Consider the following 62,581-nt stretch of genomic DNA (forward strand, 5'->3'; position numbering starts at 1 on the left):
AATAATTAAAATAAAAAATGGCCAAAACCTTTGACCAGGTCAAACAGGTCAACGGTTCAACTACCCAGATCAATGAGTCATTGACCAATTCAACAGCTTCTGGCCAGGGATCAAGTTTGGGAAAAAACGGAACCAGTTAATTAGATGATTCCTGGACCAAACGGTATGACCATCCAGGTCAACAGTGGTTTGAAAACCATGATTTTACCTCAAGACTAGGCCACAAGTACATTCTACCATTGAATAGACCTGCTTAAGATTGTGACTCATTTGACCTCTTATTTGCATGCAAAACCAAGGGTCTATTTAATTTGCAGTTGTAATCAGAATCAGAACTGGAATCGAAATCCCTTGAAATCAAAATCAGAATGGTCTATTCCATTAGTCTGTTTGGTTCAAATAAGAATTGAAATCAGAATTGAAATAAGCTATAATGGGATTTTATTCCCAATGAAGGATGGAAAAGCCATTTCAGCAAGAATGGAAATGGGATTCCGATTCTACCTAACCAAACAGTTGGAATCAGAGACCCAATGGGCCCTAGGAATGAAGACAGTTATGGTAAAAATGGCCAAAAATGAAGCAATATAGGTAATTTCTTATTTGATGGTGTTTTTTCCTTTTCCTTTTTCTCCTTATTTGTTATTGTTTCAAAGTTACCCTTTTCACTAATTATGGTTCGGAGGTAGGTGCATTGCTACTCTCAGAGTAATAGCTCTTTATCTGTCTCTTGTTTGTGTTTGCATCGATGTGTTCAACCCTGAGACCTGACTTTGAAGGATTCTCTTGAGTTAGATTAATTTGGATGAACTTTTTTGCTATATGAAAACCATATAAGTTCGTTGTATAGCCTTTAAAACAGTCATCTCTCATTGTCTTTTATTTCATCTTTATTGGTCCACGTAACCTAAAGTGCAATTTGTCATTCACTAAACAATTAAATAACCGAATAAACTTTTCTTGTTAGAGGGAAGATCATTTCCTTTTTCTTTTTTTCTTTCTTTTTTTTTTTTGTTTTTTCATTTGGGAGAAATTAAAAGAGATTACTTTGTTGAAATCAACAGAAATCTCTGAGTCATAAATGTCATAATTTTCTCTCAAGTTAACTAGATCTTCACATAATCCATCCTCATTTAAAATCTGAATGGTATTCATTAATCCATCTTTGGATGATCTCCACTTCTTGTCTCCTTTGCTCTACAAGCCAATCTGGATCTTCTTTTGTAGCAGATCGGAAATCCACATGGTGAGCTCCTGCAGCAGAAAAAAAAAAAGAAAAAGAAAAGTCCACAGCTACACTAGGATGATATTTAAAGAAAACCTCCATATATATCACTGATAAGCCAAGAACATAAAAAATAAGAGAAGGAAGTTCATTGTATCTCTATGACTAACCTTTCTCAGTGGCCAGTGCTATGATGCTCGCTGATATATTTTTCAACACACTGAACATTTTCAAATAAATAACAATTAAGTTAATATTACCATACAAGATAAGCAAAGGAGCTATACATACAGGTCTTCAGCCTAACCCAAATTTAAGTTGGATTAAGTTTAGGAAGAATGGACTAAATAAAGGATCCAAACAATAATAAGAGACAAGATTAATAGGGGTGTCAATTGGACTGGATTTGGTCCAATCCGATCCAGTTCAATGTGAGTACATTATAAATGGATCAGGTCCAATCCAATCCAATGAATGTTTTGGACCAATTTGGATTGGTCTAATTTAATGTCTGGACCATTTAATCTGTTCAAATTCATTTTGATTTAGATTGGTTTCAACCCAAACCCGGTCCATTAACACATATATTCCTATCTTATATCAATGGACCAGATATTGGCTTAATCCAACCCAATCCAATATAAATTTGTTACGGACGGACCAGATCCAATCCAATCTAATAAATATTTTGGACCAGACTGGTCCAATCCTATATGTCTTGTTGGTCTGTCTAATCCGTCCAAATTGATTTTGGACTGGACGGGGTCCAATCCAAAACCGATCTATTGACACTCTTAACTAGATAGAAATAAGGCTCAAAGTATTGATACGTATCGGTGCATTTCTTATTTTTTTTTTTTATCAATTATCGGTGCATATTATATAATACATATTGGTTTTTGAACTATCTGATATATACTACGAACTAATTAGGATATTTGGCCACTTTTGAACACTAATGCCCTTCTTAGAGAGGACACTAGGAGTATTGCCCCTTTGTACCTTAGAGGGCACTCCATGACAGTTCCATTCTTTTCAAGGAAGAAGAAAACAAAAAGGCTAAGAGCTTCACATTTCATTTCTGAAAAAGATCTTCCCTGAAATCTGAAAATGGGCAAATTATTGGGTTGGGCCAGAAGTTTTTATAGAATCAAATGGCTATTTTGATTGGAAAATCAGGGTATTAGAGCATAAATTTTTTGGTAACCTAAGATACTGACTCACCTCCCTCTGCTCCAGGGATCTTGCATTCCATTAGAAAATATTATATTACTTCCAAATCTCTTAAGAACTTGCTCAATCCTCTGCATGGACATTGAAAATAAGTATAAATAACTAAAATGGTTTAACCCATGATTGAGCTACTGTGAACTCCATAAAACGGAACCAAGAAAGAAAAAAGAAAATAGCATACATTGCCTCCAAATTCTGTTGTAATCCAGTGGGGTCTAGGCAGAACTCCATACTTCCTCATGCATTGCTCACTGAACGCTTTGTAGTCAAAAGTAGATGGAGGGAACATGCTATCTTTAGAGCAAGTCATAGGCATAACCATCTCCGTGCATGCCTAATGATCAGAAATTGATTTCTTTTAAAATAAATACGATCTCATACATGTTCCTTAACCATGGCATATTCACTACTTGTAAAGATGTTTTAAAACCCAGCCTAGAACCAGAACCGATTTGGCCATCACTTTCTGTGTCTGGTCTGAATGAATGGCCCATTGCAATTTTAAAAAATAAAAGATAAAAAATTAATAAAAATAAAAAAAAAAATTGTCAAAAACATTGTCTAGGTCAACTGTTCAACCAGCCAGATCAGCGGGTCGCTGATCAAGTCAATGGTTGTTGGCAAATTTCTGGTTCAGAGGTGAAACAGAATAGATTGCCTAGATGGTTTTTGGGCCAAACGGTGTGACCATCAAGGCCAATAATGGTTCAAAAACCAGGACTTGTAGTGTGAGAAATTATTTAAGGGCTGTAATTTAATACTGGATATGACATTAAACAGAACAGAATGGCAAAACAGGGTTCTATGATTGAAACAACGCTTGATGATGATGATGATGATGATGAGTCAATACTTGCATCCACATTCACATTACAAAATTGTCCTGATAATCTGGGGGCAACGGTATAAAGAAACATAACTAGGATTCTTACTTGCCAATCCCAACCATGGAGCCCATGAGCATCAGTTGCATTTTCTATTTTGAAGCATTTTTCCGTACGAGAATAATTGTAGTACAAGCTTGCCACTGCAACAACCCTGCTAAGCTTGGTGGCCCCGGGAGGGAACCCATCAATGATCTTGCACATCTTCAACACCCCACAAAAATAAAAGGTAAGCAGATGAAAGCAATTCCAGTTCTATAATAAATTTCAAATTTGGATATATTTCTGAAGTAAATATGTATGAAGAAGTAGTCATACCTCTCTTACAGGGTAAGCAGGCAATGGCATCATAAAATTGGCTTCTGTTGGGTAGTTCACCATGGCTGTATAAACAAAAGCTGTCCATAACCAGTTCCGTGCCGAATACATTGAATGAAGATTCCTAAAACAAATATAAGAAATAATGTTGAAGTGATCTCTCAACTCAGGGATTTATACAAACAGGTTGTTATATATTTGATGGTATGGAACTTAGGATGTTAAAAGGCCATAAAGTTACCGAAGGTTGGTTCAAGTTATCTGGAGAGGGGCTCAACTGAATATCAACAGTGACGGCTCTCTACTCAAACCCATATTCTCTCACTTGTCAGCCCAGAATTTTATCATTACATCAAGTATTAATTAACCCAATATTTCGTTAATTCTGAAAAGTTAACTATATTATAACAAAATATACGCCACATAACTTGATTCATGATTTTTAAAACCAGACTGAATCGGACGGTCGGACCAGAAAAATTGGGAATCGGTTCCCTTTTCCCAAAAAACCGGATTTTCCCCCAAAAAACCGTTGATTTTGATCAGCGAACCACTGAACTGGGTGATTAATCGTTCAAACCGTTTTGATTATTTTTTTATTTTTTTGTCAGAATGGGCTGAGCACTCAATTCGAACGGACAGTTCGAACCGATAACCGAATCCCTAACCAGTTCGGTTTTAAAAACCATGAGTTGATTAATTGCTGATTAATTCCTATTCTAGAGTTGGTACGTAGATGCAGATCACCATGCCAATCAAATTTCATTCATCAATTCGATGAGTTAGATATTTTATGGGCTATGCTGAAAAGTTATAATGTACAACTTACCATGGTAATTAGCTCTGCTTTCAACTTAACGTTGATCCGGACGTTGAACCGTTTGCACCATTCGGTAATGATTCTAAATCCAATTTGGCTAAAACCAAGGATTTGATCAAAATCTGTTGACTTAGTCAAAAGTCATTCAATTTGAGCAGTTGAGACGTTGACCATTTAACCTGATTACTAAGTCACAAGTTGCACACTCAATATATGCGTAAACTTTCAGTGGTTATAACTTTGCATTTAGATGTTCAAATGAGGTGATTCTTTTTTTTTTATTTTGGATAATTTTTTTTTTAAATCTATGCATCCCAAGAAACCATAGGTGCCATGCCCAGCTATTTTTGCCAAAAAGTCTTTTTGCCTCAAATTATAATTTTTAGTAGTTTTTATAAATAAAAAATTAAATGTATAAATTAAATATAAAATAATGCATACATTATATATAAAATATAATTATATAATTATATATTATTTATTGATAAAATATGTTTATATATATACCCAGAGGCAAAAACAATTTGGCCTCTGGGTTGATTTTTAAAACATTGGTAATTAGTGAGCCATGGCCCATTTTGTAGGGCATGAAAAATTTTTAACAGCCCTGGGTATATGACCCATATGGCCCAACCCATATATGTGTTAGGGGAGTAAATGGGTCAAATGATGTATTTTGCATTTAGGCCAAAGAGCAGATGGTTCCATAACTAGACAGATGTAAATTGGCTCGGTTTTTTAAGGCTGTAAGAATACAAATACAAATATGTTGACTGAAAAACATTGTATTTTGTATTATTTTGTATGCATTTAACTCTTTGTATTCTTTCCAAAGGCTCAGACAAATTCGTGGGATAGATGGTTCGGATTAGTCTTGGTATGGGATTAAGTGTTTCCACAGTAGTGTGGATAGAAAGAGTTGCAGAGTGACAGAGGGAGCCACGACTGTTTGAGATTAAGACAAAAACAATGTGAAGATAAACTAAGAAAATAAATAAAGAAAGAAAGAAAATAAAGAAAAGAATGATGTCGAACATGGGTGATGTATGGGTGTTATTGGGGCAGAGAAAAAGATCAATGGTCCTGATATAAATGATTAACAGTTTATGTAGTTTATCCAAAATGTAGTCAGACTCCGTAGTCAGTGGTCACACGAATTAGGTGAGTGAGTTGTTTTCTGTTTGGTGATTATTGGTGAAAGGAGATACCTGTAAGGCTGTAACAGTGATTACTGGAGATTTGTACTACCTCCCCGTGTACCAAGTTTTGACTCCCTTTCCAATACACATCTGCTCTATTCTGAGTTTTCCCTTGAGTGGTTTTAGCTGTCCAGAGTCTATTTCTCTGGTTTAAGTTAGTCAGAAGAACTAATTTATAAACAGTATTTGCCCTACAAGTCCCCCACCCTCTATTCATGCCCAACATCCTCTGTGAAGGAGAGAGAGAGAGAGAGAGAGAGAGAGAGAGAGAGAGGAACAATCTTCTAAGTTGATGGAGGCATGGAGTCAACCATGGAGAGGGAGTGGTTACAACTCACAGATGGGTCTGAACTATCACATGCTGCCTACTAGTACAATTTTATAAGGCTTACAAGTTCCAGGGTGCAGTACCCAGATGTATATTTTGAGTTGTTTATTACTTTATTATTATTAATTCATTGATTGATGAGCTCGAAGTCTTACTCGCAACTCCTGAAAGTTCTGCTGAGCTCCGCCAGTCCCTTCTGCTCAGACACTGCTTGCAGCTCAGCCCAACTTCCCTTTATCACCTCGTAACAATTCTGGCTTGCGTCCTGCTTCAGATACCCATTAATAGTGTAATGAAAAAGCAAGGAAAGACAAGGAAAAGGATGAGAAAGCATACCCGTTAAAGTAGTAATAATGAAAAAGTAAATCGGGAAAAGCACCTTTGTAGAAGCTAAAATAAGAATAAAAAAAGCAGCACAAGAAATTCTGCTAAGTATACACCACTCTCCATTGATGACAGACCTTGAAGTCCTGAGTTACAGCATCGTAGAAGCTTGTCCATGGAGTAATGTCATCAAACTGCAGAATGGGGGCTGAAGATGCCAAAGCTCCAAGGGCTACATGTGGGTATTTCAGTCTAAACCAAGCAGCCAGCACTGAGAGAGAGAGGGAGAAAGTCAAAATTACATAGAAAGCAAAGCAACAGCAACACAATCTAAATAGAAAATAACAATAGTGGGCCACTGAGAAATTCATTGTAGCTGAACTTGGAACTTGGTAGAGCATTAACAGCTGATCACTAATGGCAATCATAAAGGAACTGATGTTGCGATAACAAGACTGAGAATTGAGAAAGCCTCATTTTCTATAGACCACACAACATGGAAAAACTAAAACAAAAATTACAAAATGGAATTATTCATTCTAAATTCTGATTCCTGTCATATTGATTCCTCAAAAAGTTAGAAAAAAGGAAGCTACAAAAGAGGTATTGACTATTGGGGATTCTTTCAACTTACTTCCTCCATAAGACCCACCAAACACCACAACAGGGGAAGCTTCAGAAGATAAGTTCTTCTTCAGACTTTGAATGAGAACTGCAAAATCTGCTAGTGCTTGCTGTGAGTTCAGATACCCCAATGTCTTCGCTGACTTGTATGAGTCCTTACCAAATGGCAAAGATTCTCCATAAAATCGATGCTGAAATGGGAGACAGAGTAAACAATCTTAACATCCATTGAAACTTCAAACAGAGTGATGCTAAAAAGGAGAACCCATTAAGATATTGTGATATAAAACAGTACCTCAATGAAGACGAGCAGAGCTCGGAACTTGGGAGCAATGTCGAGCATGAAACCAGTGTTTTCCGCAAACCATTCGATGTTGCCTTCGTTACCTGTGTAGACGAAGATGGGAGCTCCATGCTCCCAGTAATGGTCGTTGATGAGGTACTTCTGGTAAAATATTTTGGAGCTCTGGGGCTGAAAGGTGAAGTGGTCTAGGAGCTGAGGGAAGAATTGGGTCTTGTATGGGATGCTCAGTTTTGGATCCTTGGCTTGCTTAATCAAAGATTGATGAGTGGCTCTTGGAAAGAATATTTGGGTTGACTCTATCGTTTTAGTTGCAAAAATGAAGAGAAGCAGAAAGAGAAGAGCTGGAGATTGAGCCATCCCTTTCCTTCTCTCTGTTGTGCTTCGGCTTAGCTACTTACAGTTTATCCCTTGAGCACATATTGTGCAGTTAAACAGAACTGCACAGCTTTGTACCTTTTTCAAACGGAACAGTCTCACAGCTATATCCTGAACTGTTAAACTTGAGAGCAAACAATTTTAGTTAAATGCAACCCTTCAAAATGAATCGACCCACCAACAGAAGATGGCAAACAATGATGAAAGTGAATTAAAGGCAACATGATCAGTAAAAAACTATAGAAATTTATGGTGAAAACTGAATAAAACATTGATCCTGCTATTCCCGTGAATTGTTGATAAGATATTTGTTTAATGATTGTATATTGACCCGAGAGAGAGAGAGAGAGAAAGAGAGAGAGAGAGAGAGAGAGAGAGAGAGAGAGAGAGAAGTGAGAGAGAGAGAGAGAGGAGAATGTGCAGAAGCTGCCAACACGAGGTTGGGCTGACGGGCGGTCACGTCCTTATCTACCAGAGTTCACAGTGGACAAGGAGAGCTACCTCTGAGGGAAAAGAGCCACAGACGAGATTCCCTGCTTTTCCTTTTTTTTTTCTTTCTTTCATGGAGCCGCGACGAAACCCTCAGGCCCCGAGCCTCTGGCAGGGATCAGGGTGTGTCCCCCCTGGCCGGCTGGCCCCAAGCCTCACTCTGACTTTATGAGTGTAAAAGCAACCAGGGTAGGCCGAACCAAATCCCAAGTGTAGCACAAGTTGGACATGGGCCCAAATAGTCAGGCCTGACCTAGCTTGAGTTGGGCTTGGGTCGAGGCCTTGCACAGCTCAAACCCGGACCATTTAAATTTAACCCAGATTGCCATACCCTGTTTTGTTGAATCGTGGTTAGGCTTTAAGAAAGAATGAAAGATCATTTATGATTGGTATGGTCATGTGGTGTTTTATTTGAAAGCCACAGCCCTGTGGAAGCTACATCAGAACAGTCCCACCTTCCCCCTCTCAAAGAATAAATTTGGATAGAAAAAAGGCTTCAATTGAATCTTCTTTTCAACTTATGGCTTTGAGCTTCTACTTTAAAAGCCAGAAATCTTTCTGGCTCCTGTGACTGTTGCTTATAAGACAATAGAAGACATCCTGTAAGACGGTAGTGTGGCTGTGGCTTGTGAACTCCTGGAAGTTGAGCGAGAATAAATAGATTAGAGTTTGGAGAACCTGTAAGGTCGTGTTTGATATCATTGCTATTTCTACTGAAAACGTTTTGAGTTGATCAATACAAATTGGCGGGAGAAACATATTGCCACATCATATGTGAGAGATACTTAAGCTAGAATGATTAGGCTTCACCCCAAGAGTAAGAAACACCAATTTAAGTTAACCCACAACCAATTCAGTTAAGGAATTAAGGTTATGCTTGGTTTGAAGGAAAATGTAGGGAAAGGAATGAAAAGGTAAGATACAAACCTCATATTGGTTTCTCCGTCTTTCCCTTCCTTTCCTTACTTTTCCTTCAAACCAAACAATGCAACACTAGGCTATGTTTAGTTTAAAGGTAAAGGTAGGGAAAGGAAGGAAAATGTAACATAGACATTTTTTAACACCAGCCCGTGCATCACACATATCTCGTCTACTTTTTAATTACCGTAAGCCTAAAAGATCTCTTCAATGCCACCCATCTCTAACAGGTTCAATGCATACCAGCCTATTTTGGCCACTTGGAGGGATATGATGACCATCCATCAGATAGGGGAACCATTAAATTGCCCACATGTTAAACCCCACAGTTCATAGGAGTCTGGGTCACCTACCAATCAAATAAGTTCCAGCACCCTACCAACATGATCTGATACCACACATCTCATATATGGAGGGTTCCAGTCTCATGGTGAGATATACAGTATTGAATACTGTTGGTAGGGTGTTGGCAGGAGATCCTATATCAGTTATGTCCCACTTGAAGACTCCCATTCAGCTCAGTAGTATACATACTGCAGCCACCCCTACATCAACTTTTTTTTTTCATTGGGGTCGCATGTGACCACAGTAGTAGCAGATTTTTTTATCAATATACAAGGTTTATTTTGGGCTGGACATGGGCTAACTACCTTGAGCTTTGCCACATATTGGACTATCAAAGTTGGGCTTAGCCGCTTAGGATAGCCCTACTCCGACTCAGTCCGGAGTCCGGACAAGTTGCACGACTCTCTGAATGTAGTAAGCCCATTCAAAAGAACATCTCCACGTGATAAGATGGTTTTCACCTTTTTTACTGGTATCAAGTGGGGCAGCAAATTTAAGTCTTGTGTTAGAAAAGTTCTGAAGCCATTAGTGAATAAGTCCTTGCATCCTTATTGAGACAACTAGGTTTTTCACTTAAAAATTAATCACTTATTTTCATTGTACCTAATTTAGACCCAACATTTTAAAAATCAGATGGGATTCGGATACGGAATCGTTTTGTCCATCGATCGGTTCCCTTGTTAAATGGTTTGACCATTCAGTTCGAATGGATGGTCAGTTTTGATTTAAGAAAATAATAATTAAAATAAAGTCATAAAATGTTGTTTAGATCAATGGGTCAATTGTTCAATCGCCCAGGTCAGCGATAAATCAATGGTTTTTAGCCTAGGAGTGGTATTTTAGGGTGAAACGAAAGTGATTTGCCTAACCGATTCTCAAGTCACCTAGTTCAATCATCCAGTCCGGAGCCAGGCACACGTGAGGTCCCCTGCTGAGAGTCTGTAGTTTTGCGGGTTTGATTCTACACCTATTTTCATGGGGTGATGAATTGCCATCTCAGCAATGAGTTCAAATCTCCTAAAAGCAAAATCTTTGCAAATACTTTGATAGTATGTCATCGTTGTCTTTCTTTTTTTTTTTTATCAATGCGATAGTATGTCATCTAATTGCATATCAGAAATATTTTCCAATACATGTATGTTAATTTCATGAAAAGATGATCCCGATGTGCAATTGGGTGTTTGTGTTCTCACAATGTTTGCATAATCAGAAAACTGTCTCTTCAATTAGATTTATTCATGGGCTAAGCTCGAGCTTGAATTTTGCCAAAATTTAAATAAACCCGCCCCATAAACAGGTCTATCTTCAATTATTGGGTCATTGGGCATATTAAAACCTTTCCATATCACTCACTATATGTAATACTAACCATCCAGAATAAAGACACTGACTGATTTGATTGTTTCTCATATGAATGAGAGAGAGTGTGTCTGCGTTACAGCCTAAACACATGAAGTCCAAACAAGCAAAGAAAATACAAGAGGAAGAAGCCAACTTCCTGACAAATGAATGATAGATATCATAGATTTACTTTTCTTTTCCTATATGAATGATGGATTTAATATAAGTTTATAAATCCCACAACCCAATTCTGAAGTATGAAAACAAAAAAAGTTCCAACCCATTGACAGCCCTAGAGTGAGGAGATATAAAGGATTCATGAACCTACTCAAAAACCGGGTTTTAATCTACTATCCATGAGTTGTTCTTACATCTTTATCCACAATATATTACAGCTGCGCAAGGGGAATATCTATGTTGTCATTCATGAAAGATGTTCCCAATACATGGTGGTAGTGCTCTATGGGTAGGGATGTAGAAACAACTTGTGAGTAACAAAGCCCAGAGTGTCAAAAACCTTTGGCAATTTGTTCTAACTCCTAAATGATTATCCTAATTAGGTCTAATCTCTATTATTCATCTTTGACTTCAGCCCATTATAGGGAATTTCACTAGCCCACAATGAAAAATATTATTTTTGAGGATGTGATATTCCTCATAATCATTATAGTGTTACGACTCATGAACCAGTATAGGCTCTAGAAAGAGGTTTTATATGCATATTAACTAATAAATAAATGCTATTTTTTTTGTGATTTGTGCCATGCATCATTAATAACTTCCACTTTACCCCATTTTCCCCAAAGTGCTAGTTGTGGGATTCAATTTCATGTGAATACTAGAACAAACCAGCTAATACATCAATGAGTCAGCTCTCGATAGGCTCTAGAAAGAGGTTTTATATGCATATTAACTAATAAACAAATGCTATTTTTTTTGTGTTTTGTGCCATGCATCATTAATAACTTCCCCTTTACCCCATTTTCCCCAAAGTGATAGTTGTGGGATTCAATTTCATGTGAATACTAGAACAAACCAGCTAATACATCAATGAGTCAGTTCTCGATTGGTTAACTAATAAAAAAGTGCTCGATGATTATAGAATATTAGCCTTAATCCACTCCACCTCAGAATTCATTTATTAATTCTCTAAGGCTGTGTTTGTTTGGAAATAAAAGGTAAGGAAAGGAAGAGATAGGCAGGGAAAGAACATGTTTTCCTACCTTGTCTACTTTGTCTTTCAAATCTTCCCCCCCGCCCCTTACACCGACCCAAACTGTACAACTGCATTATGAATTCTAAGGTGGACTGAACTCAAAGTATCCCCAAAATATTTAAAAAAATAAGTCATAAAACATCATTCAAAACAATAGTTTTCTATAGTGCTTAATAAAAAGTGAAATGAATGATGATAAATAATTAATATATATTAAAATAGACAAAAAGGCCAAGGGAAAAGAAAAAAAATGATCCTCCTCATAGATAGCGCTATTTAATTTTAGAATTATGATGGTATCCTATTTTACTATTCAGCAGTGGATTTTTTGTAGTTAGTTGTGCTGGAACATCAAGATGAATTTCCCCTCTGAAGTTCAGGCTGAAGCTGTAAGTTGAAACAAGTATTGTTGTTGGCTCAAAGGCTTGGAATTTGTCATTTTGTTTTGGAATCAGATTTTAAGGAGCTGATCGGCTTCCCTAGATTTTTTTTTTTCTTATCGTCTCACTAATTTGGATCTGGCTATGAAGAAGCCGTCATTTGCAGCAGATTATCATTTTGTGTTTATGAGAAGATCTTGCAACCATGCAGCAAATAAGATTGCTAAGAGAGGGCTGTGTAAGAATGGGGAGTGTCTTGGGAATCCCCTTTTCATGAGCAGATGGAGAAATTCAGATGGATATTTTAAACTCTAAACATGTTTCTAGTTCACAGGGGGACCCTTGAGTTTTATGTTTTCTTGTTGTTGCTGTCCTTATTTGGAGTCCATATTTGTTTTCTCTTTTGTTTTAATAAAAAAATGCAAACATCCCAAACCCACCCAAGTTCTGTTGGGTTTAAGCTTAAGTGGGGTTCAGGTTGACAAACTTAGGCCTTGACATAGGTTTGGGTTTGGGTACAAGGTCCATGTCTAAGGTTGGGCTTGCGATAATCCCTTAACCTAACACGATCCATCTGATTCATATTCCTACTTCATTAGAGAGAGTTAAGAGGGATTTAGAAGGGGGAAAAGGGGGATTTAATGGTGGTGGAAAGAGGTTACATAGATTGATTAATGCAGTTTGCTTTCTTCCTTCAACCAGTAAATATGCACATGTGTTGTACATGACAATTTTAGATAATAATAATAATAATAATAATTTCAGTATCCGTATGTAAACCCATTAAAAAGAAAAGTAATCAAAGCATGATACGTTAGTGGATTTAAATTTTGTATTTCATTTTCATTGTTAATAAAAAATACTTGTTAATTATCATATTTATTTTTGTTTAATATTATACATATATAATATTAGAGACATGCACAATTTTTTTTGACAAAATTTTGTGTATTCCTACATTTTTATATTTCTCTCTATTTTTTGTGTGTTTGACAAAATTTTGTATTTATCTATCTTTATTTTTATTAGGTTTGACCTATTTGACTTGAAAGAAAAGCAATCACGTTTTTGGACAAGTTTAAATTTTCTATTTCATTTCCTTAATTAATTCTAAAAATATTTCTTGTTTACCACACTTATCTTTGTTTACTATGATAAATTTATAACATTTTAGATACGTCAAAAATTTCTATAACTTTTATGTATTTTTGTAATTTTTTGTATTTCTATCTATTTTTAATTTTATTATTTAATTATGACATCATTAGTTGACCCATTTACCCAAACGACTTGGCCGTTATAGCGCAAGTCAGGTAGGTTGGGCTGAGTTTAAACTCAACCTTATGCAGCCTAAGCCTGAAGTCCAAAGTCAGGTTTGATCCATCCACCCTTGACCCAACCCACAATGAGATTTGATGCACTTGGGTTGGGCTTGGACTTGGGTTTGTCAATTAAAGTCACAACAAAATTTGACATGAATGTATTTGTATGCATCCATGTATGCAAATACGTGTTTATATATGCATGTATGTATATAGTCAAGCTTGGCTTGAGCTACCTAAGGGCTAGGCTTCAATCCAACCCAAAAATAGAAAAACTCAAACAATTGGGCTAGGCCCTACTTGAAGATTGAAAATGCAGTTAGGTTGTCTAAAATTGTTAGCTGGGTCATTTTGGGCTTGAGTTGATCTTTCCCAAGTTGCACTTCTATGGGCCATTGACCATCAATTAGGTGCAAAAAAACATTTTCCCCAAGTTGCACCCCTATGGGCATTGACCATCAATTAGAGATGTGCCTATAATTTTTATATATTTTTTATAATTCTATTTATTTTTTAAATTTTTATTATTTAACTATGAGACCATTAGTTGACCCACTGGAAGTGGGTGGTTGAACTACTTGCCACCCAAATGAAAGAGGAGTTTAATTTTCATGTTGGTTTTGAATACATAAGTTTTTGTTATTAAAATTAATCGATATAGATTAATTAGTGGAGAATTTTGATGAAAAACAAAAAAAAAATCAAATAAAGGATCTAAAGAGAGTTAAGACTTAATGAGAGGGAATTCAATGAAGTGAAAAGTAATAGTGTTTTAAATTACATTTGTTGCCCTCACTTTAGAGATAAACCAAAACCATAGAGCAGAATGCTACCATTTTGGTCATTTTGTTTTAATCATCATTCCTAAACTAATTATGTTTTGTTTGTTATTCGTTTTTCCAAAAAAAATAATAATAATAGAGTCAATGATTTTTAAGCAAATGGAATAATTGAGGGGTGAGGGAATTAGTGGATTGAGCCAATGACATGATTAATGAAAAGTTAATCGCCGATAGACGTCACTAAATGCTAATATAATTTAATTAAATACTCATTTAATATGTCATTAAATGTTATTTAACTGAAATAATTTATTAAAAATCACAAACCAAATGTAACATGTTTGAACCCAAGTCATTTGCTTATAACAATAATTAACCATTATGTCAACCTTAACTACTTATAGAACAATATGTTTTTTTATACTTAAAGTAATCTTTCTTGCCTTGGTGGATGTTTCCCAACAAATGCTATAAATTTGAGTATTAATATTTATATAATAATAACATGAATCCAAGTTATATTTATCTATTAAAAATTAAGGTATATATTAACTTGTGTACATAATAAATATTATCTAATTGTATATACAATAAATATTAACTAATAAATGATTTCAAAAAATATTAACTAATAAATATTAGTATATATATACACACACATTTTAGTTCTTCTATTATTTTTCAATGGTCCCGATACTTTATATAAATCATTAAAGAATGGTTTTTATGTTTAAATAAATTAGTTATACTCACATAAAACTCATTTTTATTATTGTTCATATTTTTAAGGATTTTTTTTTATTTTCTAGTGTATCCATGCATATCTTGATTTTTCATCCGTATTTATACATTTCCAAAGCATATTTCCATATATCTCTTTAAACTATCTTTCCAATACACCTTGTATTTCCGATACTTTGAACCTTGTAACTAACTAAATTACCTTTATTAGCCATTTCTAATGTGAGGCATATCCACTCATCAAGTCCATCCCATTACAAGAGGGATTGTAGGCCTATGTCTTCTACACCAAGAGCCATTTCGATGGCGATTTCAGCAATTGTGTTCATCTCCCCATTTGGCTTCAAACCCCATTCTTCCATCGAAGTGAATTGCTTCAAACCCCATTCTCCCATTTGGGAAGAGTATATATTTATTTTTTTAATATGTGAATATATTTATGCATAAAGTATGTCAAACATATTTGTATATGCACTCTTCCCAAACGACATCTTAGCAAAACGATAGAAAAGAAGGAAGTAATACTAATTGACAATCCGAGCCCAACCGGCGAATTGAGATTTGCTCTTCACAGAGCACACTTTACATCGACCTCACGGAGCACACTTCCCCGTATTGGGATCTTTTCCCTATCAATAATTAATACAAGTATCAGAGATATTCTCGATGTGCGGTTAGAACAATCTGTGAGGTCATTGTGAGGTGTGTTTTGAAAGGAGCATATCCGGACTCCCCCGAAGCCAGTAAGTATTAAGGTTAGGGTTTAGGGGTTCCACAGCTCGGGAACCCGGCCCGATTTGCGCCCATACTCCTGCTGCCCACTGCATCTGGTTTAACACCAACACAGGAGACGAGCGAACGAGCGAGCGAGAGAGAGAGAGAGAGGATTTGCTGAGTCATTGAAGAAGATTGAGCAATCCTCCATCGTAGCTAGAATATAAATAAACTCAAAGAATAGATAAATCATCAAAATGGGGGTGAGTAGAGATTCCTTCTTCATCTTCTTTCAAGTTATTTTTCCTTAGTTCTCAAATTTTCTTCTTGATGATTCTTCTGAATTTCGTTTCAATCTTTGAAGTTTCAGTCTTTAGCTGCAAATGGAGATCTCCAGATTATTCTTTGGCTCTTCAATACCAACATCAGGACCCTAGATATTATCAAGGGCATCGGTCAGATATTCAGAAATATGTTCTGCGACAAACCTAACATTGTTCTGAACGAAAGGTTACTTTTCTTCTTCCATCAACGTAGCTTTCATTGGCTATTTTGTCTGTTGTGTAATGGTAGAGCTATTTCTAATGTGGGCTTGTGGCTGGTCGTTTGTAAATAACATGCAACTTTCTTGAACTGAAAGATTGAGATTTGACCTTTTAATAGTGGGGGATTACTGGTTCCACCTTTTGGTGCATGGATTTTGATTGAATGACCATAGAGGTTGGGATTTATTGTGAATTTGTATTTTTCCAATTTGATCATTCTTATCCGAAAATCTGACAGCTTGATTGAATTGAAGGGTTAGAATGGTTTAGGCTTTTGATTGTGGGGGATTGCTGGTTTCAGCTCTACTTTTCCCTATTTTTATGGTATGGTTTTTTATTTGAATGACCATATACGAGTTGGGTTCAGTTCATTTCTCCATAAAATGGACACATTTTTTATTTTTTTCAGATTGAAATATTTCAGGTGTTATTTCCAAAACTTTATTGTCCACCCCTTTTAATTTGTTTTGATGTAAATGACAATGAAAACAAAGTTGTCATTTTTTTTTATCAATAACTCATTACTATCATTAAGAGAAAAAGAATTAAATACAGAAAAAGGGGAGATAAACTCTCTTAACTCCTCCACCCTTAGACAAACAGATAAAAAAGGAAAACAAAATTACAAGTGAGCCCAAAACATAGAATCTCTAGTCACCCCTTGTTTGGTTAACCTGTTAGCAAAGGAGTTAGCACTTCTTTTTACCCAGTTCAGTTTCACTTCAATATCCTTAGTCAGCCACTTGAATTTTTTCTTCTCATTGCTGTAGTTCCATAAGCTTGCAGTATCTTCTTTTATCCAGCCCACTACCAGTTTAAATCTCCCTCTATAACCAGTTTAGTGATGTTCAGCTCATTAGCCCTTCGAATTCCTTCTACAACAGCAGAAATCTTAGCCTGGAGAGCATCACCACTCCAATTAGCCCTGGAAAAAGAGCTATTACCATGCCCTCCTCACTTCTTAGAACACCCCCAATACCTGAGGGATCTGGATTTCTAATGCTACTTCATTCGAAGTTTAATTTGAAGAAACCACTGGGAGGAGGAGTCCAAGTAGGCAGTGGGTGTCCTTATTTGGAGCTGATCTTGCGATTTCATTTCAATTCCTCACCAGATCCACTGCTGTAAAGTTGTTAGACAGGTTCAAAGTCTTCAGCCAATGCACCACTCTAAGAAGAATCATCTCCAAAAGATCTTGTAGACTTCTTTCTCTATTTGAAAAAAATTCTCCCGTTCCTTTCTTCCCATATAGTCCAACAGATAGTGGCCCTTATACATATCCACATTACTCTTCCGCTTTTCTTTGGCCAACTAAGCAGAGTAGGGGCAAAAAGACTTTGTACATCCGACAGGGGACACCACCTGCAACCAAACAAAGAGAAACACCACTTCCAAATGCAGTAAAAGAGCAAGAAATCAATAAGTGGTAACCAGTCTCACCCATAGCCTTGTAGAGAACAAACCGATGAGGAGATAAATAACAATTAGGTCTTTTTCTCTGAAGTAAATCACAAATGTTGAACCTTTCCAAAAATGCTTCCCAACAGAACCTCCCAACCCTATGTGGAATAGGTATACACTAGACTTCCTTAACCGTAAAAGGCTGTCCTAAAGGAATAGATGATTGAGATAAGCCTTTGAAATAGGAAGCACAAGAAAAGACCCCAGAGGCTAACAGAGTCCAAACCCTAATTTAGTGGGATCTAAGAAAACCCCTGCAAGAATGTTTAGGAGAGATAAGGTACTATTCAGTTCTGAATCTCTAACAGCTCTTCTCCTAGAAATCATTTCTGGCACTTTAAAAATAAACATAAAGTAGACCGGCAGATTAACTAATGTGGACTTAATCAAAGTGATTCTTCCCCCAAGAGACAAATAATTTCTCTTCAAAGAAGCTAGTCTCTTTTCAAATCTCTCTACTACTGGGTCTTAGAATTTTTGTCTTAGTGGATTATCCCCAAGGGGCAATCGAAGATACTTCAATGGCCAGTTAGAAATTTCACACCCTAGGATAGGGGTGAGCACTATCTATTCGGTTAAAACCGAAAAACCAGACAAAAAATTTTAGTTTCGGTTTATAGAATTAGAAATTCGGTTAACCAAATTTTCTATTATCATATATAATATATTATGTATTTATATATTAATATATAATAAAATGAAAATTGACTTCATAATATATAATATATATTATATATTATATGTTATAATATATATAATAGAGTATATATTATTAAAATTCGGTTTTAACCAAAATTTTCAGTTTTGGTTTGGTTTTTAATTGACTAAATCGAATGCTCACCCCTACCCTAGGATGAATGCACACTCAACCACCTTCCTCTCCTCTAAGTTCAGACCTACTATACAGCTTTTGTCAAAATTCACCTTTAAATTGTCATCATAAAAGAGAAAAATATGTAGCCCATATATTTTGACATGAAAAGTTTCCTATCCATTTTACGCTGAAACAAATGGAGCCTATAGAATTTGTGCACATTAGTGGGTTTTATGCCCATAAAATTCATGTCTAGGTTTTGTGTTGATAGGTGAATTTTTTAATATGCAAGTGTATTTATATATTAGAAAGGGGGAATGGATTATCCTAGTTACAAGAATAAAGTTATACTAATTATAAGACCCATGTACGATATTTTCGTCCTATTCATTATCTAGAGCTGAAAATATTACAGGTTCCCAATAATTAAAATAATCAGAATAATAAAGATGTTGGAATTCCAAAAAATGATCCTCTTAATTCTTGCTATGAGTCTTTCTACCAGAAAACTCTTTTTATAAAACGTTTTGGAATTTCTTTCCTTCTATAAGCAATAGCAAATAAAGAAGGGAGATTTTACCAAATTTTTACAACTTAATATGCTATTGAACTGGAACTACTGCAACAGATGGCACTCGACTTGCCTTCCAATGGATTATGATCCTTAATCATAGAAGGTGCTAATTATTATGATTTTGGAGATAGTGTTTGTTTCTTGTGGGTGCATGTCATTCTATGGAAAAATTTTGTGTTTTTGTTTCCCTATGTACTAGGAATCTGGATTTTTGTCTCCATGGTATCTCCTCCTATGAGTCATATTATGCTATTCATCTCTAGAAATAGTTCTTTCCGTTCTTTCTTCCCAGTTAAAAGTCTATGTCTTTTCTTTCTTGATCCAGTTCTTTGATTTTGCAAAATATTGCCTTTTTGCATCTCACTGCTCTGTAGTTTCTTCTTGTTCCATCCTTTGATGTCCAACTTGAGGTGCTCTGTAGTTTTTTCTTGATCCATCCTTTGATGTCCAACTTGAGGGTTTTGAACTTCTTGCTGAGGTTAATACTTAATGCAAGCATCCTTCATATAGGAGCCAAGTGGTCAGATGTTGTGTTCAATTTTTTTATGTATTTTTCTCTGGATAATAAGGGTACTTTTGTCATTTTTAAATCATGTATGGTGTCTTGTCTATTAGAGTTTGCTTTGTTTAATTGTAGTTTAGTTATGTTTAAAACTTCAAAGTCATTGATTAAGTAGTCTTAGGAGTTTTTCTTTGTGCCAAAATATGATAATTGCACCTTTTTCTTAATTCTATTTTTTCTTACTTGGAATGTTGGATTGGCTACCCCTATAGCATTCATATATATCAAAGAAATGGTGAATGGTGTCAGAATTAATCTTCTGAATATTGTGCTTATAGTAATTAGTTATAAACCTTAGATTGATTCTAGGTGTTTGTTGAGTTATTGTGGGTTCTCTCTCTCCTTTTTCTCTAGCATAGCAGCTAGGAAACCATAGCATGAAGAAAGAAAAAGAAAACGACAATAATTATGTAACCTTGAGAGTAGTGGGGAGATTTTTAGTAGTTTGGTAGGGAGACCTGTTCTTTATCAAGGCTCAGTTTAGCTGGATTTGGAAATAACTTTGAAGAAAACTAAAGAGATGAGAGCTTGAGAGTTCAGCAATGAGGGTCTGAGAATGAGAGTTTCGAACCTACCTTCTCTCAGCACCCTAACATTCTTTTATTAAGATATATTTGAATAATTACAAGGAGGCCCTTAGGTGGGCAAGAATTTACAAAGAACTTAATATAGACAGGATGGGCCCAGAATAAGGCCCATTACAGAAAAGAAACATAAATAGCAAGAAAGAATAAATAACCTATGGGCCATTCGGCCCATCTTCTCTACACTCCCCCTCAAGTTGAGCATAGATGTCAATCATGCCAAGCTTGCTGGTATCATGCTGAAGTTTTGCCTTGGGAATGCCTTTGGTGAGAAAATCTGCCAACCGTCCTTTAGATATGATGAAAGGAAGACACACTTCACCCGAAGAGATCCTTTCCCTAATGAAGTGTCAATCAACTTCAATATGCTTGGTTCTATCATGTTGCACTGGGTTGTGAGCAATGTTGATGGCAGCCTAATTATCACAGTACATCATTGGCTTGTCATATTCAACTCCAAGTTCTTCCATCAATGATTTTAGCCATAATAATTTAGAAACTCTATGTGCCATGGCCCTGTATTCTGCTTCAGTAGAGGACCGAGCAACAACCGGTTGTTTCTTGCTTCTCCAAGAAACAACATTACCAGCCACCAAGCTGCAATACCCAAAAGTTGATCTTCTGTCATCAATGTGTCTGGCTCAGTCAGCATCAGTGTAGGCTTCAAGTTTCATATGACCATGCTTGGAAAACAAAATACCTTTTCTTGGGGAGCCCTTCAAATAACATAGGATTCTCTCTACTGCTGCCATATGAGTGTCTCGGGGAGCATGCATGAATTGGCTAATGCAACTGACTACATATGCAATATCTGGCCGAGTCATGCATAGATACAAAAGTTTCCCAAGAAGTCTCTAAAAGATTCCTTTGTCTTCTAACAATGTCCCTTCTGAGGCTGAGAGTTTATGACTCATATCAATCGGAGTAGCAATTGGTCTAGCACCCATCTTTCCAGTCTCGGAGAGCAAGTCAAGAGCATACTTCCTTTGGGAGACAAGAATCCCATCCTTGGATCGAGCCACTTCTATACCAAGAAAGTATCTCAAGTCCCCCAAATCTTTAATCTCAAACCTTGTATGGAAAAAAGATTTTAGATCATGAATTCCTGAAACATCATTACCAGTCACTACAATATCATCTACATACACAATGAGGTATACTGCCAGAGGTCCACTCCTCTTCACAAAAAGAGTATGATCGGACTGTGTTTGCACATAACCAAAGTTAACAAGTGATGTTCTAAATCTCTCAAACCATGCTCTAGGGGACTGTTTTAGTCCATAAAGAGATTTCTTCAGCCTGCATACCTTCCCTTTCATATCAGTTCCATACATCCTTGAAGGAAGAGACATATAAACCTCCTCATGTAATTCACCATTCAGAAATGCATTCTTCACATCCAATTGATAAAGGGGTCAATCAAAGTGAGCAGCTAAAGATAGAAGAACCCTCACAGATGTCATCTTGGCAAAAGGTGCAAAGGTCTCTAAATAATCAATCCCATATGTCTATGTATAGCCTTTTGCAACCAGCTTGACCTTGTACCTTTCAATAGTGCCATCAGCTTGGTATTTGATAGTAAAGACCCACTTGCCACCGACTGGATCCTTCCCTTCAGGCAATTTCACCACTTCCCATGTGTCATTCTTGTATAGGGCATCGATTTCAGATCTCATAGCATCCCTCCACTCTGGAATCTTAAGAGCTTCTGACACAAACCTGGGAATAGGATGAGAAGCAACAGAAGAGAGATAGGCAAAGTATGAAGGTGAAAGCAAACTGTAAGAAAGGTGCTTGGAAATGCAGTGTGTAGTGCACTTCCGTTTTCCTTTCTTAATAGCAATGGGAATATCAAGGTCAGGGAAGGATGAATCCAAAGATGCTGAAACAGTACCTGTTGTCTCTTCTATGATTGGAAGTGTATGAGGCCCATGTGTTCTAGGAGAAACAATCTGCATATTTCTGGATCTTTGCCTTTGATACACCTTGGGATTGAGGATAGGATGAGGAGGTAGAGTACTGGGACAAGGAGAAAGGAACGACTGATCCACCCTTGATGCATTTGAAGGAGAAGCAGACACATCAAAAGACTCAACAGGGACAGGAAGAGGGAGAGCAAACACCTGTGACAAATCCTCCCCTTGTGAACAATGTCCTTCTGGAGAGGAACCATAAAAGGGAGAAAGCTCATCAAAGGTGACATCCATTGAGACATACCGATTGCCAGACAATTGGAACATGTACATAACAGGTGCAGCCAAAGACACGAATAGGAACAGGAAAAAGGTCATTGTCTGGATGAAGAAGATTGAAGGGAGACGTAAACCCCAAAACCCTTGATGGCATACGGTTTATAAGATAGGTAGCAGTAAGAACAGCATCACCCCAAAACCTAGTAGGAACATGTGAGGCAAATAAGATACTTCTTGCAACTTCAACAATATGCCTATTTTTCCTCTTGGCAACCCCATTTTGTTCTGGGGTCCTAGCACATGAGCTTTGATGAATAACCCCCATGTCAGAGAGATAGCAGGATAGGTTTTTTTCAAAGTATTCTTTTGCATTGTCAGATCTGAAGATTTTAATCCTGGTATCAAATTGGGTTAAAACAAATTCATGGAATTATCTTACAAGTCTTGGAACTTCATCACGGGATTTCATCAGGAATATCCAAGTGAACCGAGAAAAATCATCAATAAACATGATAAAATATTTATAGCCACCCATGGAAGGTAAGTGGTAAGGCCCCTACACATCAGAGTGCACAATATTAAAAGGAAAAGAAGACATTTTATTACTCAAAGGATAATTGTTTCTACAATGCTTTGACAATTCACAAGACTCACAATGAAGACTAGACAAACTAATTCCCTTAAACAGTTCAGGGAAAAGATGACTCAAGGCAGAAAAAGACAGATGACCAAAACGACGATGACACAACATAATCCGACTAACAGACTCTGAAGAAACAGATCCAAGAGCAGCATTCCCAAGATGATCAGTGCATTGTTTCGGGGTATCAAACAGGTATATTCCGTTCGCCTCATGGCCACTCCCAATCACCTTCTGAGACTTTAGATCCTAAAAAACACAGTAGGAAGGAAAGAAGGTTACACACCAGTTTAGTGACTTGGTTAAACTGCTTACAAACAACAAATTTGTATTTAGTTTAGGTACATGAAGGGCAAAAGGTAGGAACAAGGAATCCGTAGCCTTGATGGTTCCCTTACCAGAGACAAGGGCAAGTGAACCATCAGCTAAAGTGATTTTATCACGTCCAGGGAGCAAGTCATATGAAACAAATAGGGTAGAAAGATTGGTCATATGGTCAGAAGCACCTGAGTCAATAATCCAAGGGATCTTGAGATTACCTGAAGTGGTAGTATGATTGGCAGAAGCCCTTATACCTTAATGAGCAAATGCTGAAGCAGCAGAAGAATTGCTTGAAGGGTTGGAAGAAGAGGTCACATCACTCAGCTGACTGATTATCTTCCCAAACTTTTCATATTTTGCTCTCATGGCTGCCAACTGTGCAGAAGCAGACATTTCTTCACTATCTAGCCGGCAGCTACATTTGCACTTCCTGATCTTTTACTATTATACTTTTTTCTGAAATCGACTGGGAACAAGATTAGGATGTAGTTTCCAGCACTTATCTTTGGTGTGCTTTGACTTCTTGCAATTCTTACATATAACTTCTTTCTTTTCTATGCCACCAGAAGTTCTAGCATTCCCTTTGGGTTTAATCCCCATATTGGCAAAGTGATCATTCATATCAGCCCCTTGAACCTGAACAACTCTTCTGCTCTCTTCACTACTCACCAATGCATAGGCTTGTGATAAAGAGACACACTCCTTGGAAAGAATATTCTGTTTTGTGATGTCATATTCTGGGTTTAGTCCAGTTAAGAACTCAAATACCTTGTTCTTTTCAACCAATTTTCTGTAGGTCTCTGCATCATTGGTGGTGTCCCAAGGTACAACTTCTATTAGGTCAATCTCTTGCCATAAGGACTTCAGGGTTGAGAAATATACAACAAGAGGTTTCTCCCCTTGTCTTAAATTCTTTACATCACTTCTCAATTTATATGCCCGGGCCACATTGAGTTTTTGTGAATAGGTTTCCGCAACACTGTACCAAATTTCTTTTGCTGAATTCATCCATAGGTAGTGTTGGCTGATTTGCAGCTGCATTGAGTTCACAAGCCACCCAATGACAGTGTAATTTTCTTACATCCACTTCTCGTAGGATGGATCATCTTCTGGGGTAGCCTTCTTACTTCCGGAAATGAATTCCCACTTTCCTCTACTACAAACATGAATCTTTACTGATTGTGACCATGCCAGATAATTAGTTCCATCTAGTTTAACTGTGGTCACAATAAATAAGGAATCATTTGGAGTTCCCTGAACCAGTCCATATTCAGTACCACTTTTGTTTTCAAACTCTGAGGAGTACATCATGTAAACACTCTAAATAGAGTTCAGCCGGCCACAAGAAGACAATATACTGAGTTCAGCCTTCAAGAAATTATCAAAAACTCCTAGGGACTGTGCACTCAGCCGAAGTACCTTTTCAAGGCTATGCACTCAGCCAAGAAGAGTAAATACCAATCGGTATTGCTGAACAGGCCTTTTCACAAACACAGTGTGGGCAATAGAGATAGCCCCACTGTTAAGGAAGAGAAAAGACCCCAAAAAACAGTTCGTACAACCCCTTAAAACAGCCAAAATATGAGTAACAATACACAACCTTGTTACAAGGATGTTTCGACAGGTTTTAACAGTCCAAGAAGAAGAGAAAAAACAGCCCAGAAATCTAGGTTAAACCAGATTTAATGCAGTCGAAGGTAGTACAGAACAACTAGGGTTTTCGGACACTTCAACAGTCCAAACACAGTCGAAGATAATACAGAACAACCAGAAACTGAGCACAACTTACAGTTCGACCTTCACCAGTCCAAACACAGTCGAGCTTCAAAAACAGAACAACTAGTCCAAACACAGTCGAACTTCAGAGCAGAAAACTGAGCACAACTTACAGTTTGAGCTTCAATAGTCCAAACACAGTCGAGCTTCAAAAAAACAGAACCGAGTTGTTCCCCTTCTTCCCCCCCCCCTTTTTTTTCTCTGATTCTTCTTGGCCACTGAACCCCTTTCCCAAGAGTTTCTAGTCTTGGGCTCGTCCACTGACCTCCAAGAATCAAGTTGTATGTGACTAAGCTTCCAGCCCTATGATATTCAGGTTCAGATATGCTCTGGTACCATGAAGAAAACTGAAGAGAGGAGAGCTTGAGAGTTCAGCAATGAGGGTCTGAGAATGAGAGTTTCGAACCTACCTTCTCTTAGCACCCTAGCATTCTTTTATTAAGATATATTTGAATAATTACAAGGAGGCCCTTAGGTGGGCAAGAATTTACAAAGAACTTAATATAGACAGGATGGGCCCAGAATAAGGCCCATTATAGAAAAGAAACATAAATAACAAGAAAGAATAAATAACCTATGGGCCATTCGGCCCATCTTCTCTACAAACTTAATTGTCATTTCCTTTTAAAATATCATACTTTCACAAACTCTTAAAATCAAATTTTATTAATTTGCTTGATGGTTTTTTTGCAGGTGTGTCAAGATATTACCTACCATACATGAAGATTTGATGGTGTCTGTTGACAATTTGCACCAGATCAAAACTCGGGATTGGTGTTCAGAAAAGGACTATGATAATAAGGAGAATACTAAGGCTGTTTTCAGTGCATTGGATGCAATACTGAAGGACACTTTGGATCGTCTGAAAATTATTAGGTCATCATTCAGTTCAGTTAATTGGAAGTTATATACTACTGTAGTTTTGCCTATTTTGAAATTTTCTTTTAATAATTAATTGCATTTCTAATACACTTGTCCTTCAATTGGTTTCTGAAAATTTAACTGCCTCTTAGGTACTCTGGTTATAAGAACACCTGCCCACAGATCCCGCTCATTAATTTTAAAGTTGTTGGGTTGAAAAATTAAGTTGTGCTACATGCAGAAAAAAGTTCTAATTGGTGAGATTAAATTTTAAGAGAAACTTTGTTCTCACCTGTCTTTCGACTAGTCAGACTTTTTAATCTAACATTTGATAGATTATACCATAATATGGCCATTTGATCCTGTAAGGCATACTGATAAAAAGTTGGTACTAGTGATCATTCCTGGTGGTAATATGAGTGATATCCCTTTGTTACATGCTTGACAAATACGCCAAAAGCACTTTAATATTTAGGGGCCATAACACCCATTGCTAGTAGACTCAGTCTTTTGAAGTTTTTTTGGGGACTAAATATTGGATATCCACTTCTTTTTTCTAGATCTGCAAACAATCCTATATCAGACAACTTCTTGAATCCTACTATATCCACTGGTTGATATCTGCAACGTGGAAAGAAGTTTTTCTCTACTCTTGATCCAAACATCTGACTACTCATAAAGGTAAGATGTATAATGAAGGCTGAGATAATCTGGTTAAAATTTTGATTGAGGGATTGGTTGTTCAAAAGGTAATCTGCAGACTACTGTTGTTTGAGGGCTTTCTTTTTGGGCTGAATGTGAGGATGTCAGCTTGGGCTGTTCTTTTGTTTTTGATCAAGGGATTGATCAGGGTAAGGCTTGCTGTTTCCGGTGAGACAATGGAATACATAGTTTTTTTCTTATCAATCTTGGGTGATTCCTTATCACCTAGACTGTATCATCTTTTTCTTTTATAAAAGTTGTCTCATTATAAAAAAATCTGGTTCAAAATTTTTTAAGATAGAAGATTTATAAAAAAAAGAATTAATTTAGAAGTACTTCAGACCACCTGAACCTTTTCATGTCATTTTGTTTGGGATTTTAAGACTGGTTTAGTTGTCTGATGGGATTTTCTTCTCATTCAGGTCAGTTTCTGAGGAGTTTAGAAATTGTAATTTGTCTGTTGCTTTTCATTCTAGTTCTTGGTGGAGTATGTAATTGCTGAGTTGATCAGTCTGCCTTTCTGGGACTGATCTCAGCTTGTATGTGCTGCTTTTGATTCAATAAATATTATGTTACCTTTTTCCAAAAAAAAAATTTCTTGGGGGCTTTTGTTTTAGATGCAATTGGAGGACAAGGTCTAGATTCCTGGATTTTGTACTTAGTTGACTAGTTCTCATTTGCTTTTGTAAATTTTAACAGGGAAAGCATTTTGATGGCGGGATCTGGGCTTTGGGACTGTAATCAAGGCAATGATATCACTGGAGATGCTGGCATAATCAGGGCTTTATGCATGAATGGCAAGTTTGGAGCAGCACTTTGGCTTCGGAACAAAATGATACATAAATGCATTATTCCCAATGTGCTTACACACAATTACCTGGTAAATGTACTATGTAAAGTGGGCAACTTGGAGAAGGCTGATTGGCTAATTAAGGAGATGCTAGAAATTGGTCCTCCTCCCAATTGCATTACCTACAATACTTTGATTGATGGATTCTGCCGAGTTGGTAACATAGACAAATCTCTCGATCTTTTCAAATTGATGTATGGCAATGGCATCAGCCCAAATAGAGTTACTTGTAACATTATTGTCAATGCATTGTGCAAAAAGGGTCTTTTGGACAATGCTAAGAAACTTCTTGGAGAAATATTAGGTGAGAGTGATGAGACATCAAATTTGATGACTTCAACAATACTTATTGATGGTTATTGTAGGCAGGGAGATATGATTGAGGCTCTCAAGCTTTGGAATAATACGTCCCAAAAGGGTATCCAAATGGATGTTGTTGCTTATAACACCCTCATTCATGGACTCTGTTTGAATTGGCATATGAAGCTTGCATATAGATATGTCTGTGACATGTTGAAGAGGGGCCTCCTTCCTGATGTATTTACCTACAACACTCTAATCAGTGCACTTTGTAAAGAAGGGAGTTTTGATGAGGCTTATGATATCTACAACGTGATGTCAAGAATGGGTGTTCATCCAGATCATCTTTCTTACAAAATGATTATTGAAGGCCTTTGTATTCATGGAGATGTCATCAAAGCTAATAAGTTCCTCATCTACATGCTGGAAGATTCTGTAAAACCAGAGTCAATCATTTGGAATGTACTGATAGATGGGTATGGGAGATCTGGAGATCTTACCAATGCTCTCCTGATTAGAGATCAGATGGTAGCATTTGGTGTTGCACCAAATATCTTCACTTATAATGCATTAATTCATGCACAAATAAAAGGAGGAAATATTGTTGATGCACAATCCTTAAAGCAAGAAATGCTTTCAAATGGGCTTTTCCCTGATACTATAACTTATAACTTGTTAATTGGGGCTTTCTGTAATTTTGGGCATGTTCGTTGTGCATTGCAGTTGCACAATGAAATGCTGAGAAGAGGGTGCCAGCCAGATTTTATTACATACACTGAGCTGATAAGAGGTCATTGTATGGAGGGGAACATGAAGGAAGCAGCAGAACTTTTCAATAAGGTACAAAAATCTGGTTTAGTTATTGACCATGTACCTTTTCAAATACTCATTAAGAAGTATTGCAAATTGAAAGAACCAGAAAAGGCATTCCAGCTTTACAAAGAAATGGTTGATAAGGGGCATGCAAGCCATTGTTCAACTTATTATTCCCTAATGTTGGAGCTGAGGAGGAAAGGATTCATTCTAGAAGCAATTCAATTGTTCAAGCACATGTATTCATTGGGCTTAATGAAATAGAATCCTCTTTCAATCTTGACCTCCTACAGCACTTGGATATCAGAGTGAGGATCCTCCTGTCTTCTGCATCTGACCTGATGGAGAGACAGGATGATGCAGCCCTATCTTTAGTGGTGACAACCTGAGATCAATCCCTGAAGTTGTAATTGCAACAGACAGTGGCATCCAATGGAACTGCAAGATGATTAGATGAACCACATTCCAAATGTTCTTAATGTCCAGTTGAGTTGGTCATGACCCACAACCATTCTACCTTACAAGGGAGGCATAAAGACGGGCTACAGAAATGAAATGTTCACAAGCAACGGAAATCGTCAAAGCACGGTATGTTATTTTGGTCATTTTCTATGAATTGCATTAGAACCCTCCTTAGTATACAAGTTCATCAGTCGGAAATGGAGGATGGGATTGATGGCTTCGAATTCATGGTAGTTATATTTTTTCTGTTAAAACAGCAGCTATTATTAATTGAGTAGGAAGGTTAAGTTTGTTCCTTGACAGGTGGCCCAGTCCTTTGCTTTACAATGGTTGAGGATTATCTGGATATAAAATATTCCTCTTGGAAAAATAATGTGTGGAAAGGTGTCAAAGTAATGCACCTGTGCAACTAACCCATTCAAACACGAAGACATCTCCAACTTCTGTATTACCAAGTATATGTACAATTAGGAACTTTAATTTTACCTGTTAAAGGCATTGAGCCATTGAAATTTTGTTTCTGGTTTTTGTTTTATAGCCTTCGGATCCTTTTAAAAATGTGGGTGTTATGATCTTTTATGTTTTTTTTACAAAATTCCATATGATCTATGTCATTTTTGTTGTGTTATTATTTATTATTGTATGCTTAATGGGTTCATATATTCTGGTGATTTTCTGTGAATTGCTGCTTCTAATTACTTATAAACAGCTTGGTGGTTCATTTGTTCTCTTCAAAGAAGGGATCTGTTTTTTTATGTGTTAATGGCATTAATAAATTGAGGTAATGAGGTTATTGTTTTGGTTTTCCTTTCATGTGCTTTGGACTCTTGGATTCTCTGGGATTCTGAAGGGATATGCAGTCTTTTCTCTTTTAGAGAAACAGAGTTCCTCACCCAATGGGTTGATATTTACTTCCATGTTCCGTTCTTGTTTTAGCTTTTCTAGTCCATTGACATGATTATTACTTTTTTGGGAGTTATATTGTGGCATACAAGTTCAATGCCATCATATTGAAAAAATTGTTCATAAACAAGGTGAACAAGCGACTTCTATCGTTGTCTGATAGAGTCCCCACTCCTGGAGTGGGGGTGGTGTTTAGATATAAAGGTTTGTTGCTTTGTTTTCAGGTCCAGTGGGTGTGCCGGACTCCATCATGGCTGAACTTCTTGCAGTAATTCAAGGGATGCAGATAGCTAAAGATTAAACATGGGTAAGTTGATTATTGAAGGAGACTCCAAGTTAGTAGTGGGATGGTTAAAGAAGCCGGGTTCTGTAATTTGGGCTTATGGGGATGAAATAAAAAAGTTTAACTGGCTAACTAACAGCATGACTTTGAGGGTACAATAGGTTAGAAGATCAGCAAATGGGATGGTGGATACCTAGCAAAGCAAGGGGTAAATAGGGATCATTTGATTCCTGATTTTCTTTTGAAGTTAGAAATGGAAGTGGTGTTTTGTCTTCTTGATTATTCATTCATATCTCATACTGCCAAATTGGATTGTGTGCAAGATGACAAGGATCATTGATTTAACTTTTTGCCTGGGGATTTTATCTGGATCATAGTCAATGAAATCCAGATCACCAATTGTGTATTTTACATCTGAGGAAGGGTTGCTTGAAGCAAAAATTAACAGATATGGAGAGAGACCTAATATTTGTTGATTGGCAACCACAGGTACCATACCTTAGTTTTTTCAGTATTTTGATGTTCTGTCTCCATGGCAGCTCTGAATGATTGTCATGTGGACAACCATTAACTCCGAATTAATTTTGTCTATCTAGATTATTTTCATTGTTTCTTGCTTTCTAGACATTTTTGGGCATTTCCTCTCACTCTATTGTTTGTTTCCTTGTTATTCTTTGCTGGATCTGTGAGCTGAAGTGGAACAGTGGTGTTCTTGCTGATTCTACAGGAAGCTAAGGTTGATGTTGTTGTTGGTGCTCTTACTGAATACACAAGTATATGAATTACCTGCTTTGAAGGTGACTGCCTTGAGGTTTACAGAGACAACTAGGACTGGAATTCTTAAAGTTGGAGGTGAATGTTTGACCCTTGATCAACTTGTTCTCAGATCACCACTTGGGCATAACAAAGTAAGTCGAATTCTGTTTTGCATTCTTATAATGCATATGTTTTTTCTTGCTATGGATGTTCAACTTTCTGTGATCTTCTATTTCAATTACCAGTGGAAAATCTTGTTCAGTTCCACTTTGGTGAGGGGTCTAAAGAAGAGAGGTAAAATCTTGTGGAGATGTGCTAGAGCTGTTGTTTGCTGGATGGTCTGGGAAGAAAGAAATCAAAGATTATTTCATGGGAAAGAAAAAAGCAAGGAAGCCCTCAAAGAACTTGTATATGTTAGGGTGGTTCACTGGGTCAAGATTTTGAAGCTTTTTGAAGCCTATTTAGTAGGAGACATCATTAGAAACCGGGAAGAAGTGGCTCGGTCAGCTCCTATGTCTAGTGATATTAGACCTGTTTGGACTCCACCAGACTTGGGTTTCATCAAATTGAACTTTGATGGTAGTAGTGAAGGAAATCCAGGTCTTTCAAGCATAGGTGATATTTTCAGGAACGAAGAAGGTCGAATTATTGCTATGTTCTCAGGACCTATAGGCTGGGGGGATTCACTGAGAGCTGAAATCCTGGCAATTCTAGGACTTAAAAGAGCTAAGCAGTTGAATATTAGTAAGCTTCTGGTGGAAGGAGATTCTCAACTGACTGTTAGATGGTTGTAGAAGGAAGAGTCCAGCCTGTGGAAGTTCTCAAATGAAAGAAAGAAAATCAAGCGGCTAACTCAGAACATGATTATAAGGGTTCAATGGGCTAAGAAGAGTACCAACTCCATGGCTGACACCTTGGCTAAACAGGGGGTGGGAAAAACTAATTTCTTTTGGGCTATCTTGTAATATGTGTTTTCAGGTTTGAAAGGGAGGGTTAAGACATTTTACCCCTCCATTCTGGTTGTAATTTCCATATCTATTTTAATAAAAGTGCTGTTATTGATAAAAAAATCAGCGGAAAATCTTGAATGAGTGTAGGAATTGTTTGGGAAACATTTTCCATGAGGGGAAAATCATTTGTGTTGGATTGAAGTCTCTTTATGTATGAGTATTTGGCTGATAAGAGTTCTTATTAGACTATACTTAAGTTTAAGTTATCCTGTATTAGGCCTATGTTAATGGGCATAAGCCTGTTTAATGTTTTAAGTTGTCTGGGTGTCCCATCACTAATCAGGGGCATTCCAGTAATTCCTTGTATCATTGTACTACATTCTAATATAAATAACAGTATTGTCGACTGAGCTATTCAGTTCGACATTCACAGTATTTCAGAGGTCTTCTTCTCTTCTCTACTACTTCGAATACAACTCCTAAGCTCACATGGTATCAGAGCATTAGCTTCTCCCTGGTTTCAGCCGGCGCACTCTCTCATCTCGTGCTGTCTTTTCATCTTTTTTCTTCTTTTCTGGGTTGCTGTAGTGAAAACCTACGGTTGTAAGAGAACAAAGCAAGTTCGAACCTAGGGTTTCCCTTGGTTGTAGAGCTCAAGGGAAGTAAGACCTAGAAGCAGATGTCCTACTAGGTTATTTCCAGCAAATAGTAGCTATTTGGCTACTAAGAGAGGTCTGTATAGGACAGACCTATTTGAGGACTGATTTCAGCAGTCCTAGCACTAGCCGAAAGGGGGAGAGCTTCTTCTACAGTTGCAGCTTCGAAGCTCCAGCAAGACTTGCACAACACAGTGGTAAAGAGTTTCAGGTCGGTTATCAGCGTAGGGCAGGTTGTTGCATTGAGAAAGGACAAGAGACAACATAAGGGTCATACGGCAAGTGGGAATCTTGCCACCAACAACAACAGTGGTGACAACTCACAAAGTACTCCAACAGTGTCTTCTTCCTCCATATGGCAGGTTGCTGACTCTTCTGGAGCTGGTACTTTGGGCTTCTCGTTTAGTGAGGTAGAGGTTCTCAGCCGGGCATTAGCCCGTCTAAAAAACAATTATGTTGCTTCCACCTCTCTTGCCAGATCAGGTACAGTCTCTGCCTTTAGTGCAACTAGATCCATTGATTCCACTTCTAGGGCGATTGATTCCGGAGCAACTGACCATATGACACACATGTCCTCCTTATTCTGTTCATATCATTTGTTGTTTGGCCAGGATAAGATGAGAGTGGCTGATGGGTTTTTCTCCACCATCTCTAGAAAGGGGGTGGTTGACCTAAGCAAGGATCTCTCTCTTAAATCAGTCCTACATGTTCCTAGTCTTACCTCTAATCTTTTATCTGTTTCAAAGCTTACAAAAAATTTGAATTGCAGTATAACTTTTTTCCCTACTCATTGTGTCTTCCAAGACAGATTGACGAGGAGAACGATTGGGAGTGGTTATGAGTATGGAGGCCTCTACTATTTTGATGTAGACATCGGCTCAGCCCTACAAGCTTCTGTTGCTACAAGTTCGGAAAGTGTGGAGTCAATAGCTAGGCTGCACCTGTGGCATGCTAGGCTAGGTCATGTGTCTTTCCCTTCATTAGCAATGTTGTTTCCCGAATTGTTTAAGGGCATTCCAAGTCAGAGTTTAATTTGTGATGTGTGTCAAATGTCAAAACAATGTAGAACAATGTATCCAACTTCCAGTAATGAAATTCGAGTTCCTTTTGATTTGGTTCATTCTGATGTTTGGGGACCTTCACCCATTATTTCCATTGATGGCTTCCGTTACTTTATCAGTTTTATTGACCATTATTCTCGGTGCACATGGACTTATCTGTTAAAAGGACGAGATGAAGTACCACGGATAACTATGGCTTTTTGCAAGATGATTGAAACACAATTTGATAAGAAGATTAAGCAATTTTGGTCAGACAATGCTGCTGAATACTTTGAAAAATCTCTGAACTCATTCATGGAAGATGCTGGCATGTTACACCAATCATCCTGTGCTAATACTCCTCAGCAAAATGGAGTTGTTGAGCGCAAGAACAGACATCTATTGGAGATAGCTCGAGCCCTACTATTCCAGTACAAAGTGCCCAAGCAATATTGGTCTCAAGTTGTACTCACTGCATCATACCTGATAAATCGGATGCCATCTAAGGTATTGGGTATGAAGACTCATTTTTCTGTTTTGTGTCCCACTCATCCAGAATTTCCTCTTCCCCCACGGGTTTTTGACTGTATATGTTTCATACATGTGAAGGATCCAAAGAAAACCAACCTGGATCCCAAGGCTACAAAGGGAATATTTTTGGGGTACTCTCCTACACGAAAGGGGTACAAGTGTTATGATCTTGTCTCCAAGAAAAGGTATGTCACTAGAGATGTAGTCTTTTTTGAGTCTCAACCCTATTTCCAGTCCTCTCAGAATCCTCTTCAGGGGGAGACTAGTGGATTGGAAGAGGATCTCCCTTCTTTTTTGTTCCCCTATCTGACTCAGGTCTTCCATCATCTTCCACTACACCTAGCTGTGACATTCCGGGTCAACCCAGTAAGGCTCCAAATGTGCCAGTTACTCCTGATGCAGCAGCTGCTCATGAAGATTCTAGTAGGCAACATAAGGAGATACTTACCTACAACAGAAGGAAAAAGGGCTCTCAACCTCATGACTGCAACCAGTTGGACTCAAATCAATGTCTCTGCAATTCAAGGTAATTCTGACTCACATACTTCGGATTTGGATCTTCCTATTGCTCTTCGTAAGCCTGTCCGTTCTTGTACCACCCGGCATCCCATAGCTGATTTTGTTTCTTACTCACAATTATCTCCTGTCTATCACTCCTTTGTGTCTGCTATTTCCTCTGTACGTGTTCCTTCTAGGTACTTAGAGGCCGCATCTGATCCAAAGTGGAAATAGTGGACCTGCCAAAGGGGAAGGGCACTGTTGGGTGCAAGTGGGTATTTACAGTAAAGCACAAGGAGGATGGGTCAATTGAGAGGTACAAGGCCAGACTTGTGGCAAAGGGGTTTACTCAAAATGAAGGAATTCACTACAAAGAAACCTTTGCCCTAGTAGCAAAGCTCAACACAATCCGGGTTCTATTGTCACTAGCAGCAAATTTCTCATGGGAACTTCATCAGCTGGATGTGAAGAATGCCTTCCTAAATGGTGATCTTCATGAAGAAGTATTCATGGAACCTCCACCAGGCTATGATGTTGGCAAGGTGTGTAAATTAAGGAAAGCATTATATGGTTTGAGAGACTTTGTATGGCCATGAAGAAAGTGGGGTACACTCAGAGTGGTGCAGATCATACATTGTTTACAAGTTGACAAAATAACAAGCTTACGACACTCATTGTTTATGTGGATGATATGGTGATTACCGGAAATGACTTGGAAGAGATAAAGAGACTGAAGGAGTTCCTAGTTTCAGAATTTGAGATCAAAGACTTGGGAAATCTGAGATATTTTCTTGGGATTGAAGTTGCTAGATCAAAAGAATAAATCTACATATGTCAGCGGAAATATGTGCTAAATCTCCTAGAGGAAACAGGTATGATGGGATGCAGGTCAGTAGACACTCCAATAGAACAGAACCATGGCCTACAAGAATCAATGGGTGAGAACTACTGTGATAGAGAGATATACCAAAAATTGGTAGGAAAGCTGATATACTTATCCCTTACTCGGCCAGATATTGCCTATGTAGTGCATGTTGTCAGTCAATTCATGCACTCACCAAAGATCCCTCACATGAGAGCAGTTGAAAGAATTCTCAGGTACTTGAAAACTTGCCCAGGGAAGGGGATTCTATTAACAAAAAACAGTAAACTTGAAATTGAAGCCTACACTGATGCAGATCGGGCTGGGTCTGTTGGAGACAGAAAATCAACCTCAGGTTACTATACATTTGTGGGAGAAAACCTGGTCACATGGCACAGTAAGAAGCAGAATGTAGTGGCTAGATCAAGTGCAGAAGCAGAATATCGAGCTATGGCCCACGGGGTTGCTGAACTCTTATGGCTCAGAACTCTTCTTCATGAGCTTGGCATTAAGGCTGAAGGTCCTCTTAGGCTGTATTGTGACAATAAAGTTGCCATCAACATTGCCAACAATCCCGTGTAGCATGATAGGACAAAACATATTGAGATTGATTGACACTTTGTTAGAGAGAGAATTGTCTCGGGAGAACTCTGTGTGCCTTATACTCCATCTGAGATGCAAATTGCAGATGTATTGACTAAAGGGCTGGCAGCAGCAAAGTTCAGGGACATACTTGGCAAGCTAAACATGATTGATATCCATGCTTAGCTTGAGGGGGAGTTGGATTGAAGTCTCTTTATGTATGAGTGTTTGGTTGATAAGAGTTCTTATTAGCCTATACTTAAGTTTAAGTTATCCTGTATTGGGCTTGTGTTAATAGGCCTAAGTCTGTTTAATGTTTTAAGTTGTCTAGGTGTCCCATCACTAATCAAGGGCATTCCAGTAATTCCTTGTATCATTGTACTACATTCTAATATAAATAACAGTATTGTCGACTGAGCTATTCAGTTCAACATTCACAGTATTTCAGAGGTCTTCTTCTCTTCTCTACTACGAATACAGCTCCTAAGGTCACAATTTGCATAGTTAACTCTATTTGAAAACTCGTCTGGATTGGGAAAAATAGTGGATTAAGTGGGCAGCAAATCTGGTGGGGTTGGTTGTTCACTAGGTGTTTAATCCTTTCATTTGATCACGAACCCTGGAAGTCTATCTCGAGTTGCACCTCCTTGAATGGCTGGTGCCACTAGAGCAACATGGCTTCCATATCAATGAAAATGTAGGAATGTTGCATGCGATAAATTGTAAAATCTCACCATTTTGTACTAGAAAAATAAGTAAAATATCCTGGTCTAATTTGCTTAATAATTATATTATTTTATGTTGCTCTTCTTGAGTGTTCACTAGTCCTTTTAATATGATTTTTGGAGTGTCAGTATTTTTGGTTGCTTGCAACAGGGTGTTGAGAAGTCAGAAACAGACTAAAATGACTGGTTATATCACAGGTTTGTACTCTCTCTTGCACAAACAATTTGCCAGGATAACAACTTGTGCTGCCTTTGATAACTGTGGAGAATCCTCTACAGAACCTTAGTACAGATTATCGATGGATAGCTTGGAAAGGCCATAAAATACATCCCGGTGGCTAAAATAGTTGGGTACCTTCATTAAGATCTTAGATAGTAGTGTAATTATGTTTAGCATAGCATGTGTCAGTGTGGGACCGGTGGGTGTGGGTCTGAAATACATTCTGACAATGGGTGCTACCTTGCACCAGTAGTGCAGCAGGCGATCAGGTAAAGGCCTCGGTGCCTTCAAGGTATGGTGCACCTACCGTATAGAAACTGCATGTTGAATTATTGCAGTTATCTAAGTCTGCATTTAAAAGAAACCCCAATATAAATTGAAAATTAAAGATGTAATTAAGGCTTAATCTTCTATCAGTTTAGTTTCTTTTCATCGATATTTTATTACTATTGGATGTTGTCAAATTATTGTAGTCTTTTTCATCGTGACTTGGATCGTATTGTGCAGGTGAAAGTCGATATTCTGTTACATTGTTATTATATTGACCTTGATATGTCTGAAGCATCGGAGCTTGTATTTTGTGCTTCTGCGTGTATCTAGTTTTAGGCCTGGAGTTTCCAGCTTTACTTTTATTAGAAAAAAAGAGCAACCAACAGCTAAATGTTTTGTATTGGGATTCAACTTCTTTGGTTAAGGTTTAAGTTGTATTATACCTGATTAAATCACATTGCGATGACAGGACTATGCAAAAAGAGATGGATTAGATTACATTTGTCCTCACTGCAGCATGTCAAATTTCAATGGGAAATCACTGAAAACTGCGAATGGGGTTTCAAAGGTGTTGCCAGCTTCATGGCTTGTTAATTCTCTGGTTTCCCTCCATTTATGTGTCTCCACATGCAAGTTGAAGGGCTGGAAGTGTTAGGGGTAGACCAAAAAGGTCCAATTTTCATGTGCAATAGTTGGAAGAGATGACCGTGTCAAAGACATAATGTATTATACCTTCTCAATATCCATGGCATCTCTCTCTCTCTCTCTCTCATATTCCTTCATTCATATTCAGTCAGAGGAATGTTGAAGTTCAAAAGACTTGGTATTGGAATCTTAATAGATTGATTCTCAAATGCTTTTAGTGATTCCGAACCCATGGATCAACGAACTGAGAATGTGTATTTGTGTTCTCCCCTCCAATCAATTTCCTTTGTTGCTTTTGTGAGGCTGGTATGTATGATTATAATTCTATTGTGGAAGGAAGCGGACATTGAATAAAAACTAAAATTGGAAGTTGAGAACTCATCATATACAAAATTCAAAGTATAAAAAATGTAAACATTAGAAGATAAGCAATTTTAAGAAACATTAAAATATGTTTTGGATACACAAGGATATAGTGAAAATATTGAGATATGTATGGATGTGGTTTCTATTGGATTCACTGGCAATTTTGAAAGATGCATCAGGTCTTTATTATAAGGTTTAAAATATTGGTATCCCGTGGTACACTTGGATGGTATGGACGTTAGAAAGATTTAAATGAATTTACATTGGAATATTAAAAACTCTTAAATTCCAAAGACATAAATTCAAGCGTTTAAGAAGCAAATCTTATGTAAATATTATAACTTGATTCCTAATTTATTCTATATTTTATCATTTTTACTCTATATTATACAAAAATGTTAATTTTACCTTAAATTCTTAATATGCTAGTTAATGTCTATATAGCTTCTTAAAAGTTATTAATTTAACTTAAGCTAGTTTTGTTTGTAATATTTTTATTCCCATAAATAATAAACATATTGTTATTTATTGTGAATTAAATGATTGATAGTTTACAATAATATAAAATCTTAGTTTGAAAAACTATATATTAGAATTTCCAAGGTACGTATAATATCATATGTAGTTCAGAAATTTTGATTGCTAAAATAATTATTCTATCTATATTATTTTTACAAATTACCAAAAATTAAAACAAAATATTTTTTGACATAAATTGTTGATGGATCAAGAAATTTGGTAGATCATTCATAGGTCTATTTGTCTTTCCTATCATAAAAATCATTTAAAATAATTATTTTTATGATTTTTGGATCTACTTGTTCTTTTGGGAAAAATCCATGGATATACTAATACAAGCACAACAGTCATAGATACGGACAAAAATTCATAAATTTTTACCCCCTTCCCCTAGATAATAAATTATTAGGAAAAGTAAGGACATGCCCAATTTAGAGAAATACATATAAATCCACTTTTTGAAGTTATGATATATTTCCGCACCACATAAGAATTATTGTCTTGATTGATTTGGTGTCAGGCCAACATTGCTTCCATATCAACCTCCCATTTCCCCTTTAAAAGACAAAGACTAAAATGCCCTTAGCATCATCATTTTGATAGTATGTTTTATGACAATTAATTCAAGGACAATAACATAACAATATTGATTATTGTGTGTTCGTTGGCCATTTGGCAATAATGGAAGAAAAATATACTAGGTATGGCGATGTTATTTTGGTTATCCTTTTATAATGGCATTATATGCTTAATTGCTAGCTTTGTAAAATGTTATCAAGATGGGTCTAGGGTGTTGTAACAGTCTAACTTCAATGGGAAGAACATGGCCATCCTCATTTCGATAATATGTTTCATTGCAATCAACTCAGAGGCAATGACATAATAGCATTGGTTATTATGTGCACCATCTCCTTAATGGCCATTTGGCAAATATAGGCCATATGTGTCAACTTAGTAAAATTTTACCAAGATGGGATTAAGTGGTTAATTTCAAATTTGAGAACATACAAAAACTATCACAAATGGGTAATATTGTTTCATAACGATTAACTTAAGGGTATTAATGTAATAGTATATATTGGTTATTGTGTATACACCATCTCCTTAATGGCCATTTGAAAGATGGGCCATTTGTGCCAACCCGGTAAACATTTAGTAGGATGAGATTGCATTTTTCTTCAAACATTTTCTTCGAATGAATCTCGTTTTATAATAAGGGTATTTTAGTCTTTGCATTTTCAAGGGGAAATGGGAGACTGACATAGAAGCAATGTTGCATAACACCAAACCAATCAAGACAATAATTCCTACATGGTGTGAGAATATGTCCTAACTTTTCAAAAAAGTGGATTTATATATTTCTTGACTCTGCTATGATTGGGCCGGAATTCAAAATTTAGAATTGGACATGTCTATACTTTTCCCTAAATTATATTGTCATATAATGTATCACTACAAGAAATATGACCTTTTAGCTACAGACAAAACTGTGGCTAAAGGTAAAAAAGAAAAAACCGCAGCTAAAGACCTATAGCTACAATTTAACTACAGATAGACAACCGTAGCCTATGTTCATGTAGCCCATCTATAGCTATGGTATCTATCCATAGCTAAAGGGTGAACGCAAACCATATGAACCTTTAGCCACGGGCTGAACCATAGCTAAAAGGTTCATATGGTAAAATAATGACAATTAGGACCGTCACCTTAAAGCAACACCTATTTTATTCATACACCACATAAAAATTATATAATAACTTCTAGCAAATACTTATATTATTGTAATAATTCAATACATGTCCATCAATTGTTTTACCAAAAAAATACATCCATTCTTTAAAATGTATTACAAATGTCAAATTTCCCTCAATACATATCAAAGTCTACATGACTTCGAAAAAAAATAGAGAAATTCTAAATATAAAAGAATTATCCATTGTCTTCAACTATGCTTTAAGAGTCACTTGTTGCATCTTTAACCTACAAAGAAAAACAGAAAATAAAAAAAAAATAGAACAATGAACTTTGATGATCTAATTAAATATACAATATACAATGAAAAATGTGAAGAAAGATAGGTAACAAAATCCACTAGTTTAATGGTAGGTGGTTGCCAAGCCTGGTACTGTGAAAACATATAAGAGGTTTGAGGCAGAGACCTATGTCCTTTCAGAGGATGAAGGTGGCCATCATAAAACCTTCTTTTCAAATTATAGACCTCAGTTTTATATGAGAATTGCAGATGTTACTGGAAGTGGAATTGCCTGAAAATGTTAAGATGGTGATGCCCGGTGATTATGTGACCACAGTTTTTGAGCTGATATATTCTGTTCCACTTGAAACAGATAGAATTTGACTCATAACTTCCATCCTCTGTAACTATACAAACTTCTGAAATCTCATGAAATGGCTAGATAAAGCTTACGTATTTCTGATCTTCTAAACATGACATAACTTATTTTTTTAAGATTCTATTTTCATTTGTTCATGTTATGAGAATCATGCCTGCATTGCTTTCATGATTTTATATTTTTTATAGTCTAAATTCATATTGATAAGGTTATATGGGCTGTTCACAAGAATCATTATTGGTAAGTTGTTGCTTCAAATAAATGTTACTAGGACAGATTTTCCATATTTGCCACATGGACAATGCAGAAATGTATAACCATGTTGCATGTTGTGCCATTGTAGAAAGGTGCTAATACTGTAGTACATATAAATTAATGTTTTTTGATACCAATTCGATTGATTCAGTTTATGATGGATTCATATTCAAAATTTTAAAATACTGTTAAAAGTCAAATTTTGACTGCCTTAGTCTAATCAGATTTTTAAATTTTAATGCAAATTTGGAGAAATGGATATGGCTTACAACCCTATGGGGGCACTCTTTTTGGGTCCCTTCAGTTTCTGTGGATAGTTAAATGACTGAACTAGCCAGCCTATATAAACATCATGTCACTTTGTGCAATATATGCAGCAGGTCCACGTCCAGCCCACCCCTTGCAAGACTCCAGATAGCTCGGACAAAGATTTTCTCTGATGGAGGGAGGTAGGACAGTCAGTGCAGGTGTAGTTTCAAAAGTTAATTATCAGCTGAGATGTTTAACTAAAAACTAAAGTTAAATAAACGATTAATTAAATCACCAACAGAGAGAGAGAGAGAGTAACCAACAATATGAAGAAAGAAATAAGGGAAAATCAAGTGCTGGAGGGTGGTTTCTCATCTGCTAAGGATGGAGGTGTTCCTGCTTTTTTCAAGATGTTGCAATGGTTAGAACTTCTACCCACTAATCTTCTATTAAATGGCACTGATTGATGCATAAGCCTGAAACTTGTGAAAACAGAGTTAGTATCTTATCCATTACGTGTCTACAGCATTAAAGGGGCCCTCCTTTTCTTGCTTTCTTTGTTCTCTTTTTTCCTTTTCTTAATCACCATCAGTGGGCCTGCTTAAGTAGACCTCCTTAGACCAAGTACTGTGTGACGGTTAATGGTTGGCATCTCCTAATTGTGATTTTTCTTTCTTTATTTTGAAAAGGCTGAAGATGGGCCCATTGCCCAAAGAGAAACAGTCCGGACTGATCATAGGCTGCAGTTGTTTGATCACAACTTTCACTGGACTAACTTATATTTTAGTACATGAAGCCATCTAGAAATATCAATCTCTCTTGTTTCTTCCCTTCATTATGTGGGGTGGAGGAGAAGGAAGGTGGTCACCAAACAAGATTTCAATATCAGATTGAGACCATTATGCTTATTTTATTATTTATGATTGCAAGTTAATAAGGTGAACTTTTAGCAGGAAAAGATAAAGGAAGGTGGGGATGTTAGTTTCATTAAACAAGATTTTTAGAGATATTTTTAAGCACCCATCTGTAACTTCCCAGGAAACCCATGAACTTGGAATCCTAGTAAAATGTTTTTGTTGTTCTTGATTTTAAAATATTTAACATCAGGCAAAAATAGCTTGATGTTTTCGAATATGTATTTCTCAAAATTCTCTCTCTTGCTCTAATATGTCATGAGCCAATAGCATTCATGTAGTTAACATTTAATTGACATTTATTGTAAGAATTTTTGGAGTAGTTTCTTTTTTTCATGTTTTAGAAGTGAAGTTTTAACATAATCCTTTGGCAAAACTTTTACCTGTACATTGAATGAATAATGTCCACCATCAATGATATGAAGGATCTGTAACTACATGAAATTCTGTGTCATGCAAGCTAGCCATTCCAGCAGAAAAATATATCCTATTTATTTAATAGCATTAATAAATTAAACAAACAAATGATCAAAAGATGACTTGGTATTATCATGAACAAAATATATTGAAAATGAATTGTATGAAACTTGAACCAATGATGCTAATTAAAACAAAACATTCAAACCAACTTTACTAGTAGGCATAATATTGATTTTAAAAGCTAACTCTCAATGGGTCCTCGACTGATAATCTGATGAGGATTCAATGGAGGCATGAGGAGCAGTTTTGTTCCCTTTAAGAATCTTGTTTCAAGTTGCAGTACAAACAAAAAATTGCTATCATGGATGGAACTGCAACACCCCAAACTTTTTTGTAATGGAATACCCTTCATGCTAGTACAGCTGGATGATTGTAGAAGGGCCTAACAATAAAAGAACCTGAATATCCCCATGTCCAGATTCTTTATTAGCTCTATTTATGTCCATCAGAACATTATACAGCTTCTGCAATAGCTCAATCATAATGGAGATTTCTCAAATCTCAATCATTCAAATCTCTACAAAACTAAGAGCTCTAAATGAAGCTTCCATTGAATGATTTGAAGCAATCTTCCATGTAAGGTTTGCAATCACACCAGCAAGCAATCAAACAGAGGTGGGAAAGCTGTCAATAAAAGGTCTGCAATCACACCAGCAATCCTTCCATAATTTGAACTTTTGGTCATTTCCTACTTGAAATCTTACAGACTTACACCAAGTCTAAAGTTGTTAAGAAGTTTCTCAATCCCTCTCCACACTAAGCCAATGTTTTAAAAGTGCAAGGGGCATTTCGCACCCAAAGCACAAGGTGAGACACAACACATAATACAAACATTGCATGGGATGGGGGGAGATTTTTTGTAACTTCGCTTTATACATCCACTTGTTGTACAGGGGCTCTATTTGCTTTTGAATGAAATTCTATACTTTACCTTCTCTAAAAAAATCCAAAAATCCAGATTACCCCAAAATTATATTGATATGACATCAATAAAAAAAAATTGGACCCTATAGCTCCACTATATTAGACACACAAAAGCAAAAGAGACAGAAAAATAGTCAAGGAAGCAGTTCCAAATAGAAGAACTCCAACTGAACACAGCACAGAAATATTTTTTCTTTCTTAACTTCTGTTTAGATGTAGTTTATTGCCTAGGGTTGGTTGAGACCTTGGCCTCCAACCCAAGCTTGTTCTTCCGTAATAGCCCTAATAATCTCATATGGTTTAAGTTACAGATCATATTTATCATGAACTAAAATTCCTTTTTCCATCAATTCGTCGTATAGAAATCCTAAAGTTCAATTCAAAAGCCATTATACCCCATGAAACAAGTGCATGATTTGAAAAAGAAAATCAAATAAGATAATTGGTCAAAATCATTGCTAGAAAATTAGTATTCAATGGTAATTAGGACGGAAAAGCATTTGTGTTCCATACTGTTTGCAATGGCAATTAGGACAGTAATTAGCAGATAAATTCTTGGCCATTTTGCGTTTCATACTGTTTTCAAGCTTGCTTGTCCAAATCTATACTTAGGATGGAAAAGCATTTGTGTGCCCAAATCACAACACGGATATAAAATTGAAAGGAACAAACATTAACCTGGGTGAAAAATAACCTAAGACGGAAAATCTCCAATTGGTTGGGTGAGATTACCTTCTATGGGAAATCTCAGGGGTAAGCCAATGAAGTCGCACCTTTGTCCTTCGACACCCGAACCAGCTCTTGTGTCTAGAAAAAAAAAAAAAAAAAAAAAAAAAAACTTTTCTTCATCATAAATCAGAGAATATGCTACAGTTTTTCGGTGATAGAGAGAGAGAGAGAGAGAGAGAGAGAGAGAGAGTGAGAGAAAGGGAGGAAGTCTAAATTGAAACTATTGCTTGTTGGTTACCTAAATCATGATCAATGAATTGTTGATGGGTTGTCATACCACCTTAGCATAATGGAGGACTATGTGGGCAGCAAAAAGAGAAGAAGAGGGTTTTGTGAGAGGTAGCAAAGAAATAAGAATCAAGGAACAAAGAGTATTCCAAAGGGTTTCGAGGCAATGGAGGGCTTTAGCTTGCAGGTTGGTGGAAGAGTGTTTAGAGTGGAACAGGGCAATGTAGGGCTTTAACCGGTAGGCCTGTAGGGTTGATTGATAGAGAGGAAAGAGTTCCAAAACGAAAGTTAATAGAACGAAAGAAAGAGCGAAAGAGGAAGATAAATTGATTTAGCGGGTGGGAGGGAAAGAGAAAATACAAAGACGGGAATTTTTTGAATGCATTAACAATTTCTAAAATTTACAATTAAGTTTAGAAAATAATTAAATTATTAGTTATAATTAGGACTTACTACAAATATAAATAATTACATTCATTATAAATTATGTTTATACTAATTAATAATTTTATTAATAAAATTCAATAACTTACGAAGTTATGTTTAAATTGAATAATATAACAAAATTAGTAACAATTTAGTATTCATTTCATTTTAACTTCAAATTATTAATTTAATAAAAATAAAAATAACTAATAAAAATTTGACAATTTTGATCATTACAATAATACTACAATTAATTAATTAATTAATTGAGAAAATCATAGTTATCCATTCTTGAGTTGACTTTGGATTGGCTTAGCTCAATTGGAAAAACTAGACTTAGGAAAGAGAGTCGAGTGCAAGGGTGCTTATGAACCCCAACATATTTTTGAAACTTAACTAGTCCGCTGGTTTTTTTGGTTTTTTTATATTTATAATATTATTATAAAGAAATATATAAATGTGTAATATATAATACATTATAAATATGTATATTATATAGGTAATATAATCATATATTTAAATACTTAGCAAACTTATTGGTTTACTTAATCAGATTTTTTTTTTCAATTTCCTCGATTTTGTTCATTTTTTTTTATGAGCACCCCTAGTTAGGTGATGGTTCAAACAATTTGACTATTTCGGTTAATGACAGGTTGAAAAAACATTGGCAAATAGGCTATTAGTCAGCAACCTGATGATCTATAATGGCCAAACCATTACCCTTTTGATTATCCCTGATTATGCAGGTAATATAATCATATATTTTAACTACTTACCAAACTTATTGATTTACTTAATCATATTTTTTTGTTCGATTTTCTCAGTTTTGTTCGATTTTTTTTTATGAGCACCCCTAGTCAAGTGATGGCTCAAGCATTTTGATCATTTAGGTCAATGGCAGGTTGAAAAAACATTGGACTTCGAAAGTTCAACACCCTATCTGCTAAAGCCATCATTGGACTCCAAAAGTTTAATATCCAATTAGACTTCGAATCTAATTATCCCTGATAATGTGTGGGTATGGTGCATATCTTAGCTAGACCTAAATCAAAACAAAATATTTGCTTGAGCCTGCAAATTTATAGATCTAATAGTTGCTTAAGTTATTAAAATATTATAATTATTAAACTATGGTATTTATTTAAGATATAGTAATTTCTAAAAATTATCATTTTATAGAAATATTGCTAATTTCTTGGCTAAAACTAATTAAATGTAATTTTTTGGTAATTAAATATAACTTTTTGACTATTTATAGCTTAAATCATAATGACTATTAATTATGTTTTAGAAATAATTATTGTTAATTATATTACTATCAATAATTAAAATACATTATTATTCAGTATTTGTTGCAATAAAATATAATTAATTTAATTTTTTTAAATATTTTTAGTATTTTATTTAAGCTTTAGGTTTTTCAGAATTTTCGAATTTTTAATTAATTTTTGGTGTTTTTTCATTATTATTAAGTAATTATTCCATATGAGTATTTTTCAATAATTTTCAATATTTTCATAATTTAAATTACTAAATAAATATCATAGTTAATAAAAATATAGCTAATTTTAATCATTTTTTAATAATTTATGGCTTGGGCATTTTTTTAATAAGTTTTTGTACTTTTTAATAATAAAATACTATTAATTGTAATTTTTAATTATTATACAATATCGTTACTTTCAATAATTTTTAATTATTTTTAGTTTTTTTAATTATGTTTAGGTTTTCAGTTTTTTAATTTTTAATTAATTGTTGGTATTTTAAACTATCGAATAATATTTTTATTAGCGTTTATTAAAACTATCAATTAATATTTTTATATTTAAAATTCATATTTTTATTATCGTTTATTAAGTTGGATTTTTAAGTGAAATTGAAACACATTTTTAAAATTTACTAAGTTTTGTTATTATTTATTTTTAGTGAAAGTTTAGTGGGTTTTAAAATTAATAATTTTTTGATTGTTTAACCTCAACCTATTTATATTATTTGTTTATATCATGGTTTTCAAAACCTGACCGGACTAGAAAAGGCAAGGAACCAATTAGGTGACCAGTTCCATTTTACCCTAGAACCATTATTTCACAAAAAAAAAAAAAAACCGTTGATTTGGACACCAAACCACTGACTCGAGCGATCAAACCATTTGAACCATCCAACGGTTTTGGCCTTTTATTTTTGTTGTCAAAAAAAATCAGGACAATATATCTGGAACCAGAGTGAAGTCATCGGTCCCAATTCCTAGAACCATAGCCAACCTAATCAGTTCATGAACATTGGGTTCGTCGGGTCGAACTTGACCCATTGAATGTCTTATTTCTATGTAATATAAAATAACATATATATTATTGATAATATACATATAGTTAAATATATGTGGGTCGAGTTAAGCCCAAGGTGGGTTTAAAGTATTTAGGCCTATGCCCAACCCTAAAATTTGGGGCTCTAATGAGGGCTCGAGCCTCGGCCAAGGCTTAAACACAAAATCTATGTCCAAGAGTGAAAATTTCCAACTCGCTAAAATGATCACCCTTGTTTTATAGAAAAAAATAACAAGGTAAGGTGCCTTCAATACTTTAAAACACATAGGTAGCAAAAAAGATACCGAAGACCAATTCATTAGTTCTTGGGTTAGATCAATTTGGTGGATGGTTTTGACTTTTTTTTTTTTTTTGAGTAAATAGGGTTAGGTGTATGGTCAAATTGGTTAAGGGTTGGGTCATGGTTTAACAATGAGCTGACTAGCTAGTCTCGTCCAACTATCTAAACATTGGTTAGTGTATGGTCAATAGTTTAATTTGACCATACACCTAACCCTTAACCAATAGTTTCATAAATAATAAATAATTTATTAAATAAATTATTAGTTATTATTTAATTAATAAAATAATAATTAATAATTATTTATCTATATTATATAACTATTACCTTAATAATAATTTATTTATGAATTTAAATAATTTAGTTTAATTGTCAATATTATTTTCATTCATAGGTAATTAATTAATTTACTATTAGTGGTTTTCATATCTAGTTTATTATTTTCTATTAGTTATTAACTTACTTAAATAATTAAATTAATTTGTGATGATTAGTTTTAATTAATAAAATAATAATTAATACTTTTATTTCTATTTTAGAAATTATTTTCCTTTTATTAATGTACTTATGAAATTATTAATAATTTATTTTCTAGTTTAATTATTATTGTTATGGAATAGTAATGAGCTAATAATTTGTTAGTTGTTAATTATTAATTATATTCATTTACTTTAATAAATTATTAATTTACTATAAAAAAGTAATTAATAAATAATAAATATTTTAAATGAATATTATATTATTATTATTTATGATCTAAGAATAAAATGATTGTAGCTAAAGATGATTACCTTTGTAATTATAGCCACCGGATTTCAGTTATCCATGGCTATAGTGATAAATAGCTCTTTAGCCCACGGACTGAATAACTTTTTAACCACGAACAAATTGTCCATAGCTAAAGATCAACCTCTGCTTTTGTAACTTATAGCCTCAGATACACTAAAACCGTGGCTATAAATATTACTTTTAACCACGAATAAATTGTTTGTAGCTAAAGCTCAATTTCTGTTTTGTAACTTATAGTCACGGATACATTATAACCATGGCTATAAATATCTTCTAGGCATGGACATAATAACATTTAACTACGGACAAATGGTTGTAACTAAAATTCAACTTCTGCTTGTTAACTTATAGCCACGGATACATTATAACCGTGGCTATAAATATCTTTTAGCCACGGACAGAATAGCTTTTAACCACGGACAAATTATCCGTAGCTAAAACTCAACTTTTTGCCACGGGCATGAAATCGTCCGTAGCTATATCCCATATTTTAGCTACGGTTTTTTTTTTTCATAGTTAAAGTGCCATAGCTATATCCCCATTTTCCTATAGTGTATATAGGGTAAATCCCTTAAACCTCCTTGACTTTTAGGGATAAGGAGATTTATAGGCCCATTTACTTTCAAGTGTGCGGAGACATTAAATATTCCTTATGCCCATACTAATTCCTCCGATCAAATCAATAGACTTTACCTAATTTCAACTTTATCCTTAAATTCTTAATACAAGTAAAATATGTTTTAGTATTTCTTTTTTTTTTTCACCGCATAAACAAACCTATTTTTGGATGGTATAAACAAACCCTTCTGTTACTTTTTAAGGAGCCTCTGTCTTTGTTTCATAAGAAGAAAGAAGAGGTTTTTTTAGAAAACCCAATGGAGGTTTAAGGGATTTACCCTATATTATAAAACAAAACATATATAAATATGTATATGTAACGTATATATGTGTTATATATAAGTATATTATAGTAGGGCTAAGCTAGAAATGAACACTTGTAATCTCAAGAGTTTTTCTAGCTAGATGGAACTCTCACACAAGGGTATAAGACAAAGATGGGAATCAATACATATAGACTCATATTGTTCTGCAATATAGATAATATGGGATAGGATCAAGGTGCCCATCTCCATTTTTATATTTTAATAAAATAAAAACCTAGTAAAAAATCTCTATTGTTTTACAATACAGTATTATTCTCTTTGAAAATGGGTGCAATATATCTTGTATTGGGCATATTGTATTGATATTATGCTAATAAAGTCTGATATTACAAACCATCATCCGATAATTAAGATAAACAAAATTGAAATGAACCAGAATTGCAACCCTTTTTTAAGAGCAATACAACTTAGACGGATTAGGGTTGAGATTTTGTTAAAATTTGAATGAATTTGACCGAAATCAATGCCCAAAACAGTGTAAAATATTAAATTAGGCCAACCCATGTTGCACTCCTAATTTCTACCCCTATTGCGTACCCGTAACACTAAAAACCAGTATTGATCTACGTAAAAATTTTATAATCCATATATGTTTCAAGTCATATAGCCCAAATATTTGTAGTCGGACAATAACAACAACAATGATAATGATAGCTGGAAATCATCTTAAGTTTAAATAACCACCAATATCAAATAACAATACTCTCTAACAATAAACAGCATATTGTTAGAATGGTCTGTGAAGCAAAGTATGAAGATTTCAATTTTGTCTATATTAAGATTTTGTCCCACGCTAGGCATGTTTGGAATTAGTGTGAATATGAAGGAATATCAAAGAATTTATTGAATGATTTATCAAAAGAAAAATAATGAATTTAATGAATGAAAGAAAAAAAAAAGTATGTGAATGAATATACATGTAAAGAAGTGCAGTCAAAAAATCACTTCATTTCTTCTCATATTTTTACTTCTTTTTTTATCTTTACTTGCCCACGTACATGACACGTATTCTTCTCTCAGTCATTGATAAACAGAAATATGATCTTCACCGCTACCAATCTATCCTTTCTGTCATTGTCGTAACCAGTTTGTTTTTGGGAAAAGTACGGACCCTCGGCTGAACCGTTATTGTTTTTGTTTTTTTTTTTTAAGTATGAACAGTGGTTTGGTTTTCACTTGCATCGGACGAAATAGATGATGGGTTATTTTTGTAATCCATGGCGTCATTAGTTTCGAGTTGGAATTTTGATTCTTTAGTCTCGAATTAAATTGATTATCGAGGTACCTCTACACTGAGGTGGGTTTTGGGTTGATGTGGTTGAATACTTGAACTTCAAATGTTACTAATTGGGCTTGTCTAGCTGAGTTGTCATCCTTCAATCAGATCATACCGCCTTCTTGTTAGGTCGTACTAAATCACCCTTCATCGGTTGGGATACTAAAATCCAAACCGAAGTTGAAGAATCAAAACCCTAGCCCATCCTACATTTGAGTGAACATAATCCTAACCTAACTTATGGGTTCAGTTCAAGCTAAATTTACCATTTAACCCAATTAATTGACATCCATATCTATGGTTTTGTTATATAAAATAAAATAATTGCCTCTCTGACGTGGCAATTGTTTTTAGGGTCATTTATGCAAACAAGCAGACACACTACAGTTTCATTTATTTACTAAAACCATAAAACCTACCCTATGGTCTCCATATTATGAAGACATCTCCTATAGTTTGCAAATTGCAACCACTTAACTTATTATCTTTTTTTTCTTAAGTGGGAACAAGAAATGGCATTTTTTACCCTAAGGTCCATTAGAACAAATTAATCAAAAAAATAAAATAAATTACCCAAAAAATTTGTTTCTAATTTCTAAAGGGTTGATGAAGAGTTCAGATCTGCTCCTAACACTTTCGTAACAACCCATTACAGTTGCGCATTGGAATCATCTTCCCATGAATGACAGGGGAGATGTGCCCAATGTTTGGCTGCAGTGGACCTGTTGGGACAGTGTTGAAAGCATTTTGTTGGCAGTAGATCCCTACCTTGATATGAGAGCTATTATGGGTATTTATAATATAGCAGTTTAAAATGATGGGGTAGATTTTAGTAAATTTGTAAAATTATAGGCAGCATCTAAATGAATAATCTTGGGATTGTTTGACAAGTCTTTTGGGGAAGGTCTTCTAGTAGTTCAGAGAGTTAAAAAAATGCATTGAGCTTTTGCATTAAGATTTGAATAGTCTAAAGCCCATTTGGTTTAGGCGTGTCTTTTTACATGTCTTTTCGTGCGAAGACGAATAGAAAAGAAAAACGTAAAAGCTCCATTTGAAACTTCCTAAAAATCATCTATTTGGGACTTCTCACATCTTTCCAGTGCGTCAATTTTTGGCGATTAGATCTATTGCAAATCAAATGAGAAAATACCAAATCTCAATTTAATGGATTTGTAAATAACTGACAGACTGCATGTAAAGACTTGCCAAACAGGGATTATTTTTATTTTAAGAAAATTATAAAAATCTACTCTAGATCTTCCAGCAATCCTATAAACCTTTCCTATGTTTGACAAAAATCTCTCATGATGTTTTTAAAATCAACATACCCTTTGTTAATTTGCTCTGAATAACCCTACTTGAACTAATTCTTCTCCTCTAAGAGTAAGATTTTCTAGGGGCTTTGGATTCAAGGCATCGGAGAAAATTTGGGTATTGGAGATGCAAGAAGGTATAAAGCACTTGGGTGAATTCGAAAGCTAGTGTGCTTCTATCGCGTGTTCTGCTCTTCATAGTGTTTTACTTTTAACTCATTTGTATTTGATCATAGGATTTACAAAATCATCTTTAAGGATAAATTCGATATTTTAAAAAAATTAATGCACATATTTACATATTTACTCCTTCCAAACTGAGGGATTTGCATCAATTTTAACGCGTTAGAGAAAGTCAAAACATAGGGAAGGTTTTAGGATTTTCAATAGGGTTGTTAATGGACACAATAATAAAATGATTGTGAATTAAATCTATATCCAATCGGAAATCCCACATGATATGATAATTGAATGTGGCAACCATACATGCATTATTTTTAATGACCCATGGATGAAATGATGATACATTCATGCTTTTTGTTTGAATGTTCAGGTGCGGGTTCGAGTTCTGCTATGGATGCGGATCTAGTTGGTCTGAACGTCATGTTTGTTGCCTGGGGGAGAAGTAAAACTGAAGCTCACGTTAATTGGCTCTCTTAATTAGGGCATTCCTCTGCATTTCCTTGTTTTGTTTCAATCTTTTGGACAGGATTTCTCTACTCAGAAGTGTTCTCTGGTTCTGGGGGGGGGGGTGTAGAATTAGATATCAGAATAGAGCTGAAGGTAGGAAAACCCATACAAGGTTTATAAAGGTTTCCTACCTTTCCTTCCCTTATTTTTCCTTCAAACCAAACATAGCTTAGGGGGTGTTGGGCAATGTGTATAGTCTTGATTTTGTTTTTTAAAAACAAAACCATGTGTACACATTGGCCAACACCTTCATCTGGTAGCTCAAAAAATGAAGTCCTCCTCTAGACAAGAATTTCAATATTTTCTCAAATCCTCTAGCTTGGCTAGATGTTATTTTTGTTTTCTGACTGTTGTTCTTCTGGTCGTTAATGAATATGTTGTTTACTCGGTGAAAAAAAAAATCCTGAAAAGTATGTTCTAGGGTGCTTGACAATTTTATATTTTATGATAATGTCCTTTTGGCACGGTGCAAATTCATTTACACTAACACAAATGTATAGGAGTGCAAATAAAGAGAATGCAAATTCTCATTAATTTTTTTTCCTCAGGTTTTAGTTATTTTATTTGCTTCTTAACAGAGGTGTCTATGTCAGCATAAATAACAATTTTCATGACCAAATTACCCTTGAAAGGTGAGTTAGAGGAAAAGGGTCTTTTTCAGTTTTCAATTTTCTTGTTTTTTTTTTTTTTTACATTTTTAGTGTTTTGTTATATAATTTCCAATGTTTTTTTATAATTTCTGTTTTTTTTTTACATTTTTCTATTTTCTACAATCTATAAATTTCCCTGTATTTTTTTTTTGTTATTTATTTGCAATTTCTGTGTCCTTCTATATTTTTGGTGTTTTTCTACAATTTTTATTTTCTGAATTTGTTTTTCAATTTCTATAGTTTCTATAGTTTGAAAAATATTTTTTTATTTTATTTGCAATTTCTATATTTTTTGTAATTTCTGTGTTTTTATGTATTTTATATTTGAAAATATTCTTTAACTGTTCCTTTTTCTCAAGTATAAGTATTAATATATATTATATTTTTCTACGAAGGTTAAAATGGTAATATACTAACACGGTAACACCCGTTAGTTTGTTTTAAGGTCAAGTTAGTGACATGGTGAGTTTTAGACATTTTGAAAAGTTGTGGTGAGTTTAAGAGAAACGCTGCTGAAAATTCATGGTGAGTTTTAGACAATTTCCCTTTGCAAAAAATGTAATAAAACAAAAGAAAAACAGAAAATTTGCTTTCAACTCATTTGCACTGTGATGTTTTTACACCAGTGCATAGAAAATTGCACCACAAACAGACCAAGCCTTGTATAGAAAATCATTTTATATTGTGGTTTAATAGTGGAAAGAGTGATGGCCTGATTGGGATATATCATACATCAAGATATTGATATTAGTATGCAGAGATACTGGTACAATTACATGGCTTTCATTCTATTACAAAATATCACATTTTTGTGGATAGTTGTGTGGGTATGGCCCCTTTTGATGAAGCAACTCATCTAAGAATATGGTTATTATGGCGGATCCATTTCAACCTCAACAGTAGCCACTTTTATACGTGCATTGTTCAAAATGGATGTATCGATACTTTGAACCTTATATTTTTTTAGTTTTTTCTTTTCAAAATTTTATATGGGTCATTAATTTTTGTGTTATTTAATTATTGAAAAAGGGTTTTCTAAAAAAAATACATTTAATATATAGATGTATCATTAAGTAAAACATACGATGTTGGGTGTATAGATACTTTGAACCTTGAATAAGTGTCAATTTTTAATGTCTATAATGCACCAAATATAAGGATTTGTGACAAATGGTCGTATTCAAGAGTTATCTATTCTTCCCAAATATATAGCTTTGTTTGAAGCTAGAAAGGTGACAAACAATTTCAATCCATGAGTATCACCCCTTTGAATCGCATGATATATCAAAACTTTGAAGCATGATTTTGAGTAGAAAGAATAAATTAATAATTAGAATTAGCATCACCAAACAAACTATGGTTGGATCTCTTCATCTCCTTTATTTGCCCATATGGGGTTTGGCAAATACAGAAGCAACAGCAGGAGCGGTCTTATCTGCCTTGCAAAGACTTGCCATCCTGTAAAATGTCCATAAAAAAGTGAAATAGAGACCTTGAGAGAAGGGGATATCTGAACTACTAAGGCATAACTTGGCCCCTGTCATTTTTTACATTCTGATGTGAAAGTTGGTCAATGGGATTGTGGTTCTTATTAACCAAAATACTCATATTTGTTTTTAAATTGTTTTCCCAAATATCATTTACCCATCCTTCTCCACCTTGGGAAAGTTGATTTCCTCAAGTGGAGAATAAATGCTAAAATCCCAAGCAATCAAAACTACCCATGGTTAACGCTCAAAAGTTTTTCCTATCCTTGCAACCTCATTGAGCCCAAGGGGTAAAAATGGCAAAAGGTTAAAAAAATAGCCACTTACTGAGAATGTGGGTGAGGCAAAAGAATATAGGAAAGCTAGAAATCCTCATTTACTAGGGTACATTTTAACAAAAAAAAAGGAGCATTATGGGTAAGTGCACTTATCCAAGAAAGTGGCCTCTTGAAAAAGGAATGGGACATTGATGGTAACTAGGGAGAGGGATGGACGAAGGGCTAAAGGCACTAATGTTTTGTTAGTTTCCCAAAAGTGGGGGTGGATAAGTTGGTAGGTCCCAAGAAAAATAAATAAACCTAAGTTCATTTTCTGTAAGAACAATTCCCAAGCAACTTATTTACTTAGGAAAGTAATACTCTCCTTAGACTTAGATAAATTACTTATCCATGTATATCGAAAATCGCTAATATATGATAGAACAATATTGTTCCTTCAATAATATTGTCACTCTTTTGAATAAATTGGTCATTGTACACCTTTATTTGGGGAATAAAACAACACTAGCAACTGTTCTTATCCAGATAACAAGTAAATCATTTATCACAAAACCAATGAGGCCTAAAGTGCAAGTTAGATATCTGATTTTATATTACACTACATCAATTCTAGGTCCTTAAAAATTTTACAAATTTGAAGGACCATATTAATATTTTTACAAAATTTAGCCAGGTAAGTCTCTCCTAGGGGTGATTGATTATAAGTGTCATATTAATATTAATATTTATATACATGTGTATACATATGTGTGGAAGAATTGGGCCTAGGAGTGTCAATGAATTGGTTTTGGGTTAAGCTCCATCCAAATCAAAATCAATTTGAATGGATTGGACAAACAAATAAGACATATTGAATTGGACAATTCCAAACGTCATGGTCTGGATTAGATTGGACCCGATCCATCTGTAATGGATTTATATTGGACCAACTGAATAAGATTGACCATATATCCTGCCCATTGATATATAAAAGATAAAAATATAGGTGTCAATGAATCAGGTTTAACAATGAAGACATTAAATTTGGATTGATCAAAATGGTCCAAAATATTTAACGGATTGATTAGATCTGATTCATTTGTGAACGGACTCATATCAGACAATATCGAATTGGACCAAATCCAGTCCAATTGATACATCTAACTGGGGCTAAAGTATTGGGTGCAAGCCTAGCCCGGAAATTTTCAGGTTGATGCGAGTCTGGTCTTGAGCCCAAAACCTAGGCCTCAAGTTTGAAAATCCACCTTTTGGTCTCTTGCCTAGGGGTGAGCATACGGTTTATTCAGTTGAAAACCAAACCGAATAAATCAAAATTTTTAAAACCGAAATAAAAAAATGAAAACCAAAACCGAATTACAATAAAACCAAAATTTTTTGTTCGGTTTTCGGTTATTTTGATTAAAAACCGAATTATATATATAATATTATATATTATAACCTATAATATATATTATGAAATGTAATTTCATTATAATACATTATATATAATATATTAATATATAAATATATAACATATTATATATTAAATATTATATATTGTATATTATATATTATATATTATACAATGAATTTTAATTAATTCAGTTTTTACGGTTAACCGAATTTCTAAATCTAAAAACCAAAATTACTAAAAACCGAATTACCCAAAACCCAAAAATTTTGGTTCAGTTTCGGTTTTTAACTGAATAATACTCACCCCTACTCTTTAAAGGTGATCATTTCAACCCAACCCAGAAATTCCGGGCTTGGGCCTGGGTTTGTGTTCAGACCCGGCTTGGGTCTAGGCCCACATTAGGACCGTAAATTTTAGGGTCGGGCTTGGGTTTAATACTTCAAGCTCAGCCCGTTTCGCATATATTTAAACTTACACATTTTATGTATAACATATACATATGTATACATGTAATTTTACATTAGATTATATATTTTATATATAAATGTTATAACATGACATGTATAATTTATATTATGTGTAATATTTTACATTATATAATATATAAAATAAATTTATATATAGTCATTTAATATAAAATATTATAGATATATAATATTTTATATATGAAAGACACCCAACCTGTCGCAGGCCCATATAGATCTGAGGTAGGACTTATGTTTTAGGCACGGAACCCAGGCCCGGCCCGGCCCGGCCCGGCCCGGCGCCCCACTAGTACTCTAGCCTCGGCCAGTCTCTAGATTCTAGAATCCATGAGGTCCACCCGGCAGCCTTGAGCGTGAAGCAAACTTCCTCGTACACGCTAAGCTCTCGCCCATTTGTAGGGTCTGGAGCGCTCCACGTCTCATCCCAGAATCTAAGCCCATCTGACACAGCTCGGCAACCAGCTTTGCCCCTTATCTCTATATATCTCTTATATATCTCTCGCTCGTTTTGGAAGCCAGAGCTCATCCATCCAGACAGACAAATCGCAAAATCTTCCGAATTGATTGGTTTTCTCTTCCTCTCTACGGTTCAGCAATGGCAAAAAAAGAAATGGACGTTGTGAAGGGCTTGGATTTGCAGAGATACATGGGACGGTGGTACGAGATTGCTTCCTTTCCTTCAAGGTTCCAACCCAAGAATGGAATCAACACGAGGGCTACTTATACTCTCAACAGTGATGGCACTGTTCATGTCCTGAATGAAACTTGGAGCGGTGGAAAGAGAGGGTACATAGAGGGGACCGCTTATAAGGCCGACCCCAAAAGTGATGAGGCCAAGCTCAAAGTTAAATTCTATGTTCCTCCTTTCCTGCCTATAATTCCTGTTGTTGGGGATTATTGGGTTCTGTACATTGATGATGATTACCGGTATGCGTTGATTGGACAGCCCAGCAGGAATTATCTCTGGGTATGTTTATGGTTCTCTTTTCTTCTTCCGATCCTGTTTTCTGGATGTGTTTTCATGGTAGATCTCTGCATGTTCCTGGTATTGAGCTTCTTAGACTCAGTTTGGAAGGAGAGAAAATGCAAATATATGCACAGTACAAATACATTCAAAATACTAGGTTTTGCACTCTACATGTTTGTATTTGTACTCCTTCCAAGCTGAGCCTTGGTTGTTCTACTACTGCTCTCTGATGTTCTGAGTTATGATCTTTTTTATTTCGTGAATGGGTAATATGATTGTTCTTTTTTTTTTTAATATCGTAATGCATCGAATTCATTTTACCCTTGATTCTTATTCTTGAGATGAATTCTTGCTTTCTGCCTTGTTTTGTCTGTAAATGCAAATGCAATCTCTGATTTTTGAGTTTCTCTTCATTCTTACAGAAAAAAAGGAAAATTTTCTTATTAACTTTATTTTGGGTTAGCTAGAAAGTTTCTTGCTTTGGCCATTCCTGAAGCATTGTGATGGTTTCTTGTCCTCTGTGTGTGTTCTAATATTTTATTCTTTAGTTTTTTTGTCCTTGTAGTGCTTCTATATAGCTCTGATATTTATTTTATGCTTGTTCAGATCTTATGCAGGCAAAACCACTTGGATGAAGATATCTACAATCAGCTCCTCCAGAAAGCCAAAGATGAAGGCTATGATGTAAGCAAAATCCACAGGACAACTCACACTAACCCTCCACCGGAAGCAGAAAGCCCCAATGACACCAAAGGCATTTGGTGGATCAAATCCATCTTTGGAAAATAAGGAAAGATACTAGTGAAGAAAGAAACAAGAATAAAAGAACAAAAGCATCAGAGGAAACCCATAGGCGCTCTCAGGCCTTCTCTTTTTTTTCTTTTCGTTTTTTCTCCAAATCCTATAAAGATAGTTTGCTTGGATGTAAAGTTGTTTAGTGTAATTAAGCTGTCTAGTGTGAATCCATTTTCATCTAGGTTTTGTTCATTTGGTTTGCTGTGAAACTTTGTGGGTTTCTGGGTTTCTTTTTTTGGAACTTGGGCCAACCCAACCCCATACTAGTGAGGATAAGTCTTTATTTGGAACTTTGGATAAATGTAGATGTTTGGTTTGGAGTTTTCTAATACAGTGTTTGCTTTCTATTGGTAATTCACAAAAATGGTGAGAGGGAGTTGAGGTATTGCTGTTTTCTCTGGTAAAAATCATGCTTGAATGAAAGGGAGGAAAAACAGGATGTCTTGACTGTTGTATGAAGCAACTGAAGGAGGAGACACGCTACGTCCGTGATCGCAATTGTCGCCCACCAAGTGCGGACTCTCATGGCGGTTTCATTCATTTTGGCAATTGGTTATTTTGACATTATATAAACATGGACATTCCGCCAAAAAAAAAAAAAGCATGGACATTCCACTCTCATGTTACAAATCAATTTTAAAATTTGTCATTCTATTCGCATTAAAGAAGTTTCAGATATCAATATATCATCAACCAGGATGATTTCCACTATTGATTTTGAGGACTCGGGTCTAACTAGGACCTTTTTTCACATGATTAGTGAATGGGAATCAACTGATATTATAATGTTTGTAAATCAGTAAATGTATATACTTGCTTTAGATGATGGTGATATATAATAAGTCTTTAATTATTTTATATAAAAATCATTTTACATATCATATTTATTTTTTGATCAATATGATGAATATAGATGTGTCAAATGTTTTGTATAACTTTTTTGTTATTTTTGTGTTTTTCCTTTTTCTAATTTTTATTATTTAATTATAAGTTTATAACAACTAGGTTTAACTGTTAACTTACCATCAAATAGGAAAAAAATTTATTTTTAGATTAATTTTAAATTTTATATTTCATTCCCATTATTAATAAAATAATTTCTCTTTATCATATTTATTTTAATTTAATATATTAATGTGAAATATTAGAGATGTATTTAACTTTTTTCTATAATTTTTTTTTGTATTTTTGTTTGAGATGATAAGGACATATTATTAAAGATGTGCTTAAATGTTTTCTACTAAATATATGTATCTTTTCAAATTTTTGTGTTTTTAATGTTTTAATTTTTTTATTGTTTATTATGATGTCAAGGGTTGGCACAATTTGATCAAAAATGTTAAATAGTGTGACCAAATAGGAAAACTATTTAATTTTTTAGTTAATTTTAAATTTTGTATTTCATTTCAATCATCAATAAAAACAATTTTGGTATATCACATTTATTTTTCTTTAGTATTATAAATACAAAATATTAGTGGATTTTTATAATCTTTTATATTTGTGATTTTTATCTTTTTGTAATTTTTATTAATTAATTCTAACATCAAGAACCAATATATTTGATCCAAAAGATTGAACTATTGATTTGCCACCAAATAGAGAAATGATTTTAATTTTGGGTTGGTTTTAAATATTGTATTTCATTTCCAAAATAAATAAAATAATTATTGCTTGTTGCTTTTTTTTAATATGATTAATATATATAGAATATTTTATATGCATCCATTCTTTTACACTTTTGTATCTATTTCTATTTTAAAAGTTTTATTATTCAACTATAACATAACGAGGTGACCCATTTTGGCCCATGCGGACTAAGACATAAAAATGATTTCATTTTTAAACCAATTTTAAGAAATATGGGTTTTATATTGCTAAAAATATTGGATATAGATCTAATTAATAGCATTTATTAATAAGAGAAATAACTTAATATAATACTCAATAAGAGAAAATAGGAGTTAATGTTTTTTTGGTAACCAAGGAATTAATGCCTTAAATATCAGACTTAATGAAAGGGAATTGGATGAGGTGAAAGATATTAATTCAAATTACATGTTTTCCCTTACAATTAGAAAGTGACCAAATTAAAAAATAATGATATTTTAGTCAATAATAAGATTCTATTCTTTCTAAATATTTATTATTTAATTATGACATCATGGGTTGACCTATTTAATCTAGAAGGTTAGAATATTTAGATAGGAAATGATTTCATTTTTATCTCAATTTAAAATTTTGTATTTTATTTACATCATTAATGAAAATTGATGTAACCGTTTCTGGTCACGTATCATTTTTTTGTGATGTATCAATTTTTTTTGGCTAAGTGTCTCGTCATTTGACCTGCTCCCAGGAGATGATGGTGGAGCTCCCTAGTGGTGAATTGCCTGGTGGTGAGCTACTTGGTGACGAGCTCCCTAGTGGTGAGCTGCCTGATGACGAGCTCCCTGATGGCTAACTGCCTGGGGGAGAGCTATGCCGAGCTGCCCGAGCTATGCTGAACTGGGGAGAGCTATGCCGAGCTCCCTGATGGCGAACTGCCCAGGGGAGCTGGGGAGAGCTACGCCGAGCTGGGGAGAGCTATGCCGAGCTCCCTGATGGCGAACTGCCCGGGGGAGAGCTATGCCAAGCTCCCTGATGGCGAACTGCCCGGGGGAGAGCTATGCTGAGCTCTCTGATGGCAAACTGCCTAGGGGAGAGCTATGCTGAGCTCCCTGGTGGTGAGCTACCTTGGTGGACTCGTCATTTGACCTGCTCCTAGGTGGCCTGTAACTCAAAGGATGGTGGAGCTCCCTAGTGTAGCGCAACCCAACTGCCCTCTGCATGAGGTGATCTCCTCTCCTTTGTAGGCGGCGGGAGCTGAGGGACCTGCGAGAACTCCATCTTTTCCTCCTCTTTGTAGGCGGCGGGAGTTGAGGAACTTGCGAGAACTGAACTAGGGGGCCCGAGGGTATTTACCCGGCAGGGACTCTCCGATGCCTAAGTTAGCACTCTGATTGTCGAGAGCTTGAAGATGATATTAGAGGAATGAGAGAGCTAGAGAGCAAGGATTACCTCCATTTTTTCCTTCTCTCCATTTTTTCCTTCTCTCCCCTTGCCTTTGGGGGTTGGAGTCCTTATATAGTGGTGTCCTGTCAAATCAGGCATGACCGCCTCTGTCAAGTCAGGCATAACTGCCTCTGTCTCTCTGTCGCAATTGCCGC

At 35.4% G+C, this 62,581-nt stretch overlaps 3 protein-coding genes and 1 long non-coding RNA gene across 26 annotated transcripts; 2 read left to right on the top strand and 2 right to left on the bottom strand.

Moving 5' to 3' along the window:
- Nucleotides 1-1,047: 1,047 nt before the first annotated feature.
- Nucleotides 1,048-8,277, bottom strand: LOC148843248 (alpha/beta-Hydrolases superfamily protein). 3 transcript variants are annotated; one of them, XM_088958013.1, is made up of 11 exons: nt 8,136-8,277; nt 7,251-7,750; nt 6,966-7,146; nt 6,469-6,602; nt 6,163-6,272; nt 3,661-3,784; nt 3,391-3,546; nt 2,640-2,792; nt 2,450-2,529; nt 1,396-1,445; nt 1,048-1,254 (listed from the first exon to the last, which is right to left on the bottom strand). In XM_088958013.1, the coding sequence occupies exons 2-11, from the start codon at nt 7,614-7,616 to the stop codon at nt 1,130-1,132; spliced, it is 1,479 nt and encodes a 492-aa protein (XP_088814139.1). In that variant the 5' UTR covers nt 7,617-7,750; nt 8,136-8,277; the 3' UTR covers nt 1,048-1,129. The 3 variants fall into 3 exon arrangements, with proteins under 3 accessions (XP_088814139.1, XP_088814138.1, XP_088814137.1); XM_088958012.1 differs by having other exon boundaries at nt 7,251-7,758; XM_088958011.1 differs by lacking the exon at nt 8,136-8,277 and having other exon boundaries at nt 7,251-8,116.
- A 7,668-nt stretch (nt 8,278-15,945) lies between these two features.
- On the top strand, nt 15,946-38,488 carry LOC148843249 (Tetratricopeptide repeat (TPR)-like superfamily protein). 21 transcript variants are annotated; one of them, XM_088958083.1, is made up of 10 exons: nt 15,950-16,145; nt 16,253-16,392; nt 26,045-26,227; nt 26,773-26,893; nt 27,614-29,465; nt 30,467-30,549; nt 30,849-31,014; nt 31,253-31,433; nt 37,277-37,323; nt 38,085-38,488. In XM_088958083.1, the coding sequence occupies exon 5, from the start codon at nt 27,627-27,629 to the stop codon at nt 29,139-29,141; it is 1,515 nt and encodes a 504-aa protein (XP_088814209.1). In that variant the 5' UTR covers nt 15,950-16,145; nt 16,253-16,392; nt 26,045-26,227; nt 26,773-26,893; nt 27,614-27,626; the 3' UTR covers nt 29,142-29,465; nt 30,467-30,549; nt 30,849-31,014; nt 31,253-31,433; nt 37,277-37,323; nt 38,085-38,488. The 21 variants fall into 21 exon arrangements, with proteins under 21 accessions (XP_088814202.1, XP_088814200.1, XP_088814204.1 ...); XM_088958076.1 differs by lacking the exon at nt 26,773-26,893 and having other exon boundaries at nt 15,946-16,145; XM_088958081.1 differs by having other exon boundaries at nt 30,467-31,014.
- A 2,403-nt stretch (nt 38,489-40,891) lies between these two features.
- On the bottom strand, nt 40,892-45,632 carry LOC148843250 (uncharacterized). The gene is made up of 3 exons (XR_016103112.1): nt 45,286-45,632; nt 45,051-45,125; nt 40,892-41,125 (listed from the first exon to the last, which is right to left on the bottom strand). It is a non-coding gene; the product is annotated as an uncharacterized LOC148843250 (long non-coding RNA).
- A 12,327-nt stretch (nt 45,633-57,959) lies between these two features.
- Nucleotides 57,960-59,736, top strand: TIL (temperature-induced lipocalin). Its single transcript, XM_088958087.1, has 2 exons — nt 57,960-58,577; nt 59,184-59,736. The coding sequence occupies exons 1-2, from the start codon at nt 58,206-58,208 to the stop codon at nt 59,364-59,366; spliced, it is 555 nt and encodes a 184-aa protein (XP_088814213.1). The 5' UTR covers nt 57,960-58,205; the 3' UTR covers nt 59,367-59,736.
- Nucleotides 59,737-62,581: the final 2,845 nt, after the last annotated feature.

This window comes from Nelumbo lutea, chromosome 8, assembly GCF_056320005.1.
Source record: "Nelumbo lutea isolate HS-2025 chromosome 8, American lotus-T2T, whole genome shotgun sequence".
Taxonomy (NCBI): Eukaryota; Viridiplantae; Streptophyta; class Magnoliopsida; order Proteales; family Nelumbonaceae; genus Nelumbo; species Nelumbo lutea.

What these genes read in the sequence shown, in the direction of transcription:
- LOC148843248 (XM_088958013.1), bottom strand. Translation starts at nt 7,616, where the DNA reads ATGGCTCAATCTCCAGCTCTTCTCTTTCTGCTTCTCTTCATTTTTGCA. An exon ending in CTCTGCTCGTCTTCATTGAG is followed by an intron (nt 7,147 to 7,250) that starts GTACTGTTTTAT and finishes CTCCCATTTCAG; the next exon opens with CATCGATTTTATGGAGAATC. An exon ending in TGGTGGGTCTTATGGAGGAA is followed by an intron (nt 6,603 to 6,965) that starts GTAAGTTGAAAG and finishes TCTCTCTCTCAG; the next exon opens with TGCTGGCTGCTTGGTTTAGA.
- LOC148843249 (XM_088958066.1), top strand. An exon ending in AACATTGTTCTGAACGAAAG is followed by an intron (nt 16,393 to 26,044) that starts GTTACTTTTCTT and finishes GTTTTTTTGCAG; the next exon opens with GTGTGTCAAGATATTACCTA. An exon ending in GATCGTCTGAAAATTATTAG is followed by an intron (nt 26,228 to 27,613) that starts GTCATCATTCAG and finishes AAATTTTAACAG; the next exon opens with GGAAAGCATTTTGATGGCGG.
- TIL (XM_088958087.1), top strand. Translation starts at nt 58,206, where the DNA reads ATGGCAAAAAAAGAAATGGACGTTGTGAAGGGCTTGGATTTGCAGAGA. An exon ending in CCAGCAGGAATTATCTCTGG is followed by an intron (nt 58,578 to 59,183) that starts GTATGTTTATGG and finishes ATGCTTGTTCAG; the next exon opens with ATCTTATGCAGGCAAAACCA.